Below are 72,089 nucleotides of genomic sequence, written 5' to 3'. Positions count from 1 at the left end.
AATTTTTGTATTTTTAGTAGAAATGGGATATCACCATGTTGGCCAGTCTGGTCTCAAACTCCTGACCAGATGTGATCTGCCCGCCTCAGCCTCCCAAAGTTCTGGGATTACAGGGCTGAGCCACTGCGCCTGGCCTAAAAACTCTAGTTTGTAAGTCATCGTGTAGGTCAGGTCTCAATGTGAGTTTCCCAATTATACTTGATTGATGCCTTGCAAATAAACACCCTCTTTTCTCTGACTGTAAAACCTCAGCGTATGATAGGGTTTGGCTGTGTCCCCATGCAAATCTCAACTTGAATTGTATCTCCCAGAATTCTCACATGTGGGAGGGACCCAGGGGGAAGTAATTGAATCATGGGGGCCAGTCTTTCTGGTGCTATTTTCATGATAGTGAATAAGTCTCACGAGATCTGATGGGTTTATCGGGGGTTTCTGCTTTTGCTGCTTTCTCATTTTCTCTTGCCGCTGCCATGTAAGAAGTGCCTTTCACCTCCCGACATAATTCTGAGGCCTTCTTAGCCATGTGGAACTTTAAGTCCAATGACACCTCTTTTTCTTCCCAGTCTTGGGTATGTCTTTATCAGCAGCATGAAAACAGACTGATACAGTAAATTGGTACGAGTAGAGTGGGGTGTCGCTGAAAAGATACCAGAAAATGTAGAAGTGACTTGGGAACTGGGTAACAGGCAGAGGTTGGAACAGTTTGGAGGGCTCAGAGGAAGACAGGAAAATGTGGGAAAGTTTCGAACTTCCTAAGACTTGTTGAATGGCTTTGCCCAAAATGCTGACAGCGATATGGATAATAAGGTCCAGGCTGAGGTGGTCTCAGATGGAGATGAACAACTTGTTGGGAACTGGAGTAAAGGTGACTCTTGTTATGTTTTAGCAAAGAAACTGGCAGCACTTTGCCCCTGCTCTAGAGATCTGTGGAAGTTTCAACTTGAGAAAGATGATTTAGGGCATCTGGTGGAAGAAATTTCCAAGCAGCAAAGCATTCAAGAGGTGGCTTAGGTACTGTTAAAGGCATTCAGTTTTATAAGGGAAGTGGAGCATAAAGGTTTGAAAAATCTGCAGCCTGACTATGCAATAGAAAAGAAAAACCCATTTTCTGGGGAGAAATTCAAGCTGGCTACAGAAATTTGCATAAGTAGCAAGGAGCTTAATGTTAATCCCCAAGATTATGGGGAAAATGTCTCCATTCAATGTCAGAGACCTTCACGGCAGCCCCTTTCATCACAGGCACAGAGTCCCAGGAGGAAAAAGTGGTTTTGTGGGTTGGGCCCAAGCCTCCATTGCTGTGTGCAGCCTAGGGACTTGGTGCCCTGTGTCCCAGCAGCTCTAGCCATTGCTGAAAGGGGCCAATTTTACAGCTCAGGCTGTGGCTTCAGAGGGTGGAAGCCCCAAGCCTTGGCAGCTTCACATGGTATTGAGCCTGCGGGTGCACAGAAGTCAAGAATTGAGGTTTGGGAACCTCCAACTAGATTTCAGAAGATGTATGAAAACATCTGGATGCCTAGGCAGAAGATTGCTGCAGAAGTGGGGCCCTCTTGGAGAACCTCTGCTAGAGCAGTGTAGAAGGGAAATGTGGGGTCAGAGCCCCTACACTGAGTCCATACTGAGGCACTGCCTAGTGGAGCTGTGAGAAGAGAGCCACCATCCTCCAGACCCCAGAATGGTAGATCCACTGACAGCTTGCACTGTGCACCTGGAAAAGCCAGACACCCAATGCCAGCCTGTGAAAGCAGCTGGGAAGGAGGCTATACCCTGAAAAGCCACAGGGATGGAGCTTTCTAGGACCATGGGAACCAACCTCTTGCATCGCCTGAACTGGATGTGAGACCTAGGGTCAAAGGAGATCATTTTGGAGCTTTAAAATTTGACTGCCTCACCGGGTTTTGGACTTGCATGGGCCCTGTAACTGCTTTGTTTTGTCCAATTCCTCCCATTTGGAATTCCAATACCTGTACCCCCATTATATCTAGGAAGTAACTAGCTTGTTTTTTATTTTACAGGCTCATAGGTGAAAGGGACTTGCCTTGTCTCAGATGAGATTTTGGACTGTGGACTTTTGGGTTAATGCTGAAATAAGTTAACACTTTGAGTGGCTGTTGGGAAGGCATGATTGGTTTTGTAATGTGAAGACAAGAGATTTGGAGAAGCCAGGCGTGGAATAACATGGTTTGACTCTGTCTCCACCCAAATCTCAACTTGAATTTTATCTCCCAGAATTCTCACTTGTAGTGGGAGGGACCCGGGGGAGGTAATTCAATCATGAGGGATGGTCTTTCCTGTGCTTTTCTCATGATAGTGAATAAGTCTCACAAGATCTGATTGATTTTTCAGAGGTTTCCACTTTTGCTTCTTCCTGATTTTCTCTTGATGCCACCATGTAAGAAGTGTCTTTCACCTCCTGCCATAATTCTGAGGCCTCCCCAGCCATTTGGAACTGTAAATCCAATTAAATCTCTTTTTTTTTCCCAGTCTCGGGTATGTCTTTATCAGCAGTGTAAAAACACACAGATATAGTGTAGAAGTTTGACTTTACTGTGCCAGGAAAGTAAACCAAAGTTTGGTTGAGTAACAAAATCAGAGTCCTGTGTACAGAATGGTTCAGCTGGGGTCCTCTGTTAAAAGTCTCAGAATGCTGAAATCAGAGTGTTGTCAGAAAAGCTGTGCCATTCCTAGAGGCTCTGGAGAAGAATCTGCTTCCAAGTTCATTTTGGTCGTTGGCTAAATTCAGTTCCTTGCAGTTGTAGGATGGAGGTCCCAATTTCCTCGCTTTTAATTGCTCTCAGATGCTAGAGACTGCTCTCATTTCTTCTCATGCTTTTCATGTGGTATGTTTTCCTGGAACAATTGAGTCCCTTTCATGCTTCGAATCTCTCTAATTTCTCTTCTGCCATCTCTCCTATGTCTTCCACTATATCTCTCCTACTTAGAGATTGAGCAAGTTCTCTGTTTTTATGGGCTCACATGGTAGATGAGACTCAGGGGATAATCTAGGATAATCTCCCTGTTTCAAGGTCTGAAACCTTAGCTTTATCTGAAAAGTCTCTTCTGCCATTTGTAAACCTAAAATAATAAAAATAATTAGAATCTAATTTAAACAGAGTTCATTCAAGTGCAAAGTGTGAGGGTAAATGTTCAGGGGGCAAAGCTATACCAAAAAATGGTGTTCAGTGCTCCCGGTATGGGAAAAAATAAGAACCATTTATACAGACAAAATGGAGGTGTCAAACAGAATTACAACATTTTCTATACAAAGGCTAAAATAGAGATATAAGATTTGATTCGCTACTATTGATTACATTCTAATGTAGTTGCTTAACATTGTATTGTAAAGCGGTAAATGTCACAAGGGTCTCTACCTTCATGTCATTTATAGGTTTGAATGAAAAATAGGGAGTCTTGTTAATGCAGGAAATTGCAACACAAAGGTCATGCACTAGATAAGAAAAATAGTTGTGCAATGTGAGTCAGCTTTCAGGGCTAACCTTTTCCTTTTAGCATAATACATTTGAAAGTTCCTGAAATTTTATCTTCTTCTTATACATTTAAGGTAACAGTCACAGATTCTTGGGATTCATGTGTAGACATGATTTGGGACCATTATTCACCTGCCACAATAAATAGTGGAATTTATTCCATTTTCTATTTAAAAATATAAAAGATTGACATATCTGTATTTTGTAGACTTCCTGATTATGCTAACTTTGCTTGATTGGATATATATTGACACTCAAGGAGATTGAGGTGCTACACATTCAGAGGATATTAAATCACAATGTGATCCTTTGGTATCTGATCCAAGTACCACAAAATTCTAAATTCAATTTCTAATAATTATTTCTAACTCTATACACACACACACACACACACACACACACACACACACACACGATATAATCATTCATATTAATGTGAGAAGCCTCTACTCATAACTACTTTGATATTATTTACTAGCTAAATAAATTTGAGCAGGTTGACTAATCTCTTTGTGCCTTGATTTTCCAACATATTTTACATAGGAAATAGTGGTAAATCTGCCTCATAGTGTTGTTAAGATTAATGGATTAATAATATATGTAAAGCACTTACAAAAGTACCTGGAGTATGACACATACTAAATGAATATTATTGTTTTATGTAAATCCAGTTTTGACAGACCTTAAAAATATTTAATTGCTCTAACATTAACAGTAATACATACAAAAATTCAAACAACACATAAATTAATAAAGACCCCCCCTATAATCTTCTGTTGAAGATATATGTGAATTTTAAAGTGATTTTACAGTTTTAGTGGGCCATTTTGGCATAGCTGCATAAAAATATTCTACATTGATCCAATGTAAGGTTATATGGCATGATTTGTAAATAAGGTCTGAGATATGCAGTTCTTTCCATTGCATCTCCCTATCAATATACACAAGCACTTTTGATGTAATGGTAAATTGGAGGTGGGTGGGGACTACATTCTATAGTCCTATATTTAGATCTCAGTCTTTTAGTGAGCCTGTATCCCTAGTTTGTGACCCTGACATGTACTTCTTGGTCATTTTTTTTCTCTCCTCTTTGGTGAGACAAAAAGATTATTAGGGGTATCCCCTTTTTCCCAAGTTGGTTAGACTCGGGTAAATAGTTTCTCTCGAGGACAGTCCTTATTAAGTAGAACAGAATAGTCTGAGCGCATTTCTTTTTATAATTGGAAAATGTTTATTTTTTTCCAATTTTATTTTACATTCAGTGGGTACATACGCAAGGGGGATGGGGAAAATAGCGATTTGAAATATGCTATTGTGAACGATGCTGCAATGAACAAAAGGGTGTATGTGTCTTTTTGGTAGAACACTTCATTTTTCTTTTGGTAGGTAAACCAAAAAGTATCTGAGAAGAGCGTCAATCAATTTAGAGGTTTACTTTGCCAAAGTTAAAAATTATAACCCACAGGAGGGCCTGAGAACATGTGCCCACAATGGTTGTGGGTAATAGCATGATGCTGAGGTTGAAAGTATGAAGAATCCATCAACCAGGTAGTGAGTATAGTATCCAATAGTTAGTCTTCTTACAACCCTTAACCCCTGCCATGTCCCCTTGGATTCCCCAGAGTGTATTGTTTCTATTTTTAAAACCATGTATACTGAGTGTTTAGTTCCCACTTATAAGTGAGAACACGTGGTACTTGGTTTTCTTTTTCTTCATTAATTTGCTTAGAAGAATAGTTTCCAGCTGCATCCATGTTGCTGCAAAGGACATAATTTTGAGCAGTTTAAAGATTTTTCAAAAAATGGGACGCGAATTACCATTAGACCCAGCAATCCCCCTACTGGGTATATACGTGCTGAACAAAATTAAAATTCTAAGTCCCCCAACTGACCGAATGGACCTTCTCTCAGCCAAGGGAACACAAAGAAACATAAAAAACTAGTTCAGAGCATGATAAGAAGTGGGAGTCAGACATACCTCACTATACTCTCATTTCTTTGGAGTTCAGGCACAACTAACTAGAATTAACATTAAAATAGAGATCCTAAGACTAACAGAAAAAAAAAACTCTTTGAAGCAATTAAATACCAACTCCAACCTGACTCTGTTATAACATCACAAGACAGATAACAGGCCTTAAAAGGAAATAAAATTATTTTAATTAGGTGGCTGGCAAGATAGCTCAATAGGAACAGCTCCAGTCTGCAGCTCCCAGCGAGATCAATGCAGAAGGCAGGTGATTTCTGCATTTCAAACTGAGGTACCTGGGTCATCTCATTGGGACTGGTTAGGCAGTGGGTGCAGTCCACGGAGGGTGAGTCAAAGCAGGGTGGGACGTCGCCTCACCCAGGAAGCACAAGGGGTTGGGGAACTCCCTCCCCTAGCCTACAGAAGCCATAAGGGACTGTGCCTTGAGGGACAGTGCATTCTGGCCCCCATACTACGCTTTTTCCACAGTCTTCACAACCCACAGACCAGGAGATTCCCTCAGATGCTTAGGCCACTAGGGCCCTGGGTTTCAAGCAAAAAACTGGGCGGCCATTTGGGCAGAAACCGACCTAGCTGCAGGATTTTTTTTTTTTTTTTAATATCCCAGTGGCACCTGGAATGCCAGCAAGACAGAACCATTCACTCCCCTGGAAAAAGGACTGAAGCCAAGGAGCTAAATGGTCTAGCTCAGAGGATCCTACCCCCACAGAGCCCAGCAAGAGAGGATCCATTTGCTTGAAATTCTTCCTGCCAGCACAGCAGTCTGAAGTTGACCTGAGATGCTCCAGCTTGGTGGGCGGAGGGGCATCTGCCAATACTGAGGCTTGAGTAGGCAGTTTTCCCCTCACAGTATAAACAAAGCTGCCGGGAAGTAGGAACTGGGCAAAGCCTACCACAGCTCTGCAAAGCTGATGTAGCCAGACAGCCTCTCTAGATTCCTCCTCTCTGGGCAGGGCATCACTGGAAGAAAGGCAGCAGCCACAGTCACGGGCTTATAGATAAAACTCCCATCTCCCTGTGACAGAGCACCTCGGGGAAGGGGCAGCTGTGGGCGCAGCTTCAGCAGACTTAAACGTTCCTGCCTGCTGGCTCTGAAAAGAGCAGCAGATCTCCCAGCATAGTGCTCGACCTCTGCTAAGGAACAGACAGCCTCCTCAAGTGTGTTCGTGAACCCTGTACCTCCTGTCTGGGAGACACTTCCCAGCAGGGGTCGACAGACACCTCATACAGGAGAGCTCTGGCTGGCATCTGGCGGGTGTCCCTCTGGGAAGAAGCTTCCAGAGGAAGAAACAGGCAGCAATCTTTGCTGGTCTGCAGCCTCCGCTGGTGATACCCAGGCAAACACGGTCTGGAGTGGACGTCCAGCAAACTCCAGCAGACCTGCAGCAGAGGGGCCTTTCAGAAGGAAAACCAACAAACAGAAAGGAATAACATCAACATAAACAACAAGAACGTCCACACAGAAACCCCATCCAAAGGTCACCAACATCAAAGACCAAAGGTAAATAAATCCACAAAGATGAAGAAGAAACAGTGCAGAAAGGCTGACAATTCCAAAAACCAGTACTCCTCTTCTCCAAAGATCACAACTCCTTGCCAGCAATGGAACAAAACTAGATGGAGAATGAGCTTGATAAATTGAAAGAAGTAGGCTTCAGAAGGTGGGTAATAACAAACACCTACAACCTAAAGAAGCAGGTTCTAACCCAATGCAAAAAAGCTAAGAACCTTGAAAAAAGGTTAGAGGAATTGCTAACTGGAATAACCAGTTTAGAGAAGAACATAAACGACCTGATGGAGCTGAAAACCACAGTATGAGAACTTCGTGAAACGTACACAAGTATCAATAGCTGAATCGATCAAGCGAAAGAAAGGATATCAGAGATTAAAGATAAACTTACTGAAATAAAGTGTAAAGACAAGATTAGAGAAAAAAATGAAAAGGAACAAAGCCTCCAAGAAATATGGGACTTTGTGAAAAAACCAAATCTATGTTTGATTGGTGTACATGAAAGTGACAGGGAGAATGGAAACAAGCTGGAAAACACTCTTCAGGATATTGTCCAGGAAAACTTCTGCAATCTAGCAAGACATGCCAAAATTCAAATTCAGGAAATACAAAGTACATCACAAAGATACTCCTCGAGAAGAGGAACCCAAAGACAAATATTCATCAGATTCACCAAGGTTGAAATGAAAGAAAAAATGTTAAGGGCAGCCAGAGAGAAAGGTTGGCTTACCCACAAAGGGAAGCCCATTGGACTAAGTGGATCTCTCTGCAGAAACCCTACAAGCCAGAAGAGAGTGGGGGCCACTATACAACATTCTTGAAGAAAAGAATTTTCCACCCAGAATTTCATATCCAGCCAAACTAAACTTCATAAGAAAAGAAGAAAAAAAAAATCCTTTACAGACAAGCAAATGCTGAGTGATTTTGTCACCACCAGGCCTGCCTTACAAGAGCTCTAGAAGGAAGTACTAAATATGGAAATGAAAAACCAGTACTAGCCACTGCAAAAACATACCAAATTTTAAATATCATTGACACCATGAAGAAACTGTATCAACTAATGGGCAAAATAACCAGCTAGCATCATAATGACAGGATCAAATTCACACATAACAATGGTACCCTTAAATGTAAACAGGATAAATGCCCCAACTAAGAGACACAGACTGGCAAATTGGATACAGAGTCAAGACCCATCAGTGTGGTGTATTCAGGAGACCCATCTCACATGCAAAGAAACTCATAGGCTCAAAATAAAGGGATGGAGAAATATTTACCAAGCAAATGGAAAATAAAACACAAGCAGAGGTTGTGATCCTAGTCTCTGATAAAACAGACTTTAAATAAACAAAGACCAACAAAGACAAAGAAGGGCATTACATAATAGTAAAAAATCAATGCAACAAAAAGAGCTAATATATATATATATATATATATATATAGACACACACCCACACACAAACACCCAATCACCCAATACAGGAGCACCCAGATTTATAAAGGAAGTTCTTAGAGACCTACAAAGAGACTTAGACTCCCACACAATAATAGTGAGAGACTTTAACACCCCACTGTCAATATCAGACAGATCAACAAGACAGAAAATTAACAATGATATTCAGGACTTGAACCCAGATCTGGACCAAGCAGACCTAAGAGACATCTACAGAACTCTCCACCTCAAATCAACAGCATAAACATTCTTCTCTGCACCACATCACACATATTCTAAAATTGACCACATAACTGGAAGTAAAATACTCCTCAGCAAATGTAAAAAAATGGAAATCATAAAAAGTCTCTCAAACCACAGTGCAATCAAATTAGCACTCAGGATTAAGAAAGTCACTCAAAACCCCGCATCTACATAAAAACTGAACAACCTGTTCCTGAATAACTACTGGGTAAACAACAACATTAAGGAAGAAATAAATAATTTCTTAGAAAACAATGACAACAAAGACACAACGTACCACACTCTCTGGGACACAGCTAAAGCAGTGTTTAGAGAGAAATTTATAGCACTAAATTCCTACAGGAGAAAGCAGGAAAGATCTAAAATTGACATCCTAACATCACGATTAAAAGAATTAGAGAAGTAAGAGCAAACAAATTCAAAACCTAGCAGAAGACAAGAAATAACTAAGATGAGAGCAGAACTGAAGGAGATAGAGACATGAAAAACCCTTAAAAATCAATGAATCCAGGAGGTGGCTTTTTGAAAAGATTAACAAAATAGATGGACCACTAGCCAGACTAATAAAAAAGAAAAGAGAGAAGAATCAAATAGACACAATAAAAATGAAAAAGGGGATATCACCACTGATCCCACAGAAATACAAACTACCATCAGAGAATACACTACACACCAGGAAGAAATCGAATCCCTGAGTTCACCAATAACAAGTTCTGAAATCGAGGCAGTAATTAATAGCCTACCAACCAAAATGAGCCCAGGACAAGATGGATTCACAGCCAAATTCGACCAGAGGTACAAAGAGGAGCTGGTACCATTCCTTCTGAAACCATTCCAAACAATAGAGAAAGAGGGACTCTTCCCTGACTTATTTTATGAGGCCAACGTCATAGTGACACCAAAACCTGGGAGAGACACAACAAAAAAAGAAAATTTCAGGCCAATATCCCTGATGAACATCGAGGCGAAAATCCTCAATAAAATACTGGCAAACTGAATCCAGCAGCACATCAAAAAGCTTATGTACCACGATCAATTTGGCTTCATCCCTGGGATGCAAGGCTGGTTCAACATATGCAAATCAATAAACATAATTCATCATATAAATATAAACAATGACAAAAACCACATGATTACCTCAATAGATGCAGAAGAGGCCTTTGATAAAATTCAACACCCCCTCAAGCTAGAAACTCTGAATAAACTAGGTATTGATGCAACATATCTCAAAATAATAAGAGCTATTTTTGACAAACCCACCGCCAATATCATACTGAATAGGCAAAAGCTGGAAGCATTCCCTTTGAAAACCAGCACAAGACAAGGATGCTGTCTCTCACCACTCCTACTAAACATAGTATAGGAAGTTCTGGACAGGGCAATCAGGCAAGAAAAAGAAATAAAGGGTATTCAAATAGGAAGAGAGAAGTCAAATTGTCTCTGTTTGCAGATGACATGACTGTATATTTAGAAAACCCCATCATTTCAGCCCAAAATCTCCTTAAGCTGAGAAGCAACTTCAGCAAAGTCTCAGGATACAAAATAAATGTGCAAAAATCACAAGCATTCCTATGCACCAATAACAGACAGAGAGCCAAATCATGAGTGAACTCCCATTCACAATTGCTACTAAGAGAGTAAAATACCTAGGAATACAACTTACAAGGGATATGAAGGACCTCTTGAAGTAGAACTACAAACAACTGCTCAAGGAATTAAGAGAGGACACAAACAAATGAAAAAGCATTCCATGCTCATGGATAAGAAGAATCAATGTCGTGAAAATGGCCATAATCCCCAAAGTAACTTATAGATTCAATGCTATCGCCATCAAGCTACTATTGACTTTCTTCACAGAATTAGAAAAAAAAAATTACTTTAAATTTCATATGGAACCAAAAAAGAACCCATATAGCCAACACAACCCTAAGCAGAAAGAACAAAGCTGGAGGCATCACACTACCTGACTTCAAGCAATACTACAACACTGCAATAACCAAAAGAGCATGGTACGGGTACCAAATCAGATATATAGACCGATGGAACAGAATAGAGGCCTCAGAAATAATGCCACACATCTACAACCATCTGATCTTTGACAAAACTGACAAAAACAAGCAATGGAGAAATGATTCTATATTTAATAAATGGTGTTGGGAAAACTGGCTAGCTATATGCAGAAAACTGAAACTGGACCCTTTCCTTACAGCTTATACAAAAATTAAGTCAAGATGGACCCTTTCCTTACAGCTTATACAAAAATTAAGTCAAGATGTATTAAAGACTTAAACCTAAGTCCTAAAACCATAAAAACCCTAGAATAAAACCTAGGCAATACCATTCAGGACATAGGCATAAGCAATCACTTCATGGCTAAAACACCAAAAGCAATTTCAACCAAAGCCAAAATTGACAAATGGGATCTAATTAAACTAAAGAGCTTCTGCAGAGCAAAATAAATTATCATCAGAATGAACAGGCAATCTACAGAATGGGAGAAAATTTTTGCCATCTATCCATCTGACAAAGGGCTAATATCCAGAATCTACAAAGAACTTAAACAAATTTACAAGAAATAAACAACCCCATCAAAAAGTGGGTGAAGAATATGAACAGATACTTCTCAAAAGAAGACATTTATGTGGCCAACAAACATACGAAAAAATGCTCATCATCACTGGTCATTAGAGAAATGAACATCAAATCCTCAAGGAGATACCATCTCACGCCAGTCAGAATGGTGATCATTAAAAAGTCAAGAAACAACAGATGCTGGAGAGGATGTAGAGAAATAGGAATTCTTTTACACTGTTGGTGGGAGTGTCAATTAGTTCAACCACTGTGGAAGACAGTGTGGCGATTCCTCAAGGATCTAGAACCAGAAATACCATTTGACCCAGCAATCCCATTACTGGGTATATACCCAAAGGATTATAAGTCATTATACTATAAAGACACATGCACATGTATGTTTATCGCAGCAGTGTTCATAATAGCAAAGACCTAAATGCCCATCAATGATAGATTGGATAAAGAAAATGTGGCACATATACAATGTGGAATACTATGCAGCCATAAAAAAGGATGAGTTCATATCCTTTGCAGGAACATGGATTAAACCATAATTATCAGCAAACTAACACAGGAACAGAGAACCAAACACCGCATGTTCTCACTCATAAGTGGGAGGTGAACAATGAGAACACATGGACACAGGTAGGGGAACATCACACACTGGGGCCTGTCAGGGGGTGGGGTCCTAGGGGAGGGATAGCATTAGGAGAAATACCTAATATAGATGATGGGTTGATGGGTGCAGCAAACCACCATGGCATGTGTATACCTATGTAACAAACCTGCATGTTCTGCACATGTATCCCAGAACTTAAAGTATAATTAAAAAAATTGAAAAATGGGATCTAATTAACTAAGGATCTTCTTTATAGCAAAAAAACCTATCAACAGAGTAATCAGACCACCTACATAATCAGAGAAAATGTTTGAAAACTATGCATCTGAGAAAGGTTTAATATCCAGAATCTATAAGGAAATCAAACCAATCAACAAGCAATAATCAAAAACCTCCATTAAAAATGGGCAAAGGACATGAAGAGACCCTTTTAAAAGAAAGACATACATGCAGCCAACAAGCATATGAAACAAATGCACAACATCACTAACAATTAGACAAAATGCAACTGAAAACCACAATAAGATATCATCTCACACCATTCAGAATGGCTACTTTTAAACCACCAAAAAATAACAAATGCTACCAAGGTTGTAGAGAAACGTGAAGGCTTATGCACTGCTGGTGCAAATACATATCAATTTATCCATTGTGGAAAGCAGTTTGGTGTTTTTTCAACGAACATAAAAACAACTACCATTCTACCCAGCAATCCCATTATTGAATATATATCCAGAATATAAATTGTTCTACCATAAAGATAAAGGCACACATATGTTCATTTGCAGCACTATTCACAATAGCGAAGACATGGAATTTACCTAAGTTCTCATTAATGGTAGACTAGGTAAAGACAATGTGGTACATAATGCATCGTGGAATACTACACAGCCATAAAAAAGAGAATGAGACCATGTCCTTTCCAACAACATTTATGGAGCTGGAGGCCATTATCCTAAGCAAACTAATGTTGCAACAGAAAAACCAAATACTTCATATTCCCATTTATAAATGGGAGCTGAACATTGAGTAAAAACAGAAGCCAACAAAAGACACCAGGGCCCATTTGAGGGTAGAAGGTGGGAGGAGGGTAATGATCCAAAAGCTACCTATCATATACTATGCTTATTACCTGGGTAACAAAATTTGTATATCAAACCCCTGTGACATGCAATTTACCTGTATAACAAACCTGTACTTCTACCCCTGTAGGTAAAATAATAGTTAAAAAGAGAAAAGAAAAAGTTAGAGATAACAAAAATCTCAAGACTTGAGGAATAAAGTCATTTAAACTTTAAAAGTTTAAAAGTCATTAAAATGTCATTCAGAGTAGGAGAACATGGTATCCTCCCCTTGGGTCTCAAATATTTAAGTGGGGTTTATTGCCTGCGAGTCTCCTGCATAGATTAATTACTGGACTTCGGGGAAAAAGGGAGAAGGATACTGAACACTGACCTTCATGAATTCTGAGTTCCCCATACCAGCTATATACTGATCAACCTTGATGTATGAATGTAAGCAATTGATAAAAATCTTAGTACCCACAGGAGGATAATTAACAAAGCAAAAAAAATTTAAATGCACAAATTCCAAATGAAATATAGCAAATCAAATATAGGAATATACTTCAAGAATAAGACCCCATGATGAAGTTTAGGCCAAGAGCAAAAGGATAAGTCAACATACAAATAAAGTAATTTAACACATTAATATGTCAAAAAGGAATTTTTATATATATATGTTTATTCTGATAGATGACAAAAAAAATTTAATAAAATTGAGTATCTCCCTGACTTGAAAAAAATGGTAACTGTGGAATTCCAAAAAGTAAATTTTCTTTATTTTATAAATAGCATTTATGTGAACTCAAGTACAAATATATTTAAAGTTAAAACACAAAATTCATTTCTAATAAAAGCAAGAGCAAGAGAAACATGTTTCCTTTTCACTCTATTAGCCAACAGTATTCTGAAAGCTGTAAGTAATACAATACAAAAAGGGAAAATAAAGAGAGATAAATTCAATCAATGAACATCAACATTTCTACATACTAGCAATAACCAAGTAGGAAATGTAATAAGGAGAAAAGTTGCCATTATCAATAACAGCTATAAAATATCTAGAAATAATCCTGAGAATCTCTAACAACATAAAGGTACAAAAAATACATAAAGAACACTATGAAACTTAAGTGAAGGACATAAAATAAAGACAAATGTAGAAACTTATCATATCCCTTGATGAGAAAATGTAATTCTGCCAGAATCTTAATTTTTCCTATATAATTCTACGTATTTAACACAACTTCTCTCAGAATCCAGTGTTGAGAAAGAAATAGGAATTCTACATTTTTTTTGGCAGGGTCTAAATGAGTACAGCCATTCTGAAGGGTAATTTGGTATTATCTATTTTTTAAATCTGCAAACATTTTTATCCAGAATTCCATTTCTAGAAATTCATCTAACAAAAATAACTAAAGAAATGACTTACGTTGAATGTAGAATTATAATAACTGGAGTCATGTTTATCAGCAAATATATAGAATAGCCTAAAGTTCATTAATAGAGATTAATAAGTGATGGTATATTCATGCATTGAAATATTTCTTACATTTTAGTATTATGTAACTACTGGAAAGAATGAAGCAAATCTCTGTTTACTGACTTGGAAAAAATTATACATATATGTTAACTAGTGTTAACATGTTCCCCCCACTCTCCCTTTGCTCCAGGAACTGAAATCTAGGAATCGAATGTGGGTGAGGAAAAAGCTTGGAGACACTGTGAGGGAAAGACACTTGGAAAAGCTGCAGACATTTTCCCAGACCCAGAATTGAGAGCAGGATGCCACTTTTAACACCAGTGCATACAAACTCAGCCATTCCTTGGTGACGCAGCAGCGTGTCTGCACAGGCATTTCAGTCTCGGGCCAGAGACTAGAGTACCTGCTCTGGAGCAGGATAGGGGCCTCCACAGCCAGTACTGTGGAAAGTGCCTTAGCAGTAGGCACTGGAATTGTGCTTTCCCCGTTACTAGTCTGGATGGGAGGAGAATTATTACAGCTGTAGTTTCTCCTGGACAGTGACATGCAGCCAGGGCCTGCTTGACAACTTGAAACTGATCTGTGTGTGTCATTTCTGGGTCCACCACCCTGTTCCCCTGAGATCGTGGTGCAGGGAGGCCTCTCTGCTCCACAACCAGGCAGAATTGCAGGCATATGGAACACCTGTGTACCTGGTTCAGCGGCCTGAACCACCCCACCCTTCCTGGACATAGATCTTGGTGCAGTGTGGCTCTGCTCCGTGATCATGCGGACCTCCAGGCATTCAGAGCAATTGTTCACCTGGTCCAGCAGCCTGAACTGTCCCACCCTTCCTGAACATAGACATGGTTTAGCAGGGCTCTCTCTGCTCCACACCCAGGCAGATTTCTAGGTATCTGAAGTACCCATTTGCCTGGTTCGGCAGCCTGAGCCACGCCACCCTTCATGGACATAGATCTTGATGCAGTAGGGCTCTGTCTGCTCCATGCCCAGGCAGATCTCCAGACATCTAGAACACTCACTCTCCTGGAATAGGAGCTTAGGCTACCTCTTATCTCCATGCAGAGAGTATTTGGAGCCAAAGAGGTTTCCTAGCTCCATGCCCAGGCAAACCTCTGGAGGCCTGCTGGCCACCCACTGGACTTTCCCCTGGCACTGGTGCTTGTGTCTGCCATCAGGGGACCAGCAGGTGGAATTGCCCAGTCTGGCCCCACCATTCATGGCTCCCATCCCACCAGGGCTAAGCAGGGATCTCAGATCTCTGCGCAGTCTACCAATCAGCCCAATGCCTGAGGCAACAGAGAGCTGATAGTAAACAAGGATTAAGTATATACCTAGCCTCCTTGGCTATAGCTAACTGTTACATATAAGTGCCATCTATAGGCTTATAGGACAAACTGTACAGCCCAATATAAAGCCTGCTGAAAGAAGTGCACAGGGCTATAGAAGCAAAGCCAAAAGAACTTACCCAGCATTCTCTACAGTAAGGGAAAGAAAAAAACATTTCTTTAAAAACTTTTAAAAAAACACAGTGAAAGAAAAAAATCTTACCCCCAAATTAGAAGTGCTAGCAAATCCAAATGAAGAGAAACCAGCATAAGAATCCTGGCACTATGAAAAATCTGAATGTAGTGAAACCACCAAAAGATTGCACTAGCCTTTCAGCAATGATCCTTAACCAAAATGGAAACTCACAGATTCGGGAGCCAAGATGGCCGAATAGGAACAGCTCCAGTCTACAGCTCCCAGCATGAGCGATGCAGAAGATGCGTGATTTCTGCATTTCCATCTGAGGTACCGGGTTCATCTCACTAGGGAGTGCCAGACAGTGGGCGCAAGACAGTGGGTGCAGCACACCGTGCACCAGCCAAAGCAGGGCGAGGCATTGCCTCACTCGGGAAGCGCAAGGGGACAGGGAGTTCCCTTTCCTAGTCAAAGAAAGGGGTGACAGACGGCACTTGGAAAATGGGGTCACTCCCACCCTAATACTTCGCTTTTCAGACGGGCTTAAAAAATGGTGCACCAGGAGATTATATCCCGCACCTGGCTCAGACGGTCCTACGCCCATGGAGTCTCACTGATTGCTAGCACAGCAGTCTGAGATCAAACTGCAAGGTGGCAGCAAGGCTGGGGGAGGGGCACCCGCCATTGCCCAGGCTCGCTTAGGTAAACAAAACAGCCAGGAAGCTCGAACTGGGTGGAGCCCACCACAGCTCAAGGAGGCCTGCCTGCCTCTGTAGGCTCCACCTCTGTGGGAAGGGCACAGACAAACAAAAAGACAGCAGTAACGTCTGCAGACTTAGATGTCCCTGTCTGACAGCTTTGAAGAGAGCAGTGGTTCTCTCAGCATGAAGCTGGTGATCTGAGAATGGGCAGACTGCCTCCTCAAGTGGGTCCCTGATCCCTGAACCACGAGCAGCCTACCTGGGAGGCATCCCCCAAGTAGGGGCAGACTGACACTGCACATGGCCGGGTACTCCTCTGAGACAAAACTTCCAGAGGAACGATCAGACAGCAGCATTTTTGGTTCACAAAAATCCCCTGTTCTGCAGCCACCGTTGCTGGTACCCAGGCAAATAGGGTCTGGAGTGGGCCTCTAGCAAACTCCAACAGACCTGCAGCTGAAGGTCCTGTCTGTTAGAAGGAAAACTAACAAACAGAAAGGACATCCACACCAAAAACCCATCTGTACATCACCATCATCAAAGACCAAAAGTAGATAAAACGACAAAGATGGGGAAAAAATAGAGCAGAAAAACTGGAAACTCTAAAAAGCAGAGCGCCTCTCCTCCTCCAAAGGAACACAGCTCCTCACCAGGAACGGAACAAAGCTGGACGGAGAATGACTTTGACGAGTTGAGAGAAGAAGGCCTCAGACAATCAAACTAATCTGAGCTACAGGAGGAAATTCAAACCAAAGGCAAGGAAGTTGAAAATTTGAAAAAAATTTAGATAAATGTATAACTAGAATAACCAATACAGAGAAGTGCTTAAAGGAGCTAATGGAGCTGAAAGCCAAGGCTCAAGAACTACGTGAAGAATGCAGAAGCCTCAGGAGCCAATGCGATCAACTGGAAGAAAGGGTATCAGTGATGGAAGATGAAATGAATGAAATGAAGTGAGAAGGAAAGTTTAGAGAAAAAAGAATAAAAAGAAACGAAAAAAGCCTCCAAGAAATATGGGACTATGTGAAAAGACCAAATCTACGTCTGATTGGTGTACCTGAAAGTGACAGGGAGAATGGAACCAAGATGGAAAACACTCTGCAGGATATTATCCAGGAGAACTTCCCCAATCTAGCAAGGCAGGCCAACATTCAGATTCAGGAAATACAGAGAATGCCACAAAGATACTTATTGAGAAGAGCAACTCCAAGACACATAATTATCAGATTCACCAAAGTAGAAATGAAGGAAAAAATGTTAAAGGCAGCCAGAGAGAAAGGTCGGGTTACCCACAAAGGGAAGCCCATCAGACTAACAGCAGATGTCTCGGCAGAAACTCTACAAGCCAGAAGAGACTGGGGGCCAATATTCAGCATTCTTAAAGAAAAGAATTTTCAACCCAGAATTTCATATCCAGCCAAACTAAGCTTCATAAGTGAAGGAGAAATAAAATCCTTTACAGACAAGCAAATGCTGAGAGATTTTTTCACCACCAGGCCTGCCCTAAAAGAACTCCTGAAAGAAGCACTAAACATGGAAAGGAACAACCAGTACCAGTCACTGTAAAATCATGCCAAATTGTAAAGACCATCGAGGCTAGGAAGAAACTGCATCAACTAACGAGCAAAATAGCCAGCTAACATCATAATGACAGGATCAAATTCACACATAACAATATTAACTTTAAATGTAAATGGACTAAATGCTCCAATTAAAAGATATAGACTGGCAAATTGGATAAAGAGTCAAGACCCATCAGTGTGCTGTATTCAGGAAACCCACCTCACATGCAGAGACACACATAGGCTCAAAACAAAAGGATGGAGGAAGATCTACCAAGCAAATGGAAAACAAAAAAGGGCAGGGGTTGCAATCCTAGTCTCGGATAAAACAGACTTTAAACCAACAAAGATCAAAAGAGACAAAGAGGGACATTACATAATGGTAAAGGGATCAATTCAACAAGAAGAGCTAACTATCCTAAATATATATGCACCCAATACAGGAGCACCCAGATTCATAAAGCAACTCCTGAGTGACCTACAAAGAGACTTAGACTCCCACACATTAATAATGGGAGACTTTAACACCCCACTGTCAACATTAGACAGATCAACGAGACAGAAAGTCAACAAGGATACTCAGGAATTGAACTCAGCTCTGCACCAAGAGGACCTAACAGACATCTACAGAACTCTCCACCCCAAATCAACAGAATATACATTTTTTCCAGCACCACACCACACCTATCCCAAAATTGACCACATAGTTGGAAGCAAAGCTCTCCTCAGCAACTGTAAAGAACAGAAATTATAACAAACTATCTCTCAGACCACAGTGCAATCAATCTAGAACTCAGGATTACAAAACTCAGTCAAAACCGCTCAACTACATGGAAACTGAACAACCTGCTCCTGAATGACTACTGGGTACATAATGAAATGAAGGCAGAAATAAGGATGGTCTTTCAAACCGATGAGAACAAAGACACAACATACCAGAATCTCTGGGACACATTCAAAGCAGTGTGTAGAGGGAAACTTATAGCACTAAATGCCCACAAGAGAAAGCAGGAAAGATCTAAAATTGACACCCTAACATCACAATTAAAAGAACTAGAAAAGCAAGAGCAAACACATTCAAAAGCTAGCAGAAGGCAAGAAATAACTAAAATCAGAGCAGAACTGAAGGAAATAGAGACACAAAAAACCCTTCAAAAAATTAATGAATCGAGGAGCTGGTTTTTTGAAAGGATCAACAAAATTGATAGACCACTAGCAAGACTAATAAAGAAGAAAAGAGAGAAGAATCAAATAGATGCAATAAAAAATGATAAAGGGGATATCACCACTGATTCCACAGAAATACAAACTACCATCAGAGAATACTACAAACACCTCTACACAAATAAACTAGAAAATCTAGAAGAAATGGATAAATTCCTTGACACATGCACCCTCCCAAGACTAAACCAGGAAGAAGTTGAATCTCTGAATAGACCAATAACAGGCTCTGAAATTGTGGCAATAATCAATACCTTACCAACCAAAAAGAGTCCAGGACCAGATGGATTCACAGCCAAATTCTACCAGAGGTATAAGGAGGAACTGGTACCATTGCTTCTGAAACTATTCCAATCAACAGAAAAAGAGGATTCCCTACCTCATTTTAGGAGGCCAGCATCATCCTGATACCAAAGCCAGGCAGAGACACAACCAAAAAAGAGAATTTTAGACCAATATCCTTGATGAACATTGATGCAAAAATCCTCAATAAAATACTGGCAAACCGAATCCAGCAGCACATCAAAAAGCTTATCCACCATGATCAAGTGGGCTTCATCCATGGGATGAAAGGCTGGTTCAATATATGTAAATCAATAAATGTAATCCAGCATATAAACAGAACCAAAGACAAAAACCACATGATTATCTCAATAGATGCAGAAAAGGCCTTTGACAAAATTCAACAACGCTTCATGCTAAAAACTCTCAATAAATTAGGTATTGATGGGACATATCTCAAAAGAATAAGAGCTATCTATGACAAACCCACAGCCAATATCATACTGAATGGGCAAAAACTGGAAGCATTCCCTTTGAAAACTGGCACAAGACAGGGATGCCCTCTCTCACCACTCCTATTCAACATAGTGTTGGATGTTCTGGCCAGGGCAATTAGGCAGGAGAAGGAAATAAAGGGTATTGGATTAGGAAAAGAGGAAGTCAAATTGTCCCTGTTTGCAGATGACATGATTGTATATCTAGAAAACCCCATTGTCTCAGCCCAAAATCTCCTTAGGCTGATAAGCAACTTCAGCAAAGTCTCAGGATACAAAATCAATGTACAAAAATCACAAGCATTCTTATACACCAATAACAGACAAACAGAGAGCCAAATCATGAGGGAACTCCCATTCACAATTGCTTCAAAGAGAATAAAATACCTAGGAATCCACCTTACAAGGGATGTGAAGGACCTCTTCAAGGAGAACTACAAACCACTCCTCAAGGAAATAAAAGAGGATACAAACAAATGGAAGAACATTCCATGCTCATGGGTAGGAAGAATCAATATCGTGAAAATGGCCATACTGCCCAAGGTAATTTATAGATTCAATGCCATCCCCATCAAGCTACCAATGACTTTCTTCACAGAATTGGAAAAAACAACTTTAAAGTTCATATGAAACCAAAAAAGAGCCCGCATCGCAAAGTCAATCCTAAGCCAAAAGAACAAAGCTGGAGGCATCATGCTACCTGACTTCAAACTATACTACAAGGATACAGTAACCAAAACAGCATGGTACTGGTACCAAAACAGAGATATAGATCAATGGAGCAGAACAGAGCCCTCAGAAATAACACCGCTTATCTACAACTATCTGATCTTTGACAAACCTGAGAAAAACAAGCAATGGGGAAAGGATTCCCTATTTAATAAATGGTGCTGGGAAAACTGGCTAGACATATGTAGAAAGCTGAAACTGGATCCCTTCCTTACACCTTATACAAAAATTAATTCAAGATGGATTAAAGACTTAAACGTTAGACCTAAAATCATAAAAATCCTAGAAGAAAACCTAGGCATTACCATTCACGACATAGGCATGGGCAAATACTTCATGTCTAAAACACCAAAAGCAATGGCAACAAAAGCCAAAATTGATAAATGGGATCTAATTAAACTCAAGCGCTTCTGCACAGCAAAAGAAACTACCATCAGAGTGAACAGGCAACCTACAAAATGGGAGAAAATTTTCGCAACCTACTCATCTGACAAAGGGCTAATATCCAGAATCTACAATGGACTCAAACAAATTTACAAGAAAAAAACAAACAACCTCATCAAAAAGTGGGCGAAGGACATGAACAGACACTTCTCAAAAGAAGACATTTATGCAGCCAAAAAACACATGAAAAAATGCTCACCATCACTGGCCATCAGAGAAATGCAAATCAAAACCACAATGAGATATCATATCACACCAGTTACAATGGCAATCATTAAAAAGTCAGGAAACAACAGGTTCTGGAGAGGATGTGGAGAAATGGGAACACTTTTACACTGTTGGTGGGACTGTAAACTAGCTCAACCATTGTGGAAGTCAGTGTGACGATTCCTCAGGGATCTAGAACTAGAAATACCATTTGACCCAGCCATCCCATTACTCGGTATATACCCAAAGGACTATAAATCATGCTGCTATAAAGACACATGCACACGTATGTTTATTGCGGCACTATTCACAATAGCAAAGACTTGTAACCAACCCAAATGTCCAACAATGATAGACTGGATTAAGAAAATGTGGCACATATACAGCATGGAATACTATGCAGCCATAAAAAATGATGAGTTCATGTCCTTTGTAGGGACATGGATGAAATTGGAAATCATCATTCTCAGTAAACTATTATCGCAAGAAGAAAAAACCAAACACCGCATATTCTCACTCATAGGTGGGAATTGAACAATGAGAACACATGAACACAGGAAGGGGAACATCACACTCTGGGGACTGTTGTGGTGTGGGGGGAGGGGGAAGGATAGCTTTAGGAAATATACCTAATGCTAAATGACGAGTTAATGGGTGCAGCACACCAGCATGGCACATGTATAAATATGTAACTAAACTGCACATTGTGCACATGTACCCTAAAACTTAAAGTATAATAATAATAAAAAAAGGAAACTCAGAAGTGACAGATGAAGAATTCAAAACATGGATGGCAAGAAAGCTCAGTGAGATGCAAGACAAGGCTGAAAATCAATAAAAATAAACTTCTAAAGCAATTCAGGAAAGGAAGAGACAAACATCTTAGAAATAAATCAGAGTTTCTCAAATTGAAAAACTCACTTAAGGAATTTCAAAATACAACTGAAAACTTCATTAATAAACTGGACCAAGCAGAAGAAATGATTTTGGAGCTTGAAGATGAGTCTTTTGAGCTAACCCAGTCTGATAAAAATGAAAAAGTAATTTTTTAGAATGAGCAAAGCCTTTGAGAGCTATGGGATTATGCAACATGACCAAATCTACAAATTATTGTAATTCCTGAGAAGAGAAGAGAAAAAGCAAACAAGTTGGAAAATATATTTGAGGGAATAATTCAAGAAAACTTCCATTATCTTGCTAGAGAGGTAGACATCCAGGTACAAGAAATACAGAGAACACCTGTGAGATAGTGAACACCACAAAGGCATAAAGTAACCAGAATGTTCAAGGTATACAATAAAGAAAAAACCTTGAAAGCAGTTAGAGAAGGGCACATCACATAAAAAGGGAATCCCATCAGTCTAACAGTGGACTTATCAGCAGAAACCTTACATGCCAGAAGATATGGGGGGCCCATTTTCATCATTTTTAAAGAAAAGAAAGTCCAATGAAGAATTTCATATTCTAGCAAACTAAGCTTCGTAACCTAAGGAGAAATAAAATATTTTCCAGACAAGCAAGCACAAAGAAAATTTGTTACTACTGGACCATACTTACAAGAGATCCTTAAGGGAGTTCTAATCATGGAAAGAAAAGTATGATACCCACTACCACAAAAACATACTTAACATACTTAAACATACTTAAGTACATAGCCCGCAGGCCCTACAAAACCCAATATAAATTAAAAAGTAACCAGCTGACAGTCTCACAATAGGATCAAACCTCACATATCAACATTAGCCTTGAATGTAAATGGTCTAAATACCCCACTTAAGAGGCATGGAGTGACAAGTTGGATAAAATACAAGAGGCAACCGTCTGCTGTCTCGAAGAGACCCATCTCACATGTAATGATACCCAAAGGCTCAAAGTAAAAAGGTGAAAAAGTACAACATAAATGGAAAAAAAATAGAGCAGACATCATTATTATTGTATCACGTAAGGTAGACTTTAAGAACAGGAAAAAGGACAAAGAAGGACATTACATAATGATAAAGTGTTCGATTCAATAAGAAGACTGAACTATCCTAAATATATATGCACTCAACATCAGAAAATCCCAATTCATAAAAGAAGGACTTCTAAGACCTACATGTAGACTTACAAAGCCACACAATAATAGTGGTGAACTTCAACACTCCACAAACAGCATTAGACAGATCATTGAGACAGAAAACTAACAGAGAGATTCTGAACTTAAACTAGTCGCTTGACCAATTGGACCTAATAGATATCTACAAAATATTCCACCCATCAACCATAGAACATGCATTCTCATCTGCACACAGAACATAGTCCACGATTATTACACAGAACATGCTCAGCCATAAATCAAACATCATTAAGTTCAAAAAAATCAAAATTATATCAACCATACTCTTGTACCGCAATGGAATAAATATAGAAATTAATACCAAGAAGCTCTCTCAAAACCACTCAATTACATAAAAATTAAACAATTTGCTCCTGAATGACTTTTGGGTAAACAATAAAATCAAGGCAAAAAATCAAAAAATTAGTTGAAATAAATGAAAACAGAGACAGAACATTCGAAAATCTCTAGATGCAGCAAAAGCGGTGTTAAGAGGAAAGTTTATAGCATTAAATGCCTACCTCAAAAGTTGGAAAGATCTCAAATTAACAATCTAACATCACACCTAGAAGAACTAGAAAAACAAGGAAAAAATGAAGCCCAAAGCTAGCAGAAGAAAAGAAAGAACTAAAACCACAGTGGAGCTGAATGAAATTGAAACAAAAAAATTCATACAAAGAATCAACAAAACCAAAAGTTGGTTCTTTGAAAGGACAGGCTGCTAGCTAGATTAAGAAGGAAAACAAGAGAATATCCAAAGAAGCACAATCAGAAACAACAAAAGTGACATTATAACTGATCCCACAGAAATACAAAAAATCCTCAGAGACTATTAAAAACCCCACTGGCCGGGCACGGTGGCTCATGCCTGTAATCCCAGCACTTTGGGAGGCCGAGGTAGGCGGATCACAAGGTCAGGAGTTCGAGACCAGCCTGGCCAACATGGTGAAACCCCATCTCTAGTAAGAATGCAAAAATTAGCTGGGCGTGGTGGTGGGTGCCTGTAATCCCAGCTACTTGGGAGGCTGAGACAGCAGCATCGCTTGAACCCTGAAGACGGAGGTTGTAGTGAGCTGAGATCATGCCACTACAATCCAGTCTGGGTGACAGAGCAAGACTCTGTCTCCAAAAACAAAAAACAAAAACAAAAAAACAGCCCTCTACACATACAAGCTACAAGCTAGAAAATGTAGGAAAAAAAAAAGGTTAATTATGGAAACACAGTCTCCCAAGATTGAATTAGGAAGAAATTGAAACACTGAACAGACCAATATCAAGTTCCAAAATTTAATCAGTAATAGAAAACCTACAAACATAATAAAGCACTGCATGAGAAGGATTCATATCTGAATTCAAAAGACACACAAAGAAGAGCTGGAAACAATTCCATTAAACTATTTCCAAAACCAAGGAAGAGAAACTCCTCCCCAACTTATTCCACAAAGCCAGCATCGCCCTGGTACCAAATCTAGCAAAGACACAACAAAAACAATACTACAGGCCAATATCGCTGATGAATGTAGACCAAAAAGATCCTCAGCAAAATATCAGCAAACAGCTCATCAAAAAGTTAATTCACCATGAACAAGTAGGCTACATTCCTGGGATGCAAGTTTGGTTCAACATATACAAATCAATAAGCATGATCCACAACATAAACAGAATCAAAAACAAAAACCATATGATCATCTCTATAGACAGGGAAAAAGCTTTTGATAAAATCTAATATCCCTTCACGCTAAAAACAAAACAAAACAAAAACCTCTCCAAGAAACCAGGCATTACAGAAACATACCTGAAAATAATGACAGCCATCCATGACAAACCCACAGTTAACATCATACTAAATAGACAAAAACTGGAAGCATTCTCCTTGAGAACTGGAACAAGATTAGGATGCCTACTCTCACCACTGCTATGCAACATAGTACTGGAAGTCCTAGCCAAGCAATCAGGCAAGAGAAAGAAATAAAAGGCATCCAAATAGAAAAAGAAGAAACAAAACTATCTCTCTTGACAGGCAATATGACTCTCTATCTAGAAAACCCTAAAGACTCTGCCAAAAGACTCCCAGTACTGATAAATAACTTCTGAAAAGTTTCAGGATACAAAATCAATATACAGAAACAAGCAGCATTTCCATACACCAATAAAGCTCAAGCCGACAGCCAAATCAAAAATGTAATCCCATTTATAATAAACACAACAAAAAGAAAATATCTAAGAATACATCTAACCAAGGAGATGAAGAATCTCTATAGGAGAACTATACAACCACTAAGTCATAGATGAAACAAACAAACGAAAAAACATTCTATGATTATGGATTGGGAGAACCAATATTAAAATGGCCATTGTGTCCAAAGCAATCTACAGAGTTAATGCTTTCCTATCAAACTACCAATATTATTTTTTTTTTCATAAAATTGGACAAAACCATTCTAAAATTCCTATGGAACCCAAAAAGAGCCCGAATAGCCAAAGCAATCTTAGGCAAAAAGAACAAGGCCAGAGGCATCATGTTAACCCTCTTCAAACTATAAGGTTACAGTAACCAAAGCAGCATGAAACTGATACAAAAACATACACATACACCAATTGAATAGGTTAGAAAGCCCAGAAATAAGGCCTCACACCCAGAGCTATCTAATCTTTGGCAGACAAAGTCAACAAATATAATCAATGGAGAACGGATTCCCTATACAATAAATGATGCTGAAATAGCTGGCTAACCATAAGAAGAAGGATGAGACTGGACCACACTACCTTTCACCATATAAAAAAATAACTCATGGTGGATTAAAGATTTAAATGTACAACCTCAAACTATAAGAGTCCCAGAAGAAAGCCTGGGAAACATGATTCTGGACATGGGCCTTGGGAAAGAATTCATGTCTACATTTTCAAAAGCAATTCCAACAAAACAAAAATTGGCAAGTGGGGCCTAATTCAACTAAAGAGCTTCTGCATAGTAAAATAAACTATCAACAGAGTAAACAGACAACCTACAGAATGGGAGAAAATATTTGCAAACTACGCATCCAACAAAGGTCTCATAGCCAGAATCTATAAGGAACTTAAACAATCGAACAACCAAAAAATAAAATAAAACAAACCCATTAAAAAGGGGTAAAAGACATAAACAGACACTTCTCAAAAGAAGATATACAAATGGCTAACAAAGACATGAAAAAATGCTCATCATCATGTCAGATAAATGCAAACCAAAACCACAATGAGATGCCATCTGACACCAGTCAGATTGGCTATTAATAAAAAGTCAAAAAACGACAGATGCTAGTGAGGCTGCAAAGAAAAGGGAATGCTTATACACTGTTGTTGGGAATGTAAATTAGTTTAGCCAGTGTGGAAAGCTGTTGGGAGATTTATCAAAGAACTTAAAACTGAACTACCATTCTATCCAGCAATCCCATTACTGGCTATATATCCAAAAGAAAACCAATTGTTCTACCAAAAAGATGCATGCACTCACATGTTCATTGCAGCACTATTCACAATACCAAAGACATAGAATCAACCTAGGTGCCCATCCTCAGTGGATTGGAAAAAGAAAATATGGCACATATGCAAAATGGAATTGTACACAGCAAGAAAAAAGAATGAAATCATGTACTTTGGTGCAACATATATGTGGCTGGAGGCCATTATTTTAAGTGAATCAGGAACAGAAAATCAAATACTATGTATTCTCACCTATAAGTGGGAGCTAAACATCAGGTACTCATGGACATAAAGATGGCAACAATAGACACTGGGGTCCATTAGTGTGGAAGGGAGGGAGAAAAAGGTTGGAAAACTAACTGTTGAGTACTATTCTTAGTACCTGGTGGATGGGATCATTCATACCCCAAACCTCAGCATCACACACTATATTCAGATAACAAACTTGCACATGTACCAACTGAATCTAAAATAAAAGTTGAAAAAATATATACAAATGAAATAGTAGTTATCTCTGGCCTGGCACAGTTGCTCATGCCAGCACTTTGGAAGGCGAAGCACTTTGGAAGGCCAAGGTGGGTGCATCGCTTGAGGCCAGGAGTTCAAGACCAGCCTAGCTGGGATTTCACATGGTGAAATCCCGTCTCTACTAAAAATACAAAACTTAACCGGGATTAGCTGGGCATGGTGGCGTGAGCCTGTAATGTCAGCTACTTGGAGAATCTGAGGCAGGAGAATCGCTTGAACCCAGAAGGCGGAGGCTGCAGTGAGCTGAGATCGCGCCACTGCACTCCAGCCTGGGCGACAGAAAGAGACTTCCGTCTGGAAAAAAAAAAAAAATAGTGGTTATTTCTGATTATGTGTGTTTTTTCTTATTTTCTTCATTATATTTCACATTTAAAATTTATTTTATAATGAGTATATATTCCATTTTATTAAAAGGTAATCATGTTTTAAAATCTAAAAAGTAAGCATAAATTTCAAAAATCCCAGACCAAATTAAAGGGGTTTCATGCATGTGAATATTTATGGCAGATTTACTCATAATCCCCAAAACTGTATGCAACCAAGATGTCTTTCAATGAGTGAATAAATAAACATACTGTGGTATGCCAATGAAGCGGAATGTTATTCACATTAAAAGAAATGAGGTATCAAGCCACAAAAGGACTTCAATGAATCTTAACTGCAAATTGTTAAGTGAAAGAAGCCACTCTGAAAAGGCTGCATGCTGTATTATTCTAATTATATGAATTCCTGAAAAAGATAAAACTATAGTGATGATAAAAAGTTCAGTGATTGCCAGGGGTTCAGAGGGTTGAATAGTGGAACCGCCAGGGACTTCGTAGGACAGTGAAACTATTCTCTATGATAGTGGTAGATATAGGATACTACATGTTTGTCAAAAACCATAGAATTTTACAGCACAAAGAGTGGATCTTAATATATACACATTTTTAAAAAATTTAAGAGGTTGAGGGATCCCAGGGATGAAATGTACAATGTGACAAAACAATTTAACTGTAATAAAATATACAAAACAACCTCATTGAAGGGTGTGGGAAGAAAGATCTTGACGTAAGTCACTATAGAAATGAGTCGAGTCTGTAAGACTAAAGGCAAAAGAAACTTTACATAAGCTCTTGATTTTATTTAACAAAGTTATTTCCCATGAGGCATAGGTTAACAGTTCTGATACTGCTGTACATGTGTACTGAAATTGAACAATAAGTAAATGGATGGCAGATAACTGAAGCCAGGTTTCTCACTGTTGCAGTTGAGAGGTTACAGATAAGTAGAGAAAGGAAGTTTGAACGATCCATATGGATTATTAATGATCCTTTGGCAATGGATTAGAATTGGAGACATCAGAAAGATCTCATGTTTAGCTTAATATAGATCCAGATAATTACACATAAAAGAAACATTTATAGAAATGTGTATATACAAAGGTCTTGATGCACATATATTTCCTTGCTCAGTCAGCTAACAGGGCCTAGAATCAATAACACTCCAATAGCAACAAGAACACCTAGCACCCAGATTTTGGGCTCCAGTGCAATTCTCCAATAAATGAAACCAGGGGTCCTAGAAGAAGTGGGCCAAGAAATATACAAGATAATCCTGGAGAAACTTGCAGTGCCAGAAAGTAAGGAAGTGCTAAAAACAGGAAAAAAAAGACAGAGTGTACCAAAAGGCCTTGTGAGTCAGCCAGAAAAACACTCAATGGCCACAGATGGAGCAATTTGAGCAACAAAATAAAATAGTATTGGATTATAACCTGAAGTATAAAATATCCATGAGTTTATACTGATATAAATATGCTTTTAAATAAATGGCAGCAGAGAGATAAATTTCCCATGCAGAAGATTTCCAAATAAATTATGTAGATACTCCATCCTCAAAAATGTGGAGCATAACTCTCCAATTAAGTGTGGGGTGCACACGGTAACTTCCTTAAAAAGAGTACAGTATTGAAAGGTGAAGGACATAACTTCATAGTGGATGAAACTGACACACACTAACGCAAACGAAGTGATTAAGTTTAATCAACATCAACAGTAATAAGTCATGTTGATAGTATGCATGCTTGGTATGTAATAAAAATGTCACTTCACCTCTGTGGTCTTCCTCAAATTTGTTAAAGTAATGAGAAACAAAGAATGACTGAGAAGCTGTCACAGTCAAGAGAGCCTAAGAAGATGTGATGACTAAATACAATGTGGTATCTTGGATGGGATGCTAGAACAGGAAAAGGACATTAGGTAAAAACTAAGGAAATCTGGCCAGGCGCAGTGCCTGTAATCCCAGCACTTTGGGAGGCCAAGGCGGACAAATTGCTTGAGTCCAGGAGTTCAAAACCAGCCTGGGCAACATGGCGAGATCTCATCTCTTCAAAAAGATACAAAAATTAGCCACTGTGGTGGCATGCATCTATAGTCCCAGCTACTTGGGAGGCTGAGGTAGGAGAATCGCTTGAGCCTGGGAGGTGGAGGTTGCAGTGAGCCAAGATCGCACCATTGCACTCCAGCCTGGGCCACAGGGCGAGACCCTGTCTCTATAAATAATAATAATGATAATAAAAAAAGGAAATCTGAATAAAGTATGGACTTAATAACAAGGTATCAACATTGCTTCATTCATTGTAACAAACACACTATACTAATGTAAAGATCTGAATAATAGGGAAAAGTTTGGTGGGGGTATATGGGAACTCTGTACTGTCTGAATATTTTTTCTATAAATCTGGAATCATTTTAGGATGAAAAGTTTATTTTAAAATAAGCCAAACAAGGCTGGGCATAGTGGTTCACACTCATAATCCCAGAACTTTGGGAGACCAAGGCAAGAGATCACTTGAGACCTGGAGTTCAAAACCAGCCTGAGCAACATATCAAGAACCCATCTCTAAAAGAAAAACTTTAAAAAATATTAGCTGGGCATGTTGACACATGCGTGTAGTTCTAACTACTCAGGAGGCTGACGCAGGATAGCTTGAGCCCAGTTCAAGGCTGCAGTGTGCTGTGATTTTGCCTCTGGTCACATGATTTGTGGTTCAACCACGTCAAGGCCTATGCAGAAGGCAAATATCTAATGTAGAATAGTATGAAGGTGGTTCATCATTATGAGTATGTGGAGAGAACGCTGATTTAGCTGGCAAAGCAAAAATTACAAACACACAGAAACATATACATGCACTGTCTCCTACACATATTTGATGTTCAATTTATATCCACAAATAAGGAATGTGATGTGTGTTGTGTTTCAGCCTGTCACTAACACCAGGATGTTCTTTTCCAGACTCTTTGGAATTCTAGTGCAACTTATAAAGAATATAAACTATAGTGACTCAGAATCTTAAGGTAATTTATTTAATATAAGGACACCCACTTGGGTGTCACATAATGGAAAACACAAACATTTTTTTTCCTGCTCCAAAACGATCACTGTGACTAAAGAAATATACATGGAATTAAAAAAATACCCTCTGCCATCACATTTCACATTCCACTCTGTTTCAGCTTACTTCCACCACTTTAACCACCACTGTGAATGACAAGGGGTAGGGGAATATTATCAAGAGAAACAGGAGGTCAGAGTACTCCTGTAGCCTTCACCCTCTAACCAGAGTCCTTTGACCTCAGACATCCCTTCCTATTTTCTCCTCCCAAGCTCTGAGTACTTTGTGACATTCATTTTAACATTATATGATTTGGGTCCTTTTACCATATGTAGCATTAAAGATTAAAATGATGAATTTACCTAGATCTTATATGTAAAAAAATGTATTCGGTCTACTCATGAGTGTTTACTAAACTAGGAAATGCAGGATAGAAGTCTGTAACATGACTTCATTCTAGATCAACTTTGATCCCAGAATTTACATCTTCATAAGAAGCTGTAAAGTCCACTGGGAGAACATTAGCTTTGCAAAGAACGTTGTTGGTCTTCTAATCCAAAGTTCTACCTGATACATAAAACCATTCTTAAACATTTCTGCCAAGTGGGCTTCTGCTGAAGCAGCTCCAGAAAGCAAAGCATCTACAATTAAATGATAGAAAGTTACTAACAGTAGGCAACAACTTTGACTTATTTGAACATTTGAATTGATCTGCCCTCTGGAGGTACTCAGGTAAATGCTACCTCTCTTCTGTGTGACAGGACTTCAATTATTTGCAGAAAATATCCACAAACTTGTCTTTAGAGTAAAGCATTCCTGATTATTTCAAAAACTGTCTTGTCTGCTTGTAAACCAGTCACCTTCTTGGTCACTTTCCAGGTTGTCTGTGTCCATCTTGATTGTGCCACTCTGATATGACCCAAATCTCCCAACATAAACTATCAAGTACAGAATAAACATGATTTTTAAGGCCTTCCTTGTTCTGGAAACCATGACTCTATTAATGGAGCTTAATATTTCATTATATGTGGTACACTGTAACCTCACACGGCTGGCTCATGAACTTAGAGTAAATTAAAACTAGAGTCTTCTTGGCCAGGAGCGGTGGCTCACGCCTGTAATCCCAGCACTTTGGGAGGCTGAGGTGGGTGGATCACGAGGTCAGGAGTTCAAGACCAGCCTGGCCAAAATGGTAAAACCCTGTCTCTACTAAAAATACAAAAATTAGCCAGGCGTGGTGGCGGGTGCCTGTAATCCCAGCTACTTGGGAGGCTGAGGCAGGGAATTGCTTGAACCCGGGACGCGGAGGTTGCAGTGAGCCGAGATCGCGCACTGCACTCCAGCCTGGGTGACAGAGCAAGACTCCGTCTCAAAAAAATGAAAAAAGAAAAAAAACTAGAGTCTTCTTCATATATGCAATTGTTAGGCCACATAACCACCTCCCCTTGGTAACTGAATTTTTGATATGAGTACAGGACTTCATATTTGATCCTATTCAATTTAATCCTGCTAGATTTGGCTATTTTTTTTTCTCAGCCCCTAAGGACTTTCCGGATCATGCTAGTGATATCAAGTACATTTATTCTGCCATCTAATTCTATATTATTTGCAATGGGATGGGCATGCTATTTTATATTTTCTTGCTAGTCATTATAAAACAACTTTGATGGGACAGGGCTAAGGTTGGAAACCTTTGATCACTTTGATATCTATATTGTTGAACACTGTCAATTCAAATTATTAACCCATCTACTGTCCTGTCATTATCATCTTGTTACTCCATTTTAATCTCAAGGATATTATGAGAAACTGCCAAACGGCTTGATGAGGTACATAATGTTTGCCTTTTGAGATCTCTGGAAGGCGGTTCAGCAAAAAGGTAGGCATCCTCCAGAGCACCTGAAGTACAAGTGGCCCATGTGATTGCTTTTTTGGAGACATACTGTTATGTATTAGGCCACTATAAACGGATGTATTTAAGGGCAGTTTCAAATATTAGCCACATCTTGAAAGTAAGAAAGGCAAAGCTCTTAAGTTGCAGTTACTGATTTATGACAGAGCTGACTCTCACATGTGCATTTTTGTGTAGACTGCTCCAATGTGAACAGTAGCAGAGATGTATTTATTTAACAAGAGCCAATGTTCTCCCGAACAACACCCAGGAGGCCAGCTAGTATACAACTTATAGTAAAATCTCTGATTAACAGACCAGTATAGTTTAATAGACTTAAGGGGAGGCAGTATAATGTACTGCTTAAGAGCATAGTCTAGAATCTCAGAACTGGGTTCAAACCTTGACTCTGTCACTTAATAGTAAGTAGTGTGACCTTGCTCAAGTTACTTAGTCTCATTCAGCTTATTTCCTTATCTGTAAGCTGGGGAAGCTTGTAATTGTGCTACCTTACAGAGCTACTACGAGATTGAACATAGCAATGAGTATGTTAGCTATTATTGTTATTCTAACCTAACAAAATTCAGTTTGGCAATCTTGTGAAATACATGCTAGGGCCGAGTAATCATCTTTCTTCTTTCTTTCAAGCTCATCAACCATGCTTTTAATAATGAATTACAGAATCTTTCTTGAAATTATCTTAAGTTTGCTAATCTACACAGTTCTAAATATGGATTCCAAAAGTGCTGTTTTAGGGAGCTCAAATCTGTGCTCAGATACCTCAATACAGCTGGAGCTATATGCCTCGATTCATACCCACTGGACAAATAAATGTTGTCCTTGTATGCTGGGACAAACAACTCCTTTTTAAAATGACATTACCCAAACTTTTGAACTTGTTGGTTTACAGCAGCTTTTGCCAAGGGTTTTTACCCATGGTCAAAGTGTGTAAAGCCTATGCAAGCATGTGCACCACCTGATGACGCCTGCTCTTTGAGGTGGCTTCAGTCTGATATCTGCTGAATCATGCTTCTCCTTTCTATTTACAGAAAACTGCTTTTCCCCTAAGTCTTCTAACAGAATTCTGGGAAAATGGTGGCATGAGAATAGGTCCTTAATTCTATGAGGCATTGTCTCATTCTGTCACCCAGGCTGGAGTGCAATGGTGTGATCTCAGCTCACTGCAATCTCTGCCTCATGGGTGCAAGTGATTCTCGTGCCTCAGCCTTCTGAGTAGCTGGAATTACAGGCGTGCAACACCACGCCTGGTTAATTTTTTTTGTATTTTTAGTAGAGATGGGGTTTCACCACATTGGCCAAGCTGGTCTCAAACTCCTGACCTCACGTGATCTGCCCACCTTGGCCTCCCAAAGTACTGAGATTACAGGCATGAGCGAGCCCCTGTGCCTGGCCTCAGTATATTTTTTTAATAATACTCAATTAGGAATATCAAATTTGCCAAATAATTTAATTTCTTTACATATACTAAATTAAGCTGTATGACAAACATTTACATCAGGTCAGTCTGGCTTTGTGGCTAGAGTTATCAGTTCATTTAGGATAGTGTCAAAAGTCTGAATTTGAATCCCTTTTTGAATTATAAGACACAGGCCAAATGGCTTTCCTGACATCTCAACCCTGATCACTAGGCTTGGCCCTAACAGGAATTAGTCAATTTGGTCCTATTTTGACACTGCAGATTAACATAATTTGGAGCAGGCTGTCCTCTCTCAGAGGGCAAGCTTGTCCACACCCAAATACAGGTGTCTCCTGATCCTAGTTTCTCAACTAGCATGGAGATCTCAACTTGATGCAAAAGTCCCCTTTAATGAACCAACAGGTTTTGTTTCCAAGTTGTGTATATGCCCCCTGCCCCTCCCCTCCCACACGAGTAGAGAAAGTATGTATGATATCACGTACCTGAAACAGAGGACAAAAGCAAATGAGGAAAGCTGTCTTGAGGGTGAAGTCATCCTGCTGGGTTTGCCCCTGGCATTAGCTCCCTCCCTACTACCACATCTTGCTGGATCGCAGAGCCATTGGGAGGGGGTGACAACCCAGTAAACAGGGAATGGATACAAAAACACTGTTCCACTCTTGTTGGATGGGGTGACAACCCAGTAAACAGTGAATGGATACAAAATAATTGTTCCACTCTTGTTGGAGGGGGAGGGATAGCAGGTCAGGATATACCCTTCTTGATTCAATGATGAATAAATGGATAAATCTTGGATCAATAGTAGATGAAGAAAACCCAAAACAAAAACAGAGCCTTTAAAAAGAACCTGCAACATAATAGGAGGAAATTACATCATGTAAGAGATGGAGGAAGAACAGTTAAAAGTAATTTTTAAAAGGCCAAAATAAATGAAGTTATAAGCAAAATAATAGTAGACTTAATAAAGTAAAGACGTGGATCTTTTCCAAGAGAAAACAAAATACACTTAAAAATAAACATTTGGCAAAGCTAATAAAATAATTTCCTGTTCCTTGAGTGTTTGAAAGAAACTGATCTGCTAAACTGCCTGAGCCAGGCCTCAGCCAATATCCAGTTTCTACTATGCTATTGATTTCTTGTTATTTTCTATGCCTACAATTTTATATTTATTTCCATATAAAATCATCTGTCATTAAAATTACTGAATTTATTATGACAGACTTTGTGATTATGTCAAATACCTGGCATGATATAGTAATGAAATAATAAATCACCATTTCCTAAGTTGGTGTTCTGAGGAACACTGACAGGCCAAATGGTATTAGGTGTGTTTAAAAGAAAAAAAAAAAGGTGGTTCTGTGCTCAAATAAGTTCGGAAAATGCTGAGTTACACAAAGTTAAATAGTTTTTTTTTTTTTTAATTGAAGAAGCTACCCATTAAAAAAAAATACTAGCCAACATTTATTGCACAATGAGTCTCCAAGAGAGATTAAAGTATACAGCATTTTGCAAATGTATTTCCTTGTCTCCCAGAAGAATATTTTTTTTTCACAAAACACAATTTGGAATTGCTGTAGCAAACACATTCTGGCTAAAATGAGAAACAAGACAAAAATGCCACTGCCACCTTTATTATTTAGCACTGTTATGAAAATGTTTAACCCATGCAGTCAGAAATTATGTTATAAATTTTGAAAAGGAAAACATATAATTATAACATAATTGATAGGATTTCTCACCTGGAAAAACTCAAAAGGATCAAATGAATATCTCTAAAATTAATAGATTTCAATAAATTGCCAATTTAAAATAATCGATGCAAATAAATTCTTCTCCTATATAGCAAAAATGACCACATAGGTAACATATTAAAAGCTCCAATAAGCAGTATCAACGTGTTCCCTGTATGTCTGTATTACCTAGGAACATATTTATTACAAATTATATAGGATTTAAGTAAAACTCTCTTGAAGGATATATAAAGTTTTTCAGAAACAAGGCAACATGTTTCTGGAAAGCAATGCAATTCTGTAGTCCTCACAGTCATATCAATTTAAGAGAATCCCAACCAAATTCTCAATATATTTTTGGGGGAAGAATCTATTAACTGTAAAATTCATCTGGTAAAATAAACATGTCAGAATCGTCAGAATATTGTAAAAAATAAAAAAGATCAAGAGGAGGTCTCACATTAAAAGATACAAAGTCCCATTTCTAACTCATCTACAGGCTGGTGTACTGGTGCCACAATGTTCAATGGAACTAAAGGGAATCCAAACACAGAATAAAGTATATACATGTATGACATTTCATATGTTGGGGGAAAAGGTAAATATGTTAACAACTGGCTAACCCTTTGGGGCAAAAAAGTTAGAATACCTAAATCCATACATCAAGATAATTCCAGACAGGACAAAACATTTTCTAAATAAAACCATATAAGTTAGAGAAATATAGGATAAGATTTATATAATCTCGGGGTGGGATAATCCTCCTAAACACGATCCTAGGGCCAAAAGGCAAAAAGAAAAGATTTATCCATTTTTTAATTTTTTATTTTTTTTAGTCATTTTTAATGCATTTTTCTCTGTGCACAAGAGAAATAACTGATGAAGTCAAAAGACACACTTTCCTTTATACATAGCAGTTAAAAGTAATGCAAACATCACATGACACTTTCAGTGAAAGTTACATTTCCAATTACAAATCAAAATGCATATTAGGGTCTCTTTATGGGAGAAGCTGAGAAGGAAGTCTTAGGTAAAAAGCACTTTCCTGGCATTACTACACTGATCCTTCAGGCTGCACAAAGATTAAGGTCATATACAGTCAATCTGCAAATGTTGACACAATGTTACACTGTAAATTTTCTGTACAATTAAATGTATACTTAGAGATACCAGGATAAACATTTCTACTATATTTTAACTGAACTTGCCTAGCCAACATTTTCACTGAGAAGTTTATCAAAGATGCTGTAAGATTCTACAAAATTGTGAGACATAACTAGCTCCAGAAACATTTCTTGTATTCTTTCTCATTTTGGTTACACATATTACACTCAGATTCTACTGTAATATTTTTAGATGTACAGTGCCAATTGTGCTTACTGTACTGTATACAAATATAGCAAAAAAGATCAATGGTATAAATCTTACAGCATTTTGCTAGCAAAAATACATGCCAAAGTCACAATAAGCAATATCGTACCACAAATTAGAGAGCTTCAAATAATTTGCTTCTGTTTTTAATATCTTCATTCTACATTAAATTACTATCATAGGCTAATGTTTAAAAATGCAAATAAATTGGACATCTGTAGGACAACACTTGTTCACCCAACTGTGAAGGTTGATACCTGTTTCCAAAAATCACAATAAATGCAGAATAAAGAGAAGTGTTTGCATGCAACACTTTTGAGTGAAACAGCATTGATTCCCACCACTCAAAACGGCTAAGGAAGGAAACTAAAGGAAATAAGGAAGGAAGGAAACAAAGAGGGAGGGAGTGGGGAGACAAGAGGAAGGGAAGGTAGGAAAAATAAGCAAAGGAGAAAGGGAGTGAGGGAAGTAGGAGGGAGGGACTCCATCTTAAAATGCATCATATTAGACTTACAACTAGACAGATTTAAAAGAATCAAAATGAAAGTAAAGAACGATTTTGTGTGTGTGTTTAAAGATTTAAGAGCCATTATCAAAAATAAGATACATTTTTTTTCCAGGTACAGAAATGTGATTACGATGGCTGGGAGCCCAGCAGCCTTTCAATGGCTGCATTGATGTCGCCTCCTGTTGCTATTAGGGCCTGCAAGTTTGCTTCACGGTTTAAGAACCCCATTGCGTTGAGCTGTTCCAGTTGTTGCTGAAATCTGACTTCTGGATTCGGCAGCTGTGGAGCATTTGCTCCAGCCAGGGCCTGCACCATTTGCTGAATGAACTGCTGGTTGGGTCCAGATTCTGATGTAGGACTCGTGGTTTCACTAGGTGCAGCGCTGGACACAGTAGGCCCCGTGGGGCCACCAGAGCCGGTGGAGCCAGGGGGGGCTGCAGGGCCAGTGGGTCCTATGGGCCCAATGGGGCCTATGGGGGTAAAAGGGACTATAGGGCCTATGGGGCCTATGGGGGTGACTGGGCCTACAGGGCCTATAGCGGTTCCCAGCACCCCCACCCCCACACCTGGAGTGAAGCTCGGAATCAGGCCAGGTGCTTCAGTGGCTAATGTCTGTAGCCCCTGCTGGATCTGCATTAAAGCCTGCATTGCTCTTGGGTTTGACATGGCTGATAGTGTGTCTGGATTCTGCATCTGCTGCAGGAAGGCTGGGAGCTGTGGCCGCATCTGCTCCTGCAGCTGAGGATTTGCAGTAAACAGCGGGCTATTCAGCATCATCTGTGCAGCCAAATCTGGATTCTGGCTCAGCGACTGCATCATGCTTCTCATGTAGGGCGCCGACAGCATATTCTGAATCAGCTGGGGGTTTTCAGTTATCTGTTGCAGCAGGCTCTGCATGCCTGGGGTACTAAAGATGCTGGCGACATAATTAGCGGCAGCAACGGTGTTCCCAGTAGCATTGCTGGAACTATTGCCAGACCCACTACCAGTGCTTGTGGTCGTGCTGGTAGTTGCAGAACTCTGGGTAGCTGGCGGTGGTGCCCATGGATTGGGTAGTGGATCGCGATTTTCTGTGCGGGAAGGCTGCGTACCTTCCCCAGAGGAGGAACTACTCCCCACGGAGGCAAATGGATTACCCCCAAACTGCTCTTGTGCGGCATTCAGCATCGGCTCTTGAATGTCAGTGTACATGCGCCGTAAAGCATTATAGCCACCTGGGATGCTTTCTAGATTGCTAAGAGCCAGGTCTTGATTTCTCATCATCTCTTGCATCATGGCTGGATTCCTGGCAATTTCGAGTGTCTGCCTCATTATGTCTGGGTTGTTGAGCAGGTGACTGATTTCTGGGTTTCTCTGAATCAATTGCTGCATCTGTGGATTAGCCATAATGAGCTGCCTCATCAGATCGGGATTCGAAAGCATGCTCTGAACAAAGGGATTTTCCATTATTTGGATCATCATCTCAGGGCTGGCCATAAGCTGCTGCTGCATCTGGCTCTGGAGCTCAGAGAAGTTGGTCGAGCTCAAGCCCAGGCTGCTAAGGCCTGCAAGTCCTCCCAGGCTCCCCAACCCAAACGGGTTGCTATTTGTGGAAATAGGTGTGGAGTTACTCCTGGGAGTCGACGCCGAGGTAGTGTTAGTTCCCGCGGCATTGCTAGGCTGCGTGGACTGGCCCTGAGGTCGGTTCTGGCTTTTGATGACAAGGTGAACAGTCAGCCCATCATGGATGCCATGCTGGATCAAGGTATCTTGATCTTTTAAGATTTTTCCGGCAAAAATCAGCACTAGCTGATCGGTTTGGGATTTGAAGCGTTTCGAAATCGCTTCCTTAAACTGCTGAACCGAGCTGTTCTCGGGCACCGCGAACTCCTCTTTCTCTTTGGGAGTCTTCACCGTGACTTTGATGATTTTAGGCTCAGCCGGGGCAGCAGCCGAGCCTTGGGCCGCAGCAGGGCCGCGGGAGGGGCGCGGGGGGCCGCTGCTCTCGCCATTCTCAGCCATGGCGGCCGCGGTGACGCAGGCGGGCAGGGAAGGCGCGGGCGGGCGAAAGAGAGAGCGCGAGGGAAGGAGGAAGGAAGGAGGCACCGCCGCAGCGGGCTGGGCCGGGTCAGGCGGGGAGCGCGGAGCACGGTACCTCTGTGATGAAGACTGCGGTTCCCTGGTCCTCCGGTGGAGAAAGGCCTGGGCGTAGGCCGCTGGCTGAGGTCTCCGCGCTCCGGTCTCTGGGCCTCCTCCGCCGCCGCCTTGTGATCCGACCGCGCGCACTCCCAGCAACTCTGGCAGCCGCTCCGCCTGCTGATCCCCGCCCCTTCCCCTCCCCCAGTTCCGCGCTCGCCTCCCCGCCCCCTCTGCTGACGCGGCGCCAGGCCTAGATTGATAGATTTGGCTCGGTCAAAATTAAAAACTTCTGCACTGAAAAGAAAAAAGGGAGAGAGAGAAACAAAGGGAGAGAGAGAAGAGAACAGAACAGTACAGAGCAGGCGAGGCAGAGAGGGTGAGACGGAGAGAAGGAGGCGGTAGAGAGTCAGCTTCTGTAAACGACATTAAAAGACCAATGGAGAATGTATATTAGCAATCTGTAAGGCAGTAAAAGGGTGAAAGCCTGAATCGAACAGATCCCACGTATAAGACGAAAAATGAATAATAAAGAACTCTGACAAAGCAAAAAGAAAAGAGGAACACCTCCAGTAGGGGAAGGGAAGAAGACAGAGCAGGAGCGTGCATTTTACAAAAGGAGTGCAAATGGCCAATAGACATTAAAAAAGGATGATTAATTTCACTACTAATAAAAAGAAATCAAGTTAAAACAATAAAATTCTACTTTTGGCTTATCATATTGGCAGGGAAAAAAATAATGGTAAACCTTCTTGTTGACAGGGACCCTAAAAAATGCCCTCTCAGGCTAGCTGAAGTGTGAATTGTTACAACCATAGGGCAATTTGAAAATATATATCAGCATTTTGAATGTTTCCACCTTTATTTAGAAATGCCTAACCTAGACACTTCGCCTAATAATCGGATGAGGATGCAAAAATATTTATGTATAAAATGTATATACATTGTAGCATTTTAAAATGTTATTTAAATATATTAACTATCTGTTTACATGAGATTAGTTGAGCACATTATCATATTACCATACAAGAAAATATAGAGTGTCTTTAAAGGTATACATGAAATAAACTGTAGTTATAGGGAAATCACAGAGTATTTTCAATTATGCCTTTGTATATTTCTGTACAGTTACAAACTATATAAGAATATATGTTCCAATATCAAAAATACAATAAATATATTTTTATTTTAAAAGCAATTTTTGAACAGTTTGTTGTATATGTAAACCGTATGTGTAAAAAAATCTGGAAGGCTATGCACAAATAAGTTAATGGCTGTTAGTACTGTTTGCTGAAATTATGAATAATTCTTATTTTCTATTTTCATAAGATTTTGAATTTTCTGATGATTTTTGTAAGTATGCACTACAGAAAGGTATTTTGGGGAAGAGTATGGGTAGAAATTGACAGGCACATAATAGTAGTGGCAAACATTGACATATTTACCTAATTTAATTACAGATTAAGTAAGAGCAATAAAGATGTAGCAATGCTGAGAAAGAGAACTTGAAAAATAGAAGAAATAATTTCAAATTTATCTATATATTTCTAACTCTAGGTTAAACCACACAGAAAATTCTTCCCCAACCCCCACCCTCTACCAAGCATCCACCAAAGCACCACTGCTTTCAACATTTAACAGCATTTCAAAGTCATTAGGTCACAAATACTTTAATAAATCTGAAGATAAGAAAAATATATATATACAGGTATGTTATATCCATCGATGGAGAAATGGAAGAATTAATATTATTTTACCTCTCTATTTTATTAATATAATTAATAAAATACAGAGGTAAAAAGATGACTAGCTTTAAATATGTTAATATGTATAGATCTAAAAAGCCAAATTAATTAGTATTAGGTTGATGCAAAAGTAATTGCGGTTTTTGCCATTGAAAGTAACGAATTGTTACTATTATACAATGGTTTTTGCCATTGAAAGTAATAGCAAAAACCGCAATTACTTTTGCACCAACCTAATACATGCCAAACAGCACTCTAATACATTCTTATGTATATTTGAAATATTCTTTTAGAAATATACCAAACTTGCACCCATGAGGAAGAGGAAATGGAATAGGATACAGGATAGTGAGTAAAGGGAACTTAAATATGTAAAAATGCTTTTTATCTTTAAAATGAAAGCAAATATGATAAAATATCAGCAATAGTTAATTATGGGTGGTGAGAATATGAAAATATTATAGGTAATCTTTAATTTCCATAGAATAAAGCTAGATATTAATAATCAAAGTATGAACAAAAAACCAACCATTTGATTATTAAAACATAACTGAATACTTTTGGGGCAAAGTGCAATGTTCTTATTAGAATAAATTTACAAAAATAATGATAATGAGAGCATATACAGCAATACTAATGCTAGGATTTTTCTACGTGTGATCTGAGAACATTGTTAAGAATGCATGTTTCTAGGCCCCACGCCAAACCTACTGAAATAAGTGGTGCACTGGAAGCTGCATTTGTATCAAGGTCCAGTTTAATATTATTTCATTTATTAAGTACTATGTGGATGAACTCAGAGTCAAATTTATACATTCAAAGACTTAAAATATCAAACAACAGATTGAAAATAAGGGAAGTAGGCATTCGAATAAAGAAGGCAACGGAAAATAAAAGGAGGGAAGTGAGGTGACAGCTATAGAATGATAAAAGCAAATATTAATGAATTAACAAACAGAAAAAATAAAATTTGTTAAGTAAATCTAAGAAAGTATTTGAAGAATCAAGTCAAATACACAAATCTTTATTAATTGGCGATTGTCTTGGCTGACAATTCCCTCACCAAAATACACATCAGAGGGGCAAAACCATACTCACCCTCTTGAGGAAACCTTCCAGAAACACACTTCTTTGCATTATCTTTCTTTACCTTAAAAATTATGTGATTGTGATTTTTTGACATTTTACTTCAAAATATATTACTTTTAATGTTTTAAGTTACAATGAAATAAAATTAACATTTTAGTAGTAGAACATACGTATCCTCATTAGGGAAAAGGACAGCATTAATTAGCTGAAACAAAGAAAGCACCAAGAAAAATATACGAACTAGTATTGTGTGAATACATTTAGTCACAGATGAAGGAGATTTTTTTTTTAATAAAAAAGAAATACGTTGTAAAAAGATTGGCTAATGACAAAAAAAAAAAAAAAAAGCCCTGATGACTACATTTCTAGGAAGATAGATATGGCCAAAATATATTCCAGAAGTAGAAGATCTTAACAAACCATGTAAGAGACATGTAAGAAAATGAACAAGGCCAGGTGCAGTGTTTCATGCCTGTAATCCCAACACTTTGGGAGGCCAAGTCAGGCGTATTCCTTGAGCCCAGGTTCAAGAACAGCCTGGGTAACATGGCGGGACCCCATCTCTACAATTTTTTTTTTTTTAAACTAGCTGAGCTTGATGGCTAGTGCCTATAATCCAAGCTACATGGGAGGATGAGGTGGGAGGATCGCTTGGGCCTGGGAGGTGAAAGTTGCAGTAAGCCTTGATCATGCCACCACACTTCAGCCTGGGTTACAAGAAAGTAAATAACTAGTTATTCTAAAAATCACCTTTCTTGTTCGTAGTGGCTGCTGAGCTTACGTTTTTTACCCTCTCTCTTTACCAAATCCCACTGAAGTGACAGAAATGAGAAAAATAATAACCCCCGAACAGTAAGCCTTGATCATGCCACCACACTCCAGCCTGGGTTACAAGAAAGTAAATAACTAGTTATTTTAAAAATCAGCTTTCTTGTTCATAGTGGCTGCTGAGCTTACGTTTTTTACCCTCTCTCTTTACCAAATCCCACTGCAGTGACAGGAATGAGAAAAATAACAACCTCATAACAGTTTTGAAAAGGTGGAAAGAGTGCCATCAATGAACTTTTAAGTTAAATATCAAAATAAATTCTAGATTAAAAAATGAAATCATAAAATTTGCAGAAATATATTAGGGCAAATATTTACATAAGCTAGGCATGATGGTAACCTGATGAAAATGACAAAGAAAAATCATGGATGGAAAAAATTAATAGATTTCATTAAATAAGAATTTTAAACTATATATCAACAATGTAATAAAAATTAAGCAGTTAAAGACAAACAAAAAAATTGCAACATATATAACGCATGAGATCTATCCATGACATACAGACACTTCTTACAAATTTTTAAAAAATGAACGCTCCAAGGGAAAAATAGGCAAAGGATGTTAACCAGTATCTTACAAAAGAAAAAAAAAGTCAGAATGAAAAGAAAAAGGAAAGAAGGAAGAAAGGGAGAAAAGGAAGAAAAAATATGTTATCTCCTTTAAATAAAAAAATACAAATTAAAGTAACTGTGAAATACTTTTTGTCTATAAAATTTAAAAGACCAATATAATATCCAATCTAGACATAGTCAATAAAGACTGCCTAAGTTCAAATCCTGGTTCTATTACCTCTGATTGTAAACTGCATGACTTTGGCAAATAACTTAACTTTTCTGTACTTCAGTATTCTTCATTTATAAAATGATGGACTATTTTGATAATCAAATAAATTAACGTATTTTAAGCACCTACAAGTTTCCTGCTCATAGTATCCACTATAGAAGTATTATTATCATTAGTAGTAGTAGTACAGGAAAGAGGTAACTCATAATCTGCTGGGAATTAAGTTACTTAGTAAGTACAGCTTATTTAAAGGGCAATTTGCTGATAAACACTAAAAGTTTAAGAAAATGTGCAGACAAGTTCACTGAGTAATTCTACGTTTAGGAATTTATCTGGAGGCAGTAATTCTTGCTCTTGGCGTCTTGAGATGATTATACTAAATGTGTTTTCTTCCTGCAGTGTAACTACAGAACCTAAGAGAAATCCCATGATTATTCCCTACTCCTGTTGATGCATTTGGGGGCAAATAATAAAGTCAGAACCAGAGAAACAGTATTGTGGTATTGTAGCAAGAGATTAAACTGGAGCCAAACAGACCAGTATTTCAACTCCAACTTGGTCACTTACAGTTTTGTGACTGAGTAGTTCATTCATTTCTTTGAACCTCAGTTTCTTCATCAGCAAAAGTGGGATTAATACACATACCCTTCAGGGTTGTAGTCACAGGCAGTAAGTACATGAGCCAGACAATAATTGCTCTGACACACACCCCTCTCTGAAAATAAAGCAAATGAAATAAGTTTACCATTGGTAGGTTAAATTAGGAAATGAAAAAATGAACAACAAAACAACACAAAAAACCTAGAAAGGATCAGAGCAGAGATACAGTCTAGCTGACAGATATGTACTCTGTTCTGGAGATACACATTCAAATTACATATCATTTTTGTTCTGACCCTATGTTCCCTATAATCTGCTAATAATTTTGCTTTTTCATTTAGTTTGCCTGTTAAGCAAGAATGTACAAATCAGGCTATCTTGAATGCCCAGAAATTCTAGTGTTAGATATCCACTTTAACTTCCAGGACACAAATTACAAACTGGCAATTCCTGGGCTGGCTTTGGCCTGCCGACACCTAAAACTCGGAAAATCTCCCCTACAAATCCAGATTTCAAAATTCTCTTTCAAAATTAAATGATCTGGCTACATTGGGCTCATACACTTGAGGGCTGTAATTTGACTAGAGGTGAATATTGGCTGCCTTCTTCAGATAAGGGTTGTATTCTGATTTGCCAGTCTCCTCCAGGTCCACTTCATGTATTTCCTTATTTAGTTGCCCCATAAACATTGGAAATTTTTATCTTTGAAGAAGGAGCTCAGTAAGCTTTCTCTTCCTTCACTATGTCTCCTGAAGAGTAGAAACACTGAAGCACTGAGGTGAATTGGAAAAGATCAAGAACATAATTGGGTCACTTTCTTAAAGAGTGGAATATTAGGCTGGGCATAGTGGCTCGCTCATTCTTGTAATACCAGCACTTTGGGAGGCAGAGGCAGGAAGATGGCTTGAGGCCAGAGTTCAAGACCAGCCTGGCCAACATAGCCAGATTCTGTCTCTATAAATAAATAAATAAATAAATAAATAAATAAATAAATAAATAAATAATTTTAAACTTCAATAAGCAGAAGGTGGTCAGAAAAAAAGAGTGGAATATTCACCCCAGGGGGCTATAAATATGTTTGTATTGTGGAAAACACTTTCTTCAAATGAAGATGATGATGATGATGATGATGATGATGATGATGATGATGGCAGCTAATACTTTTCCTTCAGTTTAATCTTTCCATGACTCTTACCACCAGAATTATATGACTGAGTGATTTCCAGTTGAAAACTGGGAACTGAGAAAATGTGAGATGGCAGTGAAAGTCTGCCTCACTGTGCTGTGTAGAATCGGGTTTTATATTATAAACTGTGGCATAAGTTGCATTTCATGAGTGCCTTTCAAAAGAATGTAGAAGTACTAAATTCCTTTGAGATTTAAAAAATCAATAGAGGGAAAATTAAAATGAAAATAAAAGGTAAGAGAAAAAATGCTCAGGGATAATTAAAAATGAGTACTATAGAGGACCAGGTATAGAAAAAGCAGAATCGATGTTTTATCAGAAGGTAGAAATGAGTAGAATGTCTGCTACTGTCAATCAACCTCATTCAGACCAATAAGGTAGAAATAATAGACAAAGTGGAAGTGTCAGAAGGTGAGTATGAAGTCATTAAGGCCTAATCCCTCTAATAATAGAATAGTAGCCATAGGTGATTTTGTGGCCATGAAAAATGCTCTGGGACTGACACAATTATATAAATATACAAATAATTACCCAGAGCAGAAGTTAAGTTTCCAAGACAGTCCTATGAAGCCTAGTTGACTTATAGCATGATTAAGAGTAGACATTAGCTACATTATAATCAAATGGTAATGTGTTACCATTGAAAACATTTTATGTGAAAATGCATCCCAAGATGCAAATCAGAATACTGACAGAAATAAACCTGGCAGCAGTGGGAGGAGGTGCTTTCTCCACATGCATTGTATGTGAATTCCCAAGACTCTAGAGATGGACTCAAAATCAGAGACGGAGGGAATTATTATGACAAAGTCTTTACATTCCCATCTATTTGTTTATTTATTAAATGATTTCAGTGCTTATATTTATAAAAACAATAAAAAGGAAAATACTTGCTAGCAATGAGTAACATTGATATTTAGGTAAATAAACTAATAGGGAAAAAAACTCCCAAATGAATTTTAAATTAAGTCTTACTTATATGTCTAGTTTTATCAAAACCAATAATATATTTATGCTTTTGATAAATTTTGTACTAACAATAATTATAATGATAATACAAAACAATTTTTTTCAATAAGTTGTTTTATTTCTTTGGGGTTTTTCAACATGTTTATTATTTTAATTGACATAATTTTATATATTATGAGGAGCAGTGTAATGTTTTGATACATGTATATCATGTATAATGATCAAATCAGGGTAATTAGCATATCCATCCCCTCAAACAGGTATCAGTTCTTTGTGTTGAAAACATTCAAAATCTTCTCTTCAAGCTATTTGAAAATACAAAATAAATTATTGTTAGCTATGATCACCCTACAGTACTATGGAATACTAAATCTTATTCCTCCTGTCTTCCTGTAATTTTGTATCCCTTAACCAACTTCTCCTTATCTTCCCCTCTTTTCTACCCTTCTTAGCCTCTAATAACCTCTATTCTACTCTCTACTTTCATTAGATCAACGGTTTTAGCTTCCACATGTGAGTGAGAACACACAGTATTTATCTTTAATACAGAACAGTTTTATCCTTTAAAATTAATTTAGTTTGTATAATTTTTGTGGTAGAGAAGCATGAATAGGGTGATCAATGAAAGGCTTTTTAACATAAAATATATAAAATTAGGACAAAAATTCTGTGGAGAAAACAAATAGAGATATTAAAGAAAAATATTAAATATCTTCTATTTATAAAATAAATAGAAATATTAAAGAAAAAATGTACAACATAAATTTTTCAACTGTTAAAGAAGAATCTGTTATTATATTTTAAAGATGCATGAGGCAGATCTCAAGTTGCTATAGTATTTAGGGTCTGCTGGATACATTTAAGAGGCTGACGTGTTAAAAGAAAACTTTGGAAAATTAAACAGAGTTTAATTAAGCAAGAAAAAAAAATTCACAAATTGGGCAGCCTCCAGAATCACAGCAGATTCAAACAGATTCCTGGGAAGCCTTGTGGTCAGAATAAATTTATAGACAAAACAAGGAAAGTGATGTACAGAAATCGGAGGTGAGGTACAGAAACAGCTGGATTGGTTACAGGTTGGTGTTTGCATTATTTGAACAGAGTGTGAACACTCAGCAGTGTATGAGTGGTTGAAGTATGGCTGCTGGAATTGGCCAAGACTCAGCTATTGTTACAGGCACACACTCCTAATTTAGGTTTTCAATCTTGTCTACCTATTAAGTTAGGTTAGAAATGGTCTACAAAGACTCAAATATAGAAGTACAGAGCCCTTCTCAGGCCATATTTAGTTCGCTTTAATGGACGTAACAGTTTATTTCAAAATGTCAATATTCATAATATCCCAGAAATTGTATTCTTGCAATTATTTAAATATACGGTGACAAACTTTAGATGTCAACTTCAGTATGTCTCAACAGTTATTTAAGTGTTGCCTTGCTGGCTTTTGTTATGTTTTGCAGGTCCAAAGGTCTCACTTTTACCAGCTGCCAGAATAGTGCAGGCCCTGAGTTACTGACTCACACAAATGAAACAGCAGATGAGACTGAGATAGACGGGAGAATGCCAATTTATTATTTTCCAGTGAGAAACAGGACTGTGATGCCTACCTAAACTACTTATGTGTATGCATCCAGCACATTTCCCTTCTCAAAGCTTAAATAGGAAGCCAAATAAAAATCAGAACTAGAAAATTAGAGCTACTTGATTGCCCTTTGAATGTAAATTATAAGCCTACGTCATTAATCAGAGCAGACACAAGCAAAATCATCTGAAAGACATATGATGGGATATAGCAGGATGGTTGTTGGGTAAACCATGATTCATAAGATCATAAACTAACAGTTTAATGACATAAATCAAAGCTAGTGCTGTGCATTCATCTCCCAACAGAGATGATATTGATTATAGGGTTGAAAATACTGGAAGTCAAGTGGCTAAGGCACCTGTATCCATTGGTTGCTGCCAATCCTTACTTCAGGGACCAACTTTTCCCTATGCCTTTGTGGTTCATTCTTTCTTAAGATGCTAATACAGTCAGCCAGGTCACAGTATACTTATACTTTAAGGGCCCAAAATTCATTTTGTCTCCTCAGATAATTTTACATCTGTGTTCCTTGATTAGTGATGTGCTGATCCTACAACATAATCCTCAAAATACACTCAAATAGCTCTCATTTTCTAGTTCTTGAGGTGGGGTGTAGTTGAAAGGTAACTTATAGTCCCTTACTGACAATGTTGCTCGGAAAGAGCAACATTAGTCAAATAAGCAAGTACAGTTTATTTTCAGTTAGAATTAATAACTTAGTAATACATTGTTATGGGAGAAGTTTATAGGGTCATGATACCAGATGGAATACATAGTTACACGTTCACAACATGTAGGTGAAAGTTTAGTGTGTAGTGTAATAATCACTCAAAATACACAGAAATAATCAAGGAGAGAATAGCTGGTAAAACATAACTTGGAAAGAAAGTGACAGGAAATATATCTGACTGGATGGAGAAAAACTAGAAATAACCAAAAAGAGAAGATAGGAAAAATAAGCTTCTGTGAAGAAATGCAGCCAGAGGACATTAGCCAAGGAAAGAACTATACTGCATGATGATGACATAGGCAGAAAAGGATAGAGAGTGAATAACAAGAGTCATGAAACAGAAGATGAGACAAAGAATATTTGAATGGTAGTACAATTTTAAATGGGTTTCTAAATGAAATCCAAATCCTCTTCAGAAGAAAAATAGTGCAGAGCATGGGGCATAATCTGAGGAGAATAAGAATTCCAGACTGAGAGGATTTAGGATAGCTTTAGGATTCCGAGAAAAGAGGCAATGGGAACTTTCCTGACATAGAAAAACCAGGTTAAATACAAATAGGTTACAAAATTTTGTAGCAAGTTTTGGACTGGGGTAACTTCCTATCAGTCATTAGGCAAAAATAACAACTCAATTTTTGTTTGTTGTTGGATTATTAAAATTTTCTGTTGATTTTGCTCAACAGATAAAAAATTAGAATGGAAAGCATAGAAATGAGTGATTTTGATGTGTATAAATTTTTGAATAATGTATAGATTTTCTGAACAATATGCCTCAAAAAATGAAGCAGCCATCGAACCAGAAAAGCTAAGTTAGACATATGAATACAGGGAATTAGTTAATTCATCTGAACACAGAGAAAGCCAAGTTACTTTTGAATAGAAACTTTAATTATGTCTCAGAATAAAAGAATAAGTGCAATAAATGAGAGAAGGCCCTTGGCAAAGTGGACAAGCATATTGGTAGTAGGTCAAAGAGAGTACTTTAGGTACTTCAGGTCAAGAAGAGAAATTCTCCCTAGAGCCTGAACTTTGTAGGTATGAATATGTTCTGTGGAAAAATCACCTTTTACAATTTTCTCTGGAAATTAGGTAAGTAACAATTGTGCAGATGACATTGAGTGGATTCAAAATCTTAGGATTTTCCAGTAGCTGTGCTTCCAGGATTTTAAAAACATTGTGTATTACTTCTTAGAAGACATTTATAATTGTCCATGTAGGGACGTGAAGAATTGTCTGGTCAAGGCAATTGTTCAGTGGAAACAGCAAAGTGATGAGAATAATTATGGAAATAATTATGATGCTTTGGTGATCTTTAGCTAAGGGGTAGCAATTAAATCATTGCATTCTTACAAGTAGATACTAATTATTCTTATTTGATAAATGAGAAAAATAAGGTGCAGAGCTGTTAAGTCATTGCTCAAGGTCACATATCTAGTATGTGGCAAAGCTAGGATTCAAACCTAGTCAGTTTGAATGAAATGAGTAAGGATATATATGTTTGTGACTATTGATTAGAATTGCAGTAGTCCAATAATAGGAGCACTGACTTGAAGAATATGTGAATTCATATCTAGCCATGTAGTTAAATTAAAATGAATAATTTTAAAGTAAATTTATTGAGGTATAGCATATAGACAGAAAACACACAAATCATGCGTGTTGAGCTCTATGAGCACATTTGTGTGACCAGCAGCCAGATGAAGAAACAGAATATTCCTTGCATCCTTCATACTCCTTACCAGTGCCAAAACCCTCTACTAAGATTATCACCATTCTAGTTTCTAGCACACAAAAATTAGTTGTACCTGTTTTTGGACTTTATGTGCATGGAATCAGTTAGTATATATTACCTAGAGTCTGGCATTTTTTGCTCAACTTTATATTTGTAAGATTCATCTCTGTTGTTCTGTGTAGCAGTACTTCATGCATTCTCATTGATGAAAAAGAAATACGTTTAAAGTTTCTTCTTAAAAAAAATCACACAGTTAACCTCTTTCTTCTGAACTATACATGTTCTCCAAAATTGCAGGACAATTTAAGTAATCAGTAAATTAGATGAAGAGCATTGATATGATTTTGATCTCTGTCCCACCAAATCTCATGTTGAATTGTAATTCTCAATATTGGAGGTGAGGCCTGGTGGGAGGTGATTGGGTCACAGGGGCAGAGTTCTCATGAATGGTTCAGCACTATCCCCCTTGGTACTGTCCTTGCAATAGTGAGTGATTTCTTGTGAGATCTAGTCCTTTAAAAGTGTGTAGCATGCCCCCCTTTCTTGCTCTTGGCTCTTGCCATGTAAGACAACTGCTCCCTCTTTGCTTTCCACCATGATTGGAAGCTTCCTGAGGCCTTCCTAAAACCAGAAGCCATTATGCTTCCTGTATAGCTTGCAGAACCATGAGCCAATTAAACCTCTTTTCTTTATAAATTACCCAGTCTCAGGCATTTCTTTATAGCAATGTGAGAATGGCCTATACAAGCATAGCACTAAAAAGCCAGTTTTGAAATCAGTTAAATCCTAGTCAACCTGGAATTTAAACACAGCTTCTTCATAAACTGACTCTATAGTCTTCAACTATCAATTTAATGCCTCTGTGCTTCAGTTTCTTCAAATGAAAAAATGGTGATGGTATTATCTATATCTCAGGATTGTGTGAAGGTAGGATGAGATGCTATATGTAAAGCACCTGATACAGAGCCTAGACCATTGTAGGTTATCACTAAATTGGTAGTAGTTGTTGTTGTAATTATTATAGATAAGGCCCAAATGCTGAAGCCATTATCGAGGCTGACCAGTTTGATAGTAAAAACAATCTATTTTCAAAAATATATGTTGAGCTATTAGTATGTTATGTATAGATTGTGGAGTTTCTGCACTTTATATGTTCTATATGGCCAGAATTCTCTCATTTCTCTGAGGTGCTCAGAACTCCATGGGGGTCCATGAACATAAAAGAAAGTTCTCTGTGATAATTTCATCTTTGTGTCTTTTCATTGTGATAGTAATAGAATATAAACTAATTTTTTAAAAATCAAATTTTGGATCATCTGATTGACCTACTCACTCTGTAAATGAAAAGAAAGAGAAAGAGAGTAAAGTGGAGGAAAGAGAAGAGAAAGCCCAGGACTGAGTTCTGGGACACTATAAAAGGTCTGGAAGAGGAGGAGCATATAGCAGAGACTGAGTAGTGAAGGCGGCAGAAGACAATCAGGAAAGTATGACAACACAGAAAGCAAGGGAGGAGAGAGCTGAAGAAGGAGGGAGTGGACCACTGTAACAAATGCTTTTAAAGGTTTAAGATGAAGGAAGAAGGTCATCAGTATGTTTGGCAACACAAAGGTCATCAAAGACCTTGCCAAGAGTGGTTAGAGTGAACTGGTTGGGAAGGAGGCCAGACTGGACTGGACTGAAGAGACAAAAAGTGGTAATGAAGTGGATCATGTAGTAGAAACAACTGTCTAAAATTAAATAAAGAGTAGCAGGTAGAATAGAAAAATCCTGGACTTTTTTTGGTTGGTAGGCTATTAATTATTGCCTCAATTTCAGAGACTGTTATTGGTCTATTCAGGGACTCAACTTCTTCCTGGTTTAGTCTCGGGAGGGTGTATGTGTCCAGGAATTTATCCATTTCTTCTAGATTTTCTAGTTTATTTGCATAGAGGTATTGATAGTATTCTCTGATGGTAGTTTGTATTTCTGTGGGATCGTTGGTGATATCCCCTTTATCACTTTTTATTGTGTCTATTTGATTCTTCTCTTTTTTCTTCTTTATTAATCTTGCTAGCAGTCTATCAATTTTGTTAATCTTTTCAGAAAAGCAGCTCCTGGATTCATTGATTTCTTGAAGGGTTTTTTGTGTCTCTATCTCTTTCAGTTCTGTTCTGATCTTAGTTATTTCTTGCCTTCTGCTAGCTTTTGAATGTGTTTGCTCTTGCTTCTCTAGTTCTTTTAATTGTGATGTTAGGGTGTCAATTTTAGATCTTTCCTGCTTTCTCTTGTGGGCATTTAGTGCTACAAATTTCCCTCTACACACTGCTTTAAATGTGTCCCTGAGATTCTGGTATGTTGTGTCTTTGTTCTCATTGATTTCAAAGAACATCTTTATTTCTGCCATCATTTTGTTATTTACTCAGTAGTCATTCAGGAGCAGGTTGTTCAGCTTCAATGTAGTTGTGTGGTTTTGAGTGAGTTTCTTAATCCTAAGTTCTACTTTGATTGCACTGTGGTCGGAGACACAGTTTGTTGTGATTTCTGTTCTTTTAGATTTGCTGAGGAGTGCTTTAGTTCCAATTATGTGGTCAGTTTTAGAATAAGTGTGATGTGGTGCTGAGAAGATGTATGTTCTGTTGATTTGGGGTGGAGAGTTCTGTAGATGTCTATTAGGTCCGCTTGGTTCAGAGCTGAGTTCAAGTCCTGGATATCCTTGTTAACCTTCTGTCTTGTTGATCTGTCTAATATTGACAGTGGGGTGTTAAAGTCTTTCATTATTATTGTGTGGGAGTTTAAGTTTCTTTGTAGGTCACTAAGGACTTGCTTTATGAGTCTGGGTGCTCCTGTATTGGGTGCATATATATTTAGGATAGTTAGCTCTTCTTGTTGAATTGATCCCTTTACCATTATGTAATGGCCCTCTTTGTCTCTTATGATCTTTGTTGGTTTAGTCTGTTTTATCAGAGACTAGGATTGCAACCCCTGCCTTTTTTTTTTTTTTCCATTTGCTTGGTACTTCTTCCTCCATCCCTTTATTTTGAGCCCATGTGTGTCTGTGCACATGATATGGGTCTCCTGAATACAGCACACTGATGGGTCTTGACTCTTTATCCAATTTTCCAGTCTGTGTCTTTTAATTGGGGCATTTAGCCCATTTACATTTAAGGTAAATATTGTTGTGTGTGAATTTGCTCCTGTCATTATGATGTTCCCTGCGTATTTTGCCCATTAATTGATGCAGTTTCTTCATAGCATCAATGGTCTTTACAATTTGGCATGTTTTTGCAGTGGCTGGTATGGGTTGTTTCTTTCCATGTTTAGTGCTTCCTTCAGGAGCTCTTGTAAGGCAGGCCTGATAATGACAAAATCTCTCAGCATTTGCTTGTCTGTAAAGGATTTTATTTCTCCTTCACTTATGAGGGTTAGTTTGTCTGGATATGAAATTCTGGGTTGAAAATTCTTTTCTTTAGGAATATTGAATATTGGCCCACACTCTCTTCTGGCTTGTAGAGTTTCTGATGAAAGATCTGCTGTTTTTCTGATGGGCTTCCCTTTGTGGGTAACTCAGCCTTTCTCTCTGGCTACCCTTAACATTTTTTTCCTCCATTTCAACCTTGGTGAATATGACAATTATGTGTCTTGGGGTTGCTCTTCTCGAGGAGTATCTTTGTGATGTTCTCTGTATTTCCTGAATTTGAATGTTGGCCTGCCTTGCTAGGTTGGGGAAGTTCTCCTGGTCCTAAAGAGTGTTTTCCAACTTGGTTCCATTCTCCCCACCCCTTTCAGGTACACCAATCAAATGTAGATTTGGTCTTTTCACATAGTCCCATATTTCTTGGAGGATTAGTTCATTTCGTTTTACTCTTTTTTTCTCTAACCTTGTCTTCTCGCTTTATTCCATTAATTTGATCTTCAATCACTGATACCCTGTCTTCCACTTGATCGAATCGGCTGTTGAAGCTTATGCATGCGTCATGAAGTTATCATGCCATTGTTTTCAGCTCCATCAGGTCACTTATGGTCTTCTCTACAGTGTTTATTCTAGTTTGGCATTTATTTAACATTTTTTTCAATGTTTTTAGCTTCCTCCCGATGGGTTGAAACATGCTTCTTTGGCTTATAGAAGTTCGTTATTATCAACCTTCTGAAGCCTACTTCTGTCAACTTGTCAAAGTCATTCTCCATCCAGTTTTGTTCCATTGCTGGTGAGGAGCTGCAATCCTTTGGAGGAGAAGAGGTGCTCTGATTTTTAGAATTTTCAGCTTTTCTGCTCTGATTTCTCCCCATTTTGTGGTTATATCTACCTTTGTTGTTTGATGTTGGTGACCTACAGATGGGGTGTAGATGTCCTTTTTGTTGATGTTGATGCTATTCCTTTCTGTTTGTTAGTTTTCCTTCTAATAGTCAGGTCCCTCATTTGCAGGTCTTTTGGAGTTTGCTGGAGTTCCACTCCAGACCCTGTTTTCCTGGGTATCACTAACAGAGGCTGCAGAAGAGCAAATATTGCAGAACAGCAAATATTGCTGCCTGATCCTTCCTCTGAAAGCTTCTTCCCAGAGGGACACCTGCCTATATGAGGTGTCTGTCAGCCCCTACTGGGAGGTTTCTCTCAGTTAGGCTACAAGGGGGTCAGGGACCCAGTTGAGGAGGCAGTCTGTCCATTCTCAGATCTCAAATGCCATGCTGGGAGAACCACTGCTCTCCTCAGAGCTGTCAGACAGGGATGTTTAAGTCTGCAGAAGTTGTCTGCTGCCTTTTGTTCAGCTATGCCCTGCCCATAGAGGTGGAGTCTAGAGGCAGTAGGCCTTGCTGAGCTGTGGTGGGCTCCGCCCTGTTCGAACTTCCCAGCCACTTTGTTTACCTACTCAAGCCTCAGCAATGGTGGATGCTCCTTGCCTAGCCAGGCTTCTGCCTCACAGTTCGATCTCAGACTGCTGTGCTAGCGGTGAGCAAGTCTCCATGGGCATGGGACCCACCAAGCCAGGCACACAAGAGAATCTCCTTCTCTGCTAGTTGCTAAGACCTTGAGGAAAGTGCAGTATTTGGGCGGGAGTGTCCCGTTTTTCCAGGTACACTCTGTTATGACTTCCCTTGGCTAGGAAAGGGAAGTCCCCTAATCCTTTGCACTTTCCTGGTGAGGTGATGGCCTGCCCTGCTTCAGCTCACCCTCCATAGGCTGCATCCACTGTCCAACCAGTCCCAGTGAGATGAATCAGGTACCTCAGTTGGAAATGCAGAAATCACCCTTCTTCAGCGTTGATCACACTGGGAGCTGCAGACTGGAGCTGTTCCTATTCAGCCATCTTCAGTACTCCACTGTTTATGTGTACCACCTCTTCTTTATCCATTTATCTGTTAATGGAAACTTAGGTTGCTTCCAAATATTAACTATTGTTAACAGTGCTGCAACAAACATGGGAGTGCAGCTATCTCTTTGATATACTGATATCCATTCTTTGGGGTATATACCCAGCAGTGGGATTGCTTGATCATATGGTAGCTCATTTTTTTTTTTTTTTGAGGAATCTCCAAACTGTTCTCCATAGTGGTTCTACTAATTTACATTCCCACCAACAGTGTACAAGGGTTTCTGAAATGGTTTAGCGGTGCCCCAGTCAAATCTCATCTTCTACTGTAGTTCCCATAATCCCCATGTGCCAGGGGCATGATGCAGTGGGAGGTAATTGAATCATGGGGCCAGTTACCTCCATGCTGTTCTCATGATAGTGAGTGAGTTCTCACAATATCTGATAGTTTTATAAGGGGCTTTTGCCACTTTTGCTCATTCTTCTCCTTTCTGCCACTATGTCAAGAAGGTCATGTTTGCTTCCACTTCCTCCGTGATTGTAAGTTTCCTGAGGCCTCCTCAGCCATGCTGAACTGTGAGTCAATTAAAGTTCTTTTTTTAATAAATTACCCAGTCTCAGGAATGTCTTTATTAGCAGTGCGAGAACAGACTAATGGAGTAAATTGATACCACATAGAGTGGGGTGCTGCTGTAAAGATACCTCAAAATGTGGAAGTGACTTTGGAACTGGGTAACAGGCAGAGGTTTGAACAGTTTGGATGGAAGGCTCAGAAAAAGACAGGAAGATGTGGGAAAGCTTGGGACTTCCAAGTTGAATGGCTTTGACCAAAATGCTGACAGTAATATTGACAAGGAAATCGAGGCTGATGTGGTTGCAGATGGAGATGAGAAACTTGTTGGGAACTGGAATAAAAGTGACTCTTGCTATGTTTTAGCAAAGAGGTTGGCAGTATTTAGCTCCTGTCCCAGGGATCTATGGAACTTTGGACTTAAGGGAGATGATTTAGGGTATCTGGCAGAAGTAATTTCCAAGCAGCAAACCATTCAAGAGGTGGCTTGGGTGTTGTTAAAAGCATTCATCTTTATGTATTCACAAAGATATGGTTTGGAATTGGAACTTATGTTTAAAAGGGAAGCAGAGCATTAAAGTTGAAAAATTTACAGCCCGATGATGTGTTAGAAAAGAAAACTCATTTTCTAAGAAGAAATTCAAGCCAGATGCAGAAATTTGCATGAGTAACAAACAGCCAAATGTTAATCACCAAGACAATGGGGAAAATGCCTCCAGGGCATGTCAGAGACCTTTGCAGCAGCTCCTCCTGCATTACAGGCCCAGAAGCCTAGGAGGCAAAAATAGTTCTGTGGGCTCGGCCCAGGGCACCCTGTTATGTGCAGCCTCCTTGGAACATGGTGCCTTGCATCCCAGCCACTCCAGAGGTGGCTAAAATGGGCCAAGGTACAGCTTGGGCCATGGCTTCAGAGAATGCAAGCCCCAAGACTTGGTAGCTTACATGTGGTGTTGGGCCTGCAGGTGTGCAGATGATAAGAAATGAGTTTTGGAAACCTCCACATAGATTTCAGAGGATGTATGGAAATGTCTAGATGTCCAGGCAGAAGTATGCTGCAGGGTGGAGCCCTCATGGAGAACCTGTGTTAGGGCAGTGCAGAAGGAAAATGTGGGGTCGGAGCCCGCACATACAGTCTTCACTGGGGCACTGCTTACTGCAGCTGTAAGAAGAGGGCCACCTTCCTCTAGTCCCCAGGATGGTAGATCCTATGACAGCTTGCCCCATGCACCTGGAAAAGCCACAGACACGCAATGCCAGACCATGAAGGAAGCTGAGAAGGGCTATACCCTGCATAGCCACAGATGTGGAGCTGCCCAAGGCCATGGGAGCCCACCTCTTGCATCAGTGTGACCTAGATGTGAGAACGTAGAGTCAAAGGATATCATTTTGGAGCTTTAGGATTTGACTGCCCCACTGGATTTTGGACTTGCATGAGGCCTGTAGCCCCTTCATTTTGGCCAATTTCTCCCATTTGGAATGGGTATATTTACCAAATGCTTGTACCCTCATTGTGTCTAGGAGGTAAGTAACTTGCTTTTGATTTTACAGGCTCAAAGGTGGAAGGGACTTGCCTTGTCTCAAATGAGATGTTAGAATGAGTTAAGACTGAGGGACTGTTGGAAAGGCATGAGATTTTAGAGGGGCTGGGCTTAAATAATATGCTTTGGCTGTTTCTCCATCCAAATATCATCTTCTATTGTAGTTCCTATAACTCTCACATGTCATGGGAGGGACTAAATGGGAGGTAATTGAATCATGGGGACGTTTACCTCCATGCTATTCTCATGACAGTAAGTTAGTTCTCATAAGATCTGATGGTTTTATAAGGGAATATTCCCCCTTTTGCTCATTTTTCTCCTTCTTTCTGCCATGTAAAGAAGGACATGTTTACTTCAGCTTCCACCATGATTGTAAGTTTCCCTGAGGCCTCCTCAGCCATAATGAATTGTGAATCAATTAAGCCTCTTTTCTTTATAAATTACACAATCTCGGTTATGTCTTTAGTGGCATTGTGAGAACGGGCTACAGTTTCATTTTTTCCACCTTCCAACCACCATTTGTTGTTGCCTGTCTTTTGGATATAAGCCATTTTAACTGAGGTGAAATATCTCACTGTAGTTTTGATTTGCATTTTTCTAATTACCAATGATGTTGAGCACCTTTTCATATGCCTTTTTGCCATTGTATGTCTTTTCTGAGAAATGTTTATTCAAATATTTTGCCATTTTTGTATTAGATTATTATTTTTCTCCTATAGAGTTGCTTAAGCTCCTTATATATTCTGCTTATTAATCCTTTGTCAAATGGGTCATTTGCAAATATTTTCTCCCATTCTGGGGTTGTCTATTCACTTTGTTGACTTTATCTTTTGCCATGCAGAAGCTTTTTAACTTGATGCAATCCCACTGGTCCATTTTTGCTTTAGTTACCTATGCTTGTGGGGTATCGCTCAAGAAATGTTTCCCCAAACTAGTGTCCTGGAGATTTTCCCCAAAGTTTTCTTGTAATAGTTTCATAGTTTGCGGTCTTAGATTTAAATATTTAATCAACTTTGACTTCATTTTTGTATATGGTGAGAGACATGTGTCTAGATAGATTCATTCTTCTGCATATGGATATCCAGTTTTCCTAGGACCATTTAATAAAGCAAGTGTCATTTCCCCAGTGTATGTTCTTTGCACTTTTTTTGAAAATGAGTTCACTGTAGGTGTGTGCACTTGTTTCTGAGTTCTTTATTCTGTTCCATTGGTCTATGTGACTGATTTTATATCAGTACTATACCGTTTTAGTTACTGTAGCTCTGTAGTATAATTTGAAGTCAGGTAATGTGATTCCTCCAGTTTTGTTCTTTTTTTCTTAGAATGGCTTTAACTATTCTGGGTCTTTTGTGGTTTTATAAAAATTTAATGATTTTTTCTCTATTTCTGTGAAGAATGTCATTGGTATTTTGATAGGGATTGCATTAAATCTGCATTCCTTTGGGTAGTATGGACATTTTCACAATATTGATTATTCCAATCCATGATCATGGAATCTTTGTCCATTTTTTGATATGCTCTTCAAATTCCTTCATCAGTGTTTTATAGTTTTCATTATGAAATCTTTCACTTCTTTGGTTAATTCCTAGGTATTTAATTTTATGTGTACCTATTGCAAATAAGATTACTTTTTCATTTCTCATTTCAAATTGTTCACTGTTTGTATATAGATATCCTATTAATTTTTGTATGTTGATTTTGTATCCTGAAAATTTTTTTATCAGTTCTAATACTTTTTTGTGAAGGAGTCCAGGTTTTTCCAAATATAAGATTATATCATCTGCAAAGAAGGATAATTTGACTTCTTCCATTCCAATTTGGATGTCCTTTATATACTTCTCTTGTCTGATTGGTCTAACTAGGTCTTCCAGTACTATGTTGAATAACAGTGGTGACAGTGGACATCCTTATTGTTTTCCTGATATTAGAGGAGTAGCTTTTTAGTTTTTTAAAGAAGTAGCTGTGAGTCTGTCATATACGGCTTTTATTATGTTAAGGTGTGTTTCTTGTATCCCCAACCAGTTTTTTGAGGTTTTTTTTTTTTTATCATGAAGGGATGTTTAATTTTATCAAATGCTTTTTCAGCATCAATTGAAATGATCACATATGGTTTTTACTCTTTATTCTGTTGTTATATCACATTGATTGATTTGTGTATTTTCAACTGTTTTGCATCTCAGAGATAAATCACACTTTATCGTAATGAATTCTTTTTTGAATGTATTTTTGAATTCCATTTGCTAGTGTTTTGTTGATAATTTTTGCTTCAATATTCATCAGAGATATTGGCCTGTATTTTTCTTTTTTGTGTGTTTGTCTTGGTCTGGTTTTGCTATCAGGATAATGCTGGCCTTGTAAAATAAGTTTGGATGTATTCATTTCTTTATTTTCAAGAAGAGTTTGAGTAAAATTGGCATTACTTCTTTAAGTGTTTGGTAGAATTCATCAGTGAATCCATCAGATCCCAGGCTTTTCTTTACTGTAAGTCTTTTTGTTATTGTTTCAATCTTATTACTTGATATCCCTTTACTCAGGTTTTGGAGTTCTCTCTTGTTCAATCTCAGTAGGCTGCATATATCTATGAATTTGTCCATTTCTTCTAGATTTTCCAATTTATTGGCATGTAGTTGCTCATAGCAGGCACTAATGATCCTTTGAATTTCTGCAGCATGAGGTGTAACATCTTTTGTATTGCAGATTTTATTTATTTGTTACTTCTCTATTTTATCTTAGTCTGGCTAAAGGTTTGTCAATTTTATTTAACTTTTCAAAACAACTTTTTGTTATATTGATCTTTTGGGTTTTTTCATTTTAATTTCATTTATTTCTGCTCTGATCTTTATTATTTCTCTTTTTTCTACTAATTTTGGATTTGGTTTGCTCTTGCTTTTCTAGTTAAGATGCATCATTAGATTGTTTATTTAAAGTTTTTTCTCTTTTTTTTTTTTGATGTAGGCACTTACAGCTATTGATATAAACTTCCCTCTTAGTACTACTTTTAGTACTACTTTTGCTGTATTCCATAGGTTTTGGTATATCATTTGTTTCAATACATTTTTCAATTTCTTTCTGAATTTCTTCATTGACTCACTGGTCTTTCAAGAGCATATTGTTTAAATCACATGTATTTATACAGTTTCCAAAATTCCTCCTGTTATTAATTTCTATTTTTATTCCATTGTGGTCAGAGAAGTTTCTTGATATTATTTTAATTTTTTTGAATGTTTTAATATCTGTTTTGTGACTTAACATATGGTCTATCCTTCAAAATGATCTATGTACTGAGGAAAAGAATGTGTATTCTGCAGCTCTTGAATGAAATATTCTGTACATATCTACTAGATCCATTTGTTCCATAGTGCAGATTAAATCTAATGTTTGTTGATTTTCTGTCTGGAAGTTCTGTCCAATGCTGAAAATGGGATGTTGAAGTCTCCAGCTATTATTGTATTAGCACCTATCTCTCTTTAGCTCTAATAATATTTTTTTATATATCTGGGTGCTCCAGTTTTGGGTGCATATACATAGTTATTGTTATATCTTCTTGCTGAATTGACCTGCTTATCATAATATAGTGATGTTCTTTGTCTTTTTTTATAGTTTTTGTCCCGTAATCTATTTTTTCTAAGTATAGAAACTCCTGCTTTTTTGTGGTTTCCATTGGCATGGAATATCTTTTTCCATCCCTTTATTTTTAGTCTGTGTGTGTCTTTATAGGTGAAGTGAGTTTCTTGTATGCAACAGATCAATTAATCTTGTTTTTCCATTCATCCAGCCAGTCTATGTCTTTGATTGGAGAGTTTAGTCCATTTACATTCAATGTTATTATTGATAAGTGGGACTTACTTCTGCCATTTTCTTAATTGTTTTCCATTTCCCTTGTGGTCTTCTCTTCCTATTTTCTTTTCTTCCTGTCTTCCTGTAGTGAAGTTTATTTTCTCTGGTGATATAATTTAGTTTATTGCTTTTGGTTTTTGTGTATCCACTGTACGTTTTTTTGATTTGAGATTATCATGAGGCTTGCAAGTAATATCTTATAACCCATTATTTTAACCTGATTATAACAACACTATTTGCATAAACAAACAAGTAAAAATAAAGCTAATAAAAATAGTACACCCTAACTTTATCCCCCCACTTTTTAACTTTTTGTTTATATTTATATTTTATTTTAATGACTATGTCTTGAAAAGTTGTAGTTATCATTTTTGATTGGTTTATCATTTAGTCTTTCTACTTAGGATAACAGTAGATTGCACACCACAGTTACAGTGTTATAATAGTCTGTGTTTTTCTGTGTGCTTACTATTAGCAGTAAGTGTTGTACCTTCAGGTAATTTTTTTAATTGTTCATTAATGTCCTCTTCTTTCTCATTGAAGTACTTCCTTTAGCATTTCTTGCAGGACAGGTCTAATATTGATGAAATCCCTCAGCTTGTGTTTGTCTGGGAAATTATGTATTCTTCATGATTGAAGGGTATTTACTTCAGATATACTATTCTAGGGTAATTTTTTCCCCCTTTCAGTACTTTCTTTTCTTTTTTTAGTATACTTTAAGTTTTAGGGTACATGTGCACAACGTGCAGGTTAGTTACATATGTATACATGTGCCATGCTGGTGGGCTGCACCCATCAACTCATCATTTAACATTAGGTATATCACCTAATGCTATCCCTCCCACCTTCCCTCACCCCCAACAGGCCCCGGTGTGTGATGTTCCCCTTCCTGTGTCCCTGTGTTCTCATTATTCAATTCCCACCTATGAGTGAGAACATGCGGTGTTTGGTTTTTTGTCCTTGCAATAGTTTGCTGAGAATGATGGTTTCCAGCTTCATCTATGTCCCTACAAAGGACATGAACTCATCATTTTTTATGGCTGCATAGTATTCCATGCTGTATATGTGCCACATTTTCTTAATCCAGTCTATCATTATTGGACATTTGGCTTGGTTCCAAGTCTTTGCTATTGTGAATAGTGCCGCAATAAACATATGTGTGCATGTGTCTTTATAGCAGCATGATTTATAATCCTTTGGGTATATACCCAGTAATGGGATTGCTGGGTCAAATGGTTCAATATGACATGCCACTCTCTCCTAGCCTGTATGGTTTCTGCTGAAAAGTCTGCTGCCAGAGATATTGGAGTTCCATTGTATATTGTTTGTTTCTTTCATCTTGCTGCTTTTAGGATCCCTTCTTTATTTTTGACTTTTGCAAGTTTGATTATTAAATGCCTTGAGGTAGTCTTTTTTGGGTTAAATCTGATTGGTGTTTTATAACCTTCTTGTACACGCATATTGATATCTAACCCTGTGTTTGGGAAGTTCATGGTTATTATTTCTTTGAATAAAGCTTCTACTTCTATCTCTTTCTCTACTTCCTCTTTAAAGGCCAATAACAGATTTTCACTTTTGAGGCTAATTTCTAGATCCTATAGGCATGCTTCATTGTTTATTCCTTTTCTTGTCTTCTCTATGTATTTTCAAATAACCTATCTTCCAGATCACTAATTATTTATTCTGTTTGATCAATATTGCTATTACAGGACTCTGATGCATTCTTCAGTATGCCAATTTGCATGTTTTCAGCTCCAGAATTTCTGCTTGATTCTTTTTAATCATTTTAGTCTCTTTGTTAAATTTATCTGAGAGAATTTTGAATTCCTTCTTTTTGTTATCTTAAATTTCTTTGAGTTTCTTCCAAACAGCTATTTTGTTTTGTTTTGTTTTGTTTTGTTTTGTTTTGTTTTGTTTTGTTTTTGAGATGGAGTCTTGCTCTGACACCAGGCTGGAGTGCAGTGGTGCAATCTTGGCTCACTGCAACCTCTGCCGCCCAGGTTCAAGTGACTCCCCTGCCTCAGCCTCCTGAGTAGCTGGGACTAGAGGTGCATGCCACCATTCCCAGCTAATGTTTTGTATTGTAGCAGAGACGGGGTTTCACCATGTTGGCCAGGGTGGTCTTGATCTTCTGACCTTTTTATCCGCCCACCTCAGCCTCCCAAAGTGCACACAGCTATTTTGAATTCTCTATCTGAAAATTCACATAGCTCTGTTTCCCCTGGATTTATCCCCAGTGACTTATTTAGTTTATTTTGTCAGGTCATGTTTTTTTGTATGGTGTTGATGCTAATAGATGTTCTTCAGTCTCTAGGCATTGAAGAGTTAGTTATTTATTATAGTCTTCACTGTCTGAGCTTATTTGTAGCTGCTCTTCTTGGGTAGGCTTTACAGATATTCGAAAGGACTTGGGTGTTATGATCTAAGCTGTATCTGCTTTAGAGGGCAACCCATGACCAGTAATACTGTGGTTTTTGCAGACTCATAGAAGTACTACCTTAATGGTCTTGGATAAGATCCGGGAGAATTATCTGGATTATCAGGCAGAGACTCTTTTTTCTATGCTTACTTACTCCCAAACAAACAGAATCTCTCTCCTTTTTTCTGAGCCACATAAAGCTGGGAGTGGATTGACACAAGCACCCTTGTGACCACTTCCACTATGACTGCACTGGATCAGACTTGAAGCCAGCACAGCGCTGGTCTCACCCAAAACCTGTTGTAAGCAATTTCTGGCTACTGTCTATGTGTGCTCAAGGCACTGGGGCGCTGCAATCAGCAGAGCCAGCCAGGGCTGTGTTCATCCCTTTGGGGTGGTGAGGTTCCCCAGGCCCTGCATGGGTCCAGTGGTGCCACCAGGGAGTCAGCGACTAGAGTCGAAACCTTAGAAGTCTATCTTAGTGCTCTGTTTTATTGCTGCTGAGCTGGCGCTGAAACCACAAGATGCAGGCCTTCCCACTCTTTCCTCCTTTTTCCAAAGGCAGAGGAGCCTCACCTCATAGCCACCACCATCCCAGGCCACTAACAGTACTTCCAGACTACCACTGATGTGCCCTTAAGTCCCAATGGTGCCTGGCCTGGGACTCACCTTTCAGGCCAGTGGGATCCCCTCAGGCCCAGGACAGGTCCAAAAATGCCATCCAAGAGTCAAGTCCTAGAACTGGGGACCCTAAGAGCCCACTTGATGCTCTGTTCCCGTTTCCATGCTGGTACATAAGGTACAAGACAAAGTCCCCTTTACTTTTCACTCTGCTTTCCTCAAACAGAAGGAATTTTGCCCCATAGCCACCACAACTGGTAATGATCTGTGTCTCACTTGAAGCCAGCAAGTCTCAGTGGCTTACCCAAGGTCCTTGATGTAGTACCTGGGTATGACTGCTAGTTATTCAGGGTCCAAGGGCTCTTCAGTTAGCAAGTGATGAATGCTGCCAGGACTGGGTCTGTCCTTTTCTTCAAGGCAGTGGGTCTTTTCTGGCCCTGGGTTTGTCTAGAAATGTCATCTGGGAGCTAGGGCTCAGAATTGGGGCCTCACAACTTTGACTGGTACCCTATCCTGCTTTGGCTGAACTGGTATCCTACATGCAAGGCAAAGTCCTCCCCACTCTTCCCTCTCCTCACGTCAAGCAGAAGGAAAGGCCTCTTTTGGAACTGTGAGTTGTGCAGCTTGGGGTTAAGCAAGGGGTGATTCCAGCTCTCTTTTGGCTACCCCAGCTGGTGTCTCAGTATGTCATGTGTGCTGCCCCCCGCACCACCCCCACTGCAAGTCCACTCTCTCTGGGCCTAGTTCAACAGTAGGACTTGCCTAAGAGCTTCAGTCCTTATGGTCTAGACTGCCTTCCAAGTTTATTTGGAGACACAGAAAGCTGTAATCCTCATTAGTGATGTTTTCAGGCACTCAAGTTTAGACCATTTGGATTGCCAATTCCCCTGTTGCTTGAGCTGGTTCAGATGCTCCCTCCATGAGCAAGCATCAGCTGAATTTGGTCAAATTTTCCTTTCTGCTCTAACAGGCCAGCACTGACTTAAATGCCTCACAATTGCAGTGTTTGTTGTCTCCCAATACCCAGAGATGCTCTCCGCACCAGGCCACTGCTGCGGATGGTGGGGCAGGGGGCCATGGGGGAGTGGTGTCTGGGATTGAGAACTGTTTTTTCTATCTCTTCAGTGTCTCTTTCTGTGATATGAAATTAAATCCAGGTACTATGACTGCTCAGCTAATTTTGGGTTCTTATGAAGTGTTTGTTTGCTTTTTTCTGTGTAGATAGTTCTTAACTTGGTGTCCTTGCATAGGGTGGGGGCCAAAATCTGGAGCCTTCTATTATCCCATCTTGCTCTGCCTCCTAATAACCTCTATTCTACTCTCCAGCGCCATGAATTTTTTTTTTTTTAGCTTCCGCATATGAGTGAGAACGTATGATACTTATCTTCCTGTGCCTGACTTATTTCACTTAATATAATGTCCCCTGGGCTGATCCATGTTGCCATAAATTACAGGATTTCATTCTTTGTTATTAGTGAGTGGCCTTCTATTGTATTACATATATAGTTATATATATAATGTTTTATATATATAATATACAATGTATTATATATATAGGTTTTTTCTTCACTCTTTTGTGTCCTTTGCTGTGCAGAAGCTTTTAGTTTGACATAGTCCCATTTGTCTATTTTTTGTTTTTGTTGCCTGTGCTTTTGAAGTTGTACTCATAACATCTTTGTCAAAGCAACATCCTAAATCATTGCTCCTATTTTTTTTCTTCTAGTAGTTTTATAGTTTCAGGTCTTACATTTAGGACTTTAATCCATTTTGAGTTGATTTTTTTTTGTATATGGTAAGAAATAGGGGTCTAGTTTTATTCTTCTTCATAGGGATATGCAGTTTTCCTGGCACTACATATCTAAAAGGTGTCATTTCTTCAATGTATGTTTTTGGTGCCTTTGTTGACAATCAGTTGGCTATAAGTATGTACATTTATTTCTGTGTTTTGTATTCTTTTCTATTGATCTATATGTCTGTTTTTATACCAATACCAAGCTCTTTCAGTTATTATGTTTTTGTAGTATATTTTTAAGTCAGGTGATGTGATGCCTTCAGTTTTATTCTCTTTGATCGAGATTGCTTTGACTATTTGGGGTCTTTTGCAGTTCTATACAAAGTTTTGGATTTTTTTTTATTTCTGTGAAGGAAGTCATTGGTATTTTGATGGGGATTGAATTGAATCTGTAGATTTCTTTCTGCAGTAAATTCATTTTAACAATAATAATTATTCCAATCCATGAACATGAGATATCTTTCCATTTGTATGTGTCCTCTTTAATTTCTTTCATCAGTGTTTGATAGTTTTCATTGTAGAGCTCTTTCACTTCCTTGGTTAGATTTTTTTCCTAGGTATTTTTTTGGTAATTGCTATAAATGGGATTGTTTTCTTGATTTCTTTTTAGTTAGTTTGTCACTGGTGTATAGAAACACTATTGATTATTGTCTGTTAACTTGGTATCCTGCAACCAGTGGACTCTTTAGATTTGTCTGTGTATAAGATTATGTTGACTGCAAAAAAGGACAGTTTAACTTCCTCTTTTCCAACTTGGATCTACTTTATTTCTTTCTCTGGCCTAATTGCTCTGGCTAGGACTTCCAATACTATATTGAATAAGAGTGGTGAACATGGCAGAGCCCACATCATTAATTAACCATGCTATGTTATCTTTCTTTGGCTAATGCTGGGCTCATATTTCTCCATAAAAACATATGGCTATAGATGGGTAAATGTCTGTTGCTTTGAATGAGTTGTGCCCTCTAGTTTGTGTCAGCTTCTCTAGCATTCCCTTTCATAGTGTTATCACCTTTCTCATTTAAATTATCTGTTCGGCCCCTGAAGTCATTAGAATGTGCAACTTCTGATATACAGGGAGAGGGAAGCTGAATACCACCTTTTGTTGTATCAAGACTTCTTTACAAGAGAGATTTTTTATGACTTTGGGACTCCTTCAACACGACAGCTTTTGGCTTCAAGGGCTACACTATCTGGCTGCTAATTCATTTACCCAAAGGACTTGGCACATTTTAGTAGCTTAAGAATTATTTATCTGCCTATCTATTTTTTTTAAAGACAGAGTCTCGCTCTGTTTTTCAGGCTAAAGTGCAGTAGCATGGTCATAGCTCACTGCAGCCTCAAATTTGTGGGCAGAAACAATTCTCATGCCTCAGCCAGCCAAGTATCTGAGACTACAGGCACATCCCAATACCATCATGCCTGTATAATTTTTATTTATTTTTATTTTTATTTTTTGTAGAAATAGGGTCTCGCTATGTTGCCCAGGCTGTTCTCAAACTTCTGGCTTAAAATTATCCTCCCACCTCAGCCTCCCAATGCACTAGGATTAGAGGCATGAGCCCCCAAGCCTGGCCAATAACTATTTATTGAATGAATACAATAATAAATGCATGAGGAAATGGAGCTGTTGTGAGAATTCAAGAATTAGATTGTAAGCAGATTAGATAAACTCTAAGATTTCTGTTGCTCTAAAATTCTGATTTAATGATGTAAAGGAATATAAAGCCATAAATATATCATATGCTTTCAAATTGAATATAATTGCACAATTGAGATTTTAAATCTAAAAGGAAACTTAGAATATCTAGTCACTCTACATCCTACCTTCATTAATTTACAGAGTAGTAGATTGGAGATCCAGAGATCTTTTATGTTTTGTTGCTTCCTCTCAAAATTTTAGGGTTAAATGGGCAGCACCTTTCGTCTTTGCTTTAGTCTTCAAAGCATACACATCAGTTTTCTATTGCTGCTGTAACAAATGGCCACAATGTTAGCATCTTCCAGAAACACAATTTATTATTGCAACGTTTCTGTAGGTCAGAAATTTGGGCACATTGTGGCTTGTCTTCTTTCTCTGTTACAGGTCTCACAGGGCAAAATCAAGCTGTTGGCTGGACTGGGCTCTCATCTGTAGAATCTTAAGGAGAATACTCTTCCAAACTCATTTAGGAAGTTGGTCTAATTCAATTTTATGTAGTCCCCATTTTCTTACTGTATGTTGGCTGAGCATTGTTCTCATCTCCTAGAGGTTGCCCACATTTTTTTTCATCTTCAAAGCCAGAAACAGCAAATTGAGTCCTTCTCCATTCACATCTATCCGAACTCCCCTTCTGCCTTGTCTCTCCTGCCTCTCTTTTCCAAATATTTCTGATAAACTGTCTGGCTTCCTTTTCTGCTTTTAAGGACCCATTATGACAACCTAAATAGTCCAGGATAATCTTTCTATTTTAAGATCAGCTGATTAGTAACCTTAATTACATATACCTACACAGCAGAATCTAGGTTAGCATTTAATTGAATAACTGCGCGATGGGAATCTTCAGAGGATGCGTTTAGAATTCTCCTTACCAGGTTGTCATTTACCTTATTTGACTGTATATGCCTCTTTAGCAAAGACTTAAACATTTAAGTGCCAGGTCTCTCTTTGGGGGATAAACATTCTCACGGTTGAGTGAGTAGACCCTAGAATCCAACTATTTGGATCAAATTTATTTCTGCACCACTTCTTGCTGGGTGACATAGGGCAAATTATTTAACCTGTGATTCAGTTTCTCCAACTATAAGTGGGAATAATAAAATCTATTTCAGAGGTGAAGATTTAATAGCACACAATAAGTTTTAGTCATTGGCATTGTTACCTTTAGCACCTAACACCATGTTTGGCATATAGAAAACAGTCAATAAGTAGTAGCCATAATTTTTATTATTGGGGCATACTGTAATTTCTGCAGTGGCACCCATGACCCTTCATCGTCCTTGTTTGTTGACATAGCCCTCTCCCTCTCCTAGACTGTAAATGTCCTGAATTTTGGTATTATCTAGTTTTACTTTTTGCTCCCATAACCTAGCAAAGAATCCAGCATGCTATAGGTGCAATAGGAACATTGGTTGAATACATAAATAAATGAATAAATTACTGCACCAATGAATTAAGTCTCTGACACCACCACATAGTCTTGCTGTTTAGAATGTATAGTCTCAATAGGTATGTACTTTTCCAACTTGGCTAGAGAGGTTGCGAGGTTTGCTGAAAGTCATGTAGATGGTATTTGTTTTCCTTATGGTATAATTATTATCTTTTCATGTATGCAGTTTAATGTCCCTAGTTAGATTTTAAAGGTCAAAAATATGGAGTAAAAACAAATAGCATTGTGTGTGGTCAGAAAGGTCAGAGATTAAGTCATTATTGAGTTCAAACTAACACCCTGAGAGGTGACACAATTATTTTAATGATTCTATCTTCACATTTGCAGTTGGGAACCGGCAGAAAGCTGAGAGATTTATAAATCAAAGAGGAATTGCCACTTTAAGCATCATTTGTTGACTCACTAGCAGGTCCACTTTATGTAAATTAAATTAGTAAAGAAACTCAAACAGGTGTTTCAGTAAAGCCATTCCACCTGGGTCATGGATCATGGCCTGTAATCATTTTCTTTAATTGAATACATTGTGTAACCAAACAGGCCGGGCACGGTGGCTCATGTCTGTAATCTCAGCACTTGGGAGGCCGAGGCAGGTGGATCACCTTAGGTTAGGAGTTCGAGACCAGCCTGGCCAACATGGCGAAACCCCCACCTCTACTAAAAATACAAAAATTAGCCAGGCGTGGTGATGGGCGCTACTTGGGAGGCTGAGGCAGGAGAATCGCTTGAACCTGAGAGGTGGAGGTTACAGTGAGCTGAGATCACGCTACTGCACTCCAGCCTGGGTGACAGAGTGAGACTCTGTCTCAAAAAAAAAAAAGTTGTCTAAGCCACATTATAGACAGTAATTACAGACCTCATATCACATCCCAGATCTGAGAAAAACAAAGTTATTAATTATTGAATTACAGTGGCGATAGGAGGCTTGAAATGTGGTAGAATCATTTTTCTAACCTTGATGAAATGGATTTTCTAGAAATCACCTTTGAGAACTGAGGATACTAACACCCTGCCTGAGTATTTGTGCATCTCACAGGTGGGAGGATACTGGGAGATATTATGCCAAATATATGGCCACCAAACATCCTGAAAGGCCACTTTCTCTGTCATGAAAGAACCTTGAAGATACACTAGGATGGTGCACTAAAAGGGATCCAGAACTCAAGTTTGGGCTTTCTCTACCAGACTGTGTAGCCAGCTCTTTTATTCGTGCATACCTCCCATCTCTCTGCATTCCTCAATGATTTCTACTTTTTAATACCTTACTCTTTTGGAGAATTAGTGTGATTATAGATCTCATAAAACTTGTTTTTGTACAGTTCTCTGTTTATCCATGCCTGATTGTCTCAACAGCATTTTACAATCTTAGGGCAGCTAAACTGTCCTTGACTATCCCTTCTTATTTGGGTTTATCTGACAAGGCCACTAGTCAGCAATGCTTAAAGCTGCTGGAGGCCAGGCACAGTGTCTCATGCTTGTAATCCTAGCACTTTGGGAGGCCGAGGCGGATGGATTGCCTGTGCTCAGGAGTTCGAGATCAGCCTGGGCAACACGACGAAACCCCGTCTGTACTAAAATAGAAAAGAAATTAGCTGGGTGTGGCAG

General features: G+C 38.6%; 1 protein-coding gene across 1 annotated transcript, besides 3 other annotated features; it reads right to left on the bottom strand.

Moving 5' to 3' along the window:
- UBQLN2 (ubiquilin 2) lies at nucleotides 35,919–40,160 on the bottom strand. Its single transcript, NM_013444.4, has one exon. The coding sequence runs from the start codon at nucleotides 39,911–39,913 to the stop codon at nucleotides 38,039–38,041; it is 1,875 nt and encodes a 624-aa protein (NP_038472.2). The 5' UTR covers nucleotides 39,914–40,160; the 3' UTR covers nucleotides 35,919–38,038.
- Nucleotides 39,164–39,223: an enhancer, noted in NCBI's record as "active region_29688". NCBI's record gives its function as "activates an Ori minimal core promoter by ATAC-STARR-seq in GM12878 lymphoblastoid cells {active_cell/tissue: GM12878}" and the evidence as "EXISTENCE:reporter gene assay evidence [ECO:0000049][PMID:35858748]".
- Nucleotides 39,234–39,433: an enhancer, noted in NCBI's record as "active region_29687". NCBI's record gives its function as "activates an Ori minimal core promoter by ATAC-STARR-seq in GM12878 lymphoblastoid cells {active_cell/tissue: GM12878}" and the evidence as "EXISTENCE:reporter gene assay evidence [ECO:0000049][PMID:35858748]".
- Nucleotides 39,830–40,457: an enhancer, noted in NCBI's record as "H3K27ac hESC enhancer chrX:56589763-56590390 (GRCh37/hg19 assembly coordinates)". NCBI's record gives its function as "activates a minimal SCP1, AML or CMV promoter by ChIP-STARR-seq in primed H9 embryonic stem cells {active_cell/tissue: H9 hESC(primed)}" and the evidence as "EXISTENCE:reporter gene assay evidence [ECO:0000049][PMID:30033119]".

This window comes from Homo sapiens, chromosome X, assembly GCF_000001405.40.
Source record: "Homo sapiens chromosome X, GRCh38.p14 Primary Assembly".
NCBI classification, from domain to species: Eukaryota; Metazoa; Chordata; class Mammalia; order Primates; family Hominidae; genus Homo; species Homo sapiens.
The sequence above is the reverse complement of the archived record's forward strand: the minus strand, read 5'-3'. Positions and strand labels throughout refer to the sequence as shown.

What these genes read in the sequence shown, in the direction of transcription:
- UBQLN2 (NM_013444.4), bottom strand. Translation starts at nt 39,913, where the DNA reads ATGGCTGAGAATGGCGAGAGCAGCGGCCCCCCGCGCCCCTCCCGCGGC.